The sequence below is a fragment of the Delphinapterus leucas genome, chromosome 15 (assembly GCF_059928025.1).
Source record: "Delphinapterus leucas isolate spDelLeu-1000000601 "Yukka" chromosome 15, BTC_Dleu_Yukka2, whole genome shotgun sequence".
Lineage (NCBI taxonomy): Eukaryota > Metazoa > Chordata > Mammalia > Artiodactyla > Monodontidae > Delphinapterus > Delphinapterus leucas.
This window is the reverse complement of record NC_143143.1, coordinates 83,266,225-83,336,029: the sequence shown is the minus strand read 5'-3', so window position 1 is coordinate 83,336,029 and position 69,805 is coordinate 83,266,225. Positions and strand designations below refer to the sequence as shown.

The window sequence follows — 69,805 nt, the reverse complement described above, 5'->3', positions numbered from 1 at the left end:
GCTGTATAGCACAGGAAACTCTACTCAATACTCTGCAATGGCCTACATGGGAAAAGAGTCTAAAAAAGAGTGGATATATGTATATGTACAACTGATTCACTTTGCTGTACAGCAGAAACTAACACAACATTGTAAATCAACTACACTCCGATAAAAATTTTTTTAATTTAAAATATAAAAATTAAAAAAAATAAAATCAACCTCCCTGGGAAGTTCACATTGAGATGCTCCAGGCCCCCAGCACAGGGCCTCCCATAGTGAATGTGCTATAAGGGCTGGGCGTTATTATTATTGTTGTGTTTCTGAGATGCATTCTTTTGCATATTTTAATCATTCATACATTTGGCTGCAACCTACAATCACTGTGTACATTTAACATCTGTTCTGCCCCCTCTTCTCTCTTCCAAAGATGTTCTTAAATAGATTGTGTGGCTTTAAAAAGATCGGATACCTTCCTGCTCAAGGTGTGGAAACGAAGTGCACGATGATCACGTCGGGAGAGATCAGTCAAAGACTCGAGACCCAGCTGGGGAGAGAAGTGTCCAGGAGGAAGCTGGGGCTCTCCCTGCTCTGCGGTCTGTCCTGTTCAGAGTTTCATCACTCACTTAGATGAAGTCCATGCTTGTGAAATTTGCAAGTGACCCCAAGGGGGAGGGGGAGCTCCAGGGCTGGTGTGTGAAAGTCCAGGGTTCAAGGTCTCGCCAGCGGTCAGGAAGGAACTGCAGGTGTGAGTCGCGGCACTCAGCTTCCTTAGGTCAGTTCCGAGAGTCAACAGTGACATCACCAGCACAGCTGCAATGAAGACAGTGGCGATGGCGAGTGTCGGCGGGGCTGTGGAACACCAGCGAGGCTCACGTGACTGCTGGCAGGCGTGCACGCTGGCACCACCGCCTCTGGAGACTCTGGAAATATCCGCTAAAGCCAAACACAGGCCGACCTCTGCCCCAAAGCCCCACTCCTGGCAGTGACCCCAGGATAACGAGCACACATGCACGGTGAGCACGCCGAGATGGTTCCAGAATGCCCGCGGCAGCCCTGCCTGCAACGGCCAACAGCTGCAAACAACCAAAATGAACAGGAGGATCCACAGGAGAATCATGGTGCGCCACGACTGCTACAGAGCAACGCAAAGGAACAAACCACGAGTAGAGCGACGAGGATGAGGCTCCCAGAGTTAACAGTGAGTGAAAAGGTCAGACACAAAACAGCACGTACTGTAGGATCCTGTTTCTATAACGTTCAAGAACAGAAGAAGCGAATCCGCGGTGAAAGAAGGTAGAATGGTGGCTACCTGCAACTGGGTGTGGTGGGTAGTAACCGGGAAGGGACTGGAGGGAACTTTCTAGACTGGTGGGTGGTGGTTACATAGGTGTATACAACATAAAACGTCATCCAGCTATAGATTTTGGATCTGTGCACTTTACTCTAGATATATGTTCACAATGACAGACAAAACGTCGAGTGCAGAGAGAGCCAGCGGCTGTAGGGCAGGTGGCAGGGTAGGATCTGTGAGCCAGGACTCCCGAGGAGGTGGAGACCATGCCAGCCGGTGCCTTTCCCTGCGCCCAGCTGGAAACCCTCCTCATTCCGTCCTGGTCCAGGCAGACCTCTTCCAGCAACATGCGGATCTGGAGGACATGACAGGGCCAAAGACCACCCATGGGAGCAGGGCCCATCCATGGGGTGTGACATGGGCAGTCACATGGGACTCTGCCCTCAGAAGGGGATCTGAACTCTGCTCTCACCACCTTGACATTCTTACTAATTTTTGAACCAGGAGCCCTACATTTTTAGCTTGCACTGGGCTCCACAAATTATGCAGCCGGTCTTGAATGGGAAGCCGTGATGTGTAGCTGGGTCCTCAGTTTCTGAAGGGCTATTCTATGGAAACAGAAGCACATTTTTGGTGGCAAGAGCATGAAGTTATGGAAGTTATAGAGGAACTGGACCTCAGCTTGATGTAAGGAAGAACTTCCTGCCGGTGACAGTGCCTCCCAAAGGAAGATCAGCAGCCCGTCTGATGAGTGCCTTCTGTGTGCCAAGCATCTTCCCTGCATCATCTAACTCTTCACAATAACCCTGAGAGGAGGGACGATTGTTATCCCCGTTCTGCAGAGGAGGAAATGGAAGCAAGTTCTTATGGTCGAGCGTCACTCAGCTGGTTAGCAGTGAAGCTGGGATTTGAACCCAGGTTTAAATGAGTCAGAGTTGGCATCCGCCACCAGAGTTTTCAGATACTCCAGCGAGGGCCGCACATCAGGGGCCAGTGGAGGGGCTTTCAGCTTTGGGAGGTGCGGGACTCCAGGGCTCAAGGCGGGGATTCTGGGATTTTAAATGCAGACAGGAGGCAAGGTAAAGAATGCCAGAGCACTCACCTGAGTGCCACCCCTGAGGAGGCTGGTCTTCAGGTGCCTGGCCCCACCTGGGGGCTTCCTTCATGGTTAAACCAGGGGACAGAGACACTCAGGTGCTGGCAGGGACACTTGAGTAAAGGTAGGCATGTGTGATACAACAGGGAGGGGTGGGGACTGTGGCGACTTATGCTAAAAAGTTTAGAAAAATTGCAAACATTAGGCAGGCAGAACCTAAAACACTTCCGCAGGCTGCCCACAGGTCACCAGTTAGTGGTTGCTGGTTTAGACTGCCAGCCCCATGAGGGCAGGGATGGATCTGTCATGCCCATCAATGTACCACCGGCCCAGCCCAGCACAGGGCCTGGCACGCCCCAGTGGCAGCCTCTCTGTTCACCCCTCTTGGACCTCTGCTATCCAGCAGAGCTGGGCAATGTGGTGGGTGGCAGGACTCCAGCTCACCTGGCTGTGCCACACCCACCTGATTCCTCCCTTTTCTCTGAATTCCCAGGAGCACAGGGCTGATTTACGAGAATTTTCTTAGAAAAGAAAAACAAGTACTGGATAAATATTGGGATAAGGCAGTGGTTAAGACCAAGGCCTCTTGAATCTAACCCCACCGCCTCCTAGCTACAGGATCTTGGAAAAGTTACCTGGCCTCCCTCTGCCTCGGTTTCCACATCTGTGAAATGGGAATAATAATGGTACTTAACCTGCTTGTTGTAACTCTTAAATTAGGGAAGACTTGAATCTTGTGACTATTAAATGAGGTAATACATGGCAAGTGCCCAGAGCGCCTTGCACACAATAGGCGTTTAATCAATACTAGCTATTGTTCTTTATTGCACAAACAGCTACCATTTATCAAATCTACTACCTGGCAAGCCCTGCGCTAAAAATCGGTCTTTGAAATAATTATTCCACAAGTACATGTTGAACATGAATTATGGGGCAGACCCTTCACAAGGCACACGGTATCCCCGTCACTTACTCCCCTGGGAAGCTCACATCTTGGGAGAGGTACTGAGTTAGCGCTAGAGAGCACAGCAGGGTGGAGGTAACGGTAAGACACTTGCTGGTCGTTACACAGGAGCGTGGATTCTCAGGGTATCTCTCGTGGGTTCTACCTTATCCCACCAGGCCCTGCTTGGCACACAGTAGAGGCTAGCAAACATCTGTCCGATGAACGAATGCCACTGGATACTCACAAGACCCTATACGGTACCTGCTGATACAAACAGGTGCGGTGAGGCTGATCACCTGGTCCAGGACGCAGGAGGCGTGGAGGATGGCACCCACGCACACCCTCCAGGGCAGAGGACTCTCTCCCCAAAGGCGCAGCCGCCGCTGCCGCCCCGCCCTTCCGCCACCATGTGGATTTAAAACCCACGCTGCCGCCGGGCTCCTGCCCCTCTTCTGCCATTGGGCGAAGACGCCAGCACTTGTGTCCAATCGAATGGCTGCTCCCAGAATGCAAACTTGGGATTGGCTCGTCCGCTGTGTCATTTTGGGCTGCTTCTGACGTCAGTGGTGTCTGGCACCCCCGCCTCTTCCGCGTCTTGACTGGAGTTAAAGGAGCCGCAGGGGAGAAGACGCGCGAGTTGCTTCAGAGACACCTTTAAGTAGCCTTTAATTTTTTTTTTTTTTTTTATTAACGTTCATTGTAAAAGCTACAACAAACAGTGTAAGAGAAATATAAGTTTCATTTAATCCATTACACAAAACTAACCACTGTTAACATTTTGGCAGTTATCATTTTGTTTTCTAATAATATAATTTTATTTGTACAAAATTCGGATCGGTTCTGAAGCCTATTTTAAAATTTACTTCATGAAGGACTTCTCTCTGTATCGTCAAATAATCTTTGAAAACATGTTTTTAAACAGTTGCATTATCTTTGAACTTTATTCAAGCAATCCCCTATATTTTTCTTAATTTCATTGAATTTTGCTTTTCCAAATGAAAATAAATATCCTTGTCCTTAAAAATCAGTTCTCTGATTATTTCCTTAAAATATGTTGTAGAAATGGAACCAGAGGGTGAGGACACTCGTCCTTTAAGGCACATTGTAAAATTGTCTTGCATTCATTCATTCAGCAGGTACATACTGAGCAATTATACCTTCCAGTCGCTGCTAGGAGCTGTGGATACAGCAAAGAACGAGACATGTGTAGCCCACGCCTCTTTCAAAAATGCTGCGCCAGTTTCATCACCTCTGAAGCCAGCTCTGTGTTCCCAAACCCCTTATCTGAGCCCAGGGCTCTCTGTGCAGAGAGGAAGAGGTTGTACCTCCAGCTCTGGCACAGGGACTGCAGGCAGAAGGCATAGAGCATATGCTGGGTGCCACACCCCTGGGGGGAGGGAGACTGTTGGGGTACCATGATGCCCCATTCCTCCGGACTCCAACAGTTCCTGTCTGGCATTCTGGAGGCCCTGGGGACATCTGAGCATCTGTTCCTGGGGCCAAACACGGGACACGCAGGGCACAGTCCAGCAAGAGACACTGAACGAAGCAACTCACAAATTTATTTGAAAATTACAATTTGGGCTAACTTCTCCAAAGGGAAGGAGGGGTTTCTAGGGTTCATTTGTGTTTTGTATGGAACAGGGAGCTCCTGCAGCACAGAGCATGCAGTAATAACAACAATGACATTTTTTCAAGAGCTTCTTCCTAGCCAGGCCCTATGCTACCTGCCTTACAGGAGTTTTCTTATTTAATCCTCCCAATAGCACTCTAAGTTCCTTGATGATCTCCATTTTAAAGATGATGAAACTGAGGCCCGGAGTCATTAAGTAACTTTCCCAATCAAGGCCATGCAGTTAGAAGTGTTGGCCTATACTTGTGTGACCCCAGGTTTGGGCATGTGCAGAATTCAACGTTTGGGAAATGAATCACTGAATGATTGAGCCCCCAGAGAGTAAACTCTACAAAGGCAGAGCCTGGCTTGCCACGGCTGCAGTGGGGAACAGTCTCTGTGTGCCAGGTATGGTGCCCGTCGCTGGCCCAGCCCAGCCAGGCGGACGCAGCCCTCCCTGCACCCTCTGTGACTAGCCTGGCCTGTACCCTCATACCCGCCTCCTTCTTCACCAGCCCCCCTAATCCCAGCAGCAGAGTGCCGCTGCCCAGCCTGGCACAATTGCCTTTTATGCCACCAAGTATCACAGGTTTACACTGTTACTCACTTCTGACAACAGTAAAATGTATCGTTCATGAGAACAGAGACACAGAACATTTCTGCCCCAGTATTTCTGGTCCATGAAATCAGCTTCAATGACAAACAGTTCTTTCTGGATGTGTTTCAGACATGAGCTGAACATCTGGAATCTTCCAAACCCCTCTCAGGCTCAGCCTGTGGCAGGAAAGTCTGTATCCTAAGCTACATAAGGTAACCAAAGATCCCGCAGGGCCTGCGCCGGGAGCCAGGAGCAGGGTGCTGGCTCAGCTTGGCGTTTCTCCAGCAGCTTGACCTTGGCCAAGTCATGTCCCTGCCTGGGCCTCAGTTTACCCATCTGTCATTTAGCTGAAATGTTTCCTTCCGTCCTTTCCTTCGGTCCACCCCTCATCTCCCTGCCTTGGTCTCAAAGCCCTGTCTTCTCTGTAGAAACCAGTTCCCTGATGGAAATGAGAAACTACACAGGAGAGAAGGAGGTGACTCCCCGGTGGCATCTGTGACCAGTTTGGCAGGGCTCCTTTGCTGGTCGCTGGAGAGCTCAACCATGTGACCTCTGTCCAGGAGCTAAGCTCCTGCATCAGCACCTAAACACGCACAACACAACCCGCAAAACACACAACACACACACACACCCCTCCCCACAGCACGAGTGTGTCTCAGGATACAGCCCACACCCGTGCAACACATATATGCACACACACACACACACACACTCATTGCATCTTTATGGTTACGACTTCTGGATCTGGTTCTGGTACGAGGCAAGCACTTGTTCTTGGTAGGCACTGCCCAGGTCTCTGGCTTCTGGACGCTTAGAAGCTGGTCATTAGGAGAGCACATGGAGACCGGAAGTGGAGCAAGTGAGCCAGCCAGGAAGACAGGACTGTCAGCCAGGCAGGAAGGTGGCCCCAAGTGTGGCTTATCTGTGTACGTGTGCGAGTGTCACTCATTTACTCCACGGAGGTTTGCCAAGTGCCCGCTGCATGCCAGGCCCTGCTCAGTGCACTCACCAGGGATGCATGGGGGACAAGCCAGACTGTCCTGCCTCCGTGGGGTTACCACTCAAGTGGAGACAGACGGTGAACACGCAGACACGTGTCTGATGCTGTTGGTCACTGTGTTGAGGCCTTGAAACGCTCTCCCCACCCCACCCTATGAAACCCTGTTCCTGCCCCGCTGAGGAGTAGAGGAGATGTGGCTTCCGCGAGGTGAGGCAGCCTGCCGAGGTCATCTAGGGGGCAGCAGGCACCCGGAGGTGCCCCTGCAGAGGTCAGCTGCTCTTGGTCTTTGAAGGCGAGGTTTTACAGACAGAAATCACCAAGCAGTGGGGCAAATGGTGGAGCTGGGGAAGCCTCTGTGGAGCCCAGGACCAGAGGCAAAGGCAAGGCGGACCCAGGCAGAGACAGCGAGGATGGTGCAGGAGAGCAGAAACACCGTTTGCTAAAGTCAGCCCACGGGCTCTGGGGCTCTGCATTCATAGCCTGCTCCACCTCGTTCACGGGTTCCGGACCCTCAGTATCCCCATCTGTCCAGTGGAAATGCTATCAGCTTGTAGCTCACAGGGCTGACGTGGGGATCCAGTGAGCTGAGCCCTGGCTCCCTATAGGAGCCCGATGGATATTTGTTGAATGATGAAATGTACAAATACAAAGAGGCTAGAACAGGGCCTGGCACACAGGCAGTGTCCGATAAACATTAGCTCTTACTAGTGTTTCAAAGCAAAACAAGACAAAAATAATAATAAAAACACAAAGTCCAAAGATGCTAACTTGGGAAGATCGATAGGCCCATGAAAGCACCGGTAGCACTGGGGGCTGGAGGAGCTGGGGGAAGAAGTGGCTCAGCGGAAGGGGTTTCCGAAAGTGGTGAGTCGGGAGAAGTGGTCAAACCACGTCAGGCTACCAGAGACTGTTTCTGAAAAGGCAGCTCTGTCCCGCAGGCCGGGGGATGGCATGAGGCGAGGGGGCAGGGCTGGACCTCACAGGCCGGGGTCTGCTTTGTCCCCACTGACCGCTGTCGAAGCAGGCCCCAGCGAGCACAGTCAGGACACGGCCGGCCACCCTCAACCACAACCAAAACCCACGCTGGTTTCCCTGGTCCCTGAAGGGCTGCCGACGAGGGCCTGGCACCTGAGTGGGACCATCTGCAGGACTTGCAGGGCCCATTGTTCAAAAACTATTAATTATGAAGAACTTCAAGGCGGTGACAATAGAACATCAAACCAAGCAAGGGGCCCTTCGGAGCCTGGGGCCTCGGCATCTGTCTGGGCTGCACACCCGTGAAGCCGGCCAGCAGTGCTGCCCAGACGGCAGGTACTGGCGGGGGCGAGGCTTCCTTACAGGGCTGGACCTCAACGTTTCTGTCTAAAGATCCCCCTGTGGGAGATCCAACCCCTGCTAGGGGCAGACCGCAGCATGTGCTGTCTGGAGGCCCAGAAAGGCGTGTGCCAGCGGTCGTCTGGGGACACACACCCATTTCACAATCCCACGACCTGTAACCGGGTTGGGAAATGTATTCCAAGTCCCAGATTTCCTTTAGTTCCTCTTCCACCAAGGGCTCTGGCCTGGTCATGTGCTGCCCCCAGCCTGGGGCTCCCTCCCTGCTGTCCCACCTCCCCAGAGGGGCCGCCTGACCCCTCGGGCTCCAGCTGCATCCAGGCCGGGTCCCTTTGTTTCTTTCCAACTCTTGTCCCTCTGAAACCATCGATTGGACTTACATGTTTACGCATCTGCTGTCTGTCTCACCCGCAAGAATCCGAGCCCCAGGAGGGCCCTAGGAAGGTGCTCAGTAAACATGAGTTGAATGAAGCACCACCTCCTCGGAGTGGGCTGCCCCGATCGGCAACCCAACCTCGAGCCCATCATTACCGTGTCTGAAGTAACCTAGTTTAGCTACGGGTTTTCGGGCCTGTCTCTAGTCTCTCCTGACTCCCACGATGTCACAGGAGGGTAGGGAGTTTGTTTTGGTTGCTGCCCTGTGTCTAGTACCCAGCACAGAGCCTGGCACTGAATAGAGGCACAACATTTACTGAGCGAAGGAAGGAAATGTCTTTCCCTGACTTTCGGTCTCCTTCCCACAGACTCAGGCTGGCCCAGCAGAGGTGGGCCACCTCCCAGTACCCGCACTGCCAACAGAGTGAGCTCTCCCATCTCAGTCCACATCACCTCTTCCCGTGCCCAGCCTGACAGCGCGCTCTGTCCCCCAATCACTGTGCTCCCAGCACCACATAGGGTCATGCCTGGCACACAAAGGGTTGCCAGATTTAGCAAATAAAAACACAAGACATCAAGTTAAAATTAAATTTCAGGTAAGCAACACATAAATTTCCAGTATTAGTATGTCTCAAATACTGCACAAGATACACTTATACTAAAAATTGTTCATGGTTTATCTGACATTCACATTTATCTGGCAGCCCTAGGCACACGTGAAGCCTCCCGTGAGTGTGGGTAGTCAAGTGTATGCTTCTTCCAAAGCATCTTTGTCCTTTCCTGCTACCCACTCAGCCAGGGGCCCTGTCATTGTGGGAAGGCTTTCCAACTGTCAATATCCTCGTCTGCAAAAGTGAAAACAACAGAAGGCCAGAGCCTCCCCGGCCGGGGTTCCATGAGGATTAGATAGCATAACTGCTAATATATATTCAGCCCTCTTCTTATGCCCTTCCAAGGCACTGCCCCCCACACCCCCTCACAATCACCCCAGGCAAAGGCACCTTTAGCATCCCCACTTTGAAGAGGACGAAACTGAGGTCAGAGAAGTGAAGATACTCAGCAAGATCACATGATTGTGTCCCACTCGTCCTTGGAGGTGCCGTTGCCACCACCATACTGAGACCCTGCATTAGGCCTCCAGGCAGAACTAGCTTTGGAGCCAGGACGGAGACCACTAACTAGTCCCAGGTGTCACCATCAAAACAGTGGGGTCACATTATAGGTGCTCATTAAATGTGACCAGTGCCGTTGCTCCAGACAGATGAACCAGAGGTCAGTGTAGTGGGTTTGTTTTTAATCCACTGAATTAACTGGTTATTTTTGCCTGGTGGCAGTTTAACCTGAATTGTGTAAAATGTTGCCTCATTTCCAAGACAGTCAACGGTGTGTGATTCTTGCTGCCAGACAGGCCAGATCGGCTGCAAGAGAATTCAGGAGCGCAGGGGCTGCCCCTGGCCTCACTGAATTCCTGGCACTCAGGGCTAGCTAGAGCTCAGTGGAAGTCTGTTGATTGAATGAATGAAGGAATGGCTGAAATGAGGGGCAAGGCTGGTGGTCTCCTTTGGGGAATGAGTGGGATTCAAGGTCATCCCCAGGTCCTGATAACAATTTCAGGGACTCCCCAAGGCATGCTCCTGACTCTCCAGCTTTTTCTCCAAACCGCTGAGGTCAAATTGCAGCCAGACCTCCCCTGTTCCTTCCTTGGACCTGCTGGTGAGATCGATCCCTCCTTAAGGTAGGGGCTGAGACTGTCCAGCCCATGGCAGGGGCGCCCTCCACCGTAGGCCCTGAGCGCTCCCCCCCTTCCTGGCCCCTGGGCTTGGCTCCCTCACTCCAGTGATTGGCTCAATCACTCCTGAGCTTGAACCCTCTAGAAAAAGCTTCTGGGCCTGCCCTCCTAAGAAAGCAAGGGGCATCACTGTGCCCCCTTGGGGAAGAGACCTCACCACTTTTGGGGCTGCCATTCAGTGAGTTCTACAAGATACAGCTCTGGTTCCAGTCTATTAAAAGGAAATGCCAGTAACTTTTAACACCTACCCCTCCCAAATGCAAAAGTATTCTCTGCTCATTAGGAAAACTCCAGGCATTACAGGGATATGTGGGTATGTAAAGAACTAAAAATATTTGGGCGGGGGCCAGGGTGGGGAGCTGACCTGGGTTCAGCTTAGACTCCTCCATTGTGTGACCCTAAGCAAGTGACCCCCTGGCCATTTTCCGTGTCTGTAAAATGGGGATAATAATATTCCTGCCCCTCAGAGTAGGCGTCAGATTGCGTTCATGTTGATAAGTTTCTGGCGCACGGTAAATAAGTACTTGTTAAATAAATGGAGATTTCGGGCAGGGTCTAGGAGAGGACACACCGAATTGCTGAGAGGATGTGGAGATGGGCCAGGGAGGGGGGGCCTCTTACGTAATATTTTAATATCTTTTTAATTCCAGGAGAATGTGTTCTTGCAGCACTTCTGTAATTAAAACTTGAAATAAAAGTACACCCCCGCACTTCCTCCCCCGTCTTTAGAACTCCCGAGCTGTGCCCCTTCCCCGGCCCCCCCCCCCCCCAAGCCGGTGGCCCCTCGGGCAGCAGACTTTGGGTGTGGATTTGCTCCGGGCCCCGCCGGCTGGGAAGTTACGAGTCCGGGACACGTATTTACATGACAAGGGCTCCCGGGCGTTTCTCGGAGCTGTCCGGGGCGTGCCTACGCGAGTTCCAGTTTTCCCCAGTCTACCTCCTCTCGGTCGGGTTAAAGTGCGCGGGGGGCGCAGTGGGCTCGGGGCCTCCTGGGGCTGCAGATCTGGAGTCGGGGAGCTTACTGCGAAATCAGGTAATGGGTAACCTGGAGGGCTCCCCCCTTCCCTTAATTTCCCCTGCCCCGAGTGCCAGGGACATCGTGCTTCTCTGGAGGGGTGCGGGACAAGCTTCCCCCCGAGAGCCTCGGTCAAGGACCCCGGGGACCGGGTTGGGAGGAACGCACCCGCAATGGCTGGGACACAATCCCGCTGCCCCGGGCCTGGTCTGTGCCGGGCAGAGCTTCCTAACTGACCCCGTAGGGGAGGGGACGCTGCGCCCTTCCTCCGCCGCGCGGGTCCTGGGTCTACGCGGGCCGCCTTGCTCTGGCCCTTTAAGAGCCCGCCCCCTTCCCCGTCACCCCGCCCCGCGGCCCGGGGAAGGGGTGCGGGGGAACCTCGGCGGGGATTGGCGCAGCGCGCGCCCCCTCCCCGGCCCCCGCGCGGTGGGAACCGGCAGCCCCGTCTAGCGCTGACGTCAGACCGTCTGCCTGCCTCCGACCGCGGTCTCGGAGCGAAACCCGATCTCCTTGGACTTGAATGAGGAGGAGGCGGCGGCGGCGGCGGCGGCGGAGGCGCTCGGCTGGGGGAAGCCAGCAGCGGAGGCTCAGCCCCGGCGGCAGCGCGCGCCCCGGCTGCCAGCCCATTTCCCGGACGCCACCCGCGGGCACTGCCGACGCCCCCGGGGCTGCGGAGGGGCAGCCGGGGGGCGCAGGGGAGCGCGGCCCCGAGCACTGAGTCCCGCGGCGCCCCGGGAACTTGGCGGCGCCCCGAGCCCGGCGAGCCGGGGCGCGCCTTCCCCGCCGCGCGCCTCCTGCATGCGGGGCCCGAGCGCCGGGCGCCGGCCGGAACCCCCCCCGGCCGCCCCCGAGCCCTCTGCGCCCCGCGCCGCGCCGCCGCGCCGTCCATGCACCGCTTGATGGGGGTCAACAGCACCGCCGCCGCCGCCGCCGCCGCCGGGCAGCCCAATGTCTCCTGCACGTGCAACTGCAAACGCTCTTTGTTCCAGAGCATGGAGATCAGTGAGTGACCCCGCGCCCCCCTCCCCGGAGGCCCCGTCAGGCTCGGACCCCGAGTCGAGGCGCAAATGCGGGCGGGGGCCTGGGCCGTGCGCGCCCCCTCGGGCCGTGCGCCCCGCGCCCCGGCTGCGCCCGCCGCGCCCGGGGCGCGCCCTCCTGGCTCGCGGCAGCTGGCGGCCGTCCCGGCTTTGTCCCGCGGCGCTGCGAGCCTGGCACGGCCCCCGCTGCCCGCGCCCCGCCCGCCAGGACTCGGACCCGGGGCCGAGCTGCGCAGAGGGCGGCGGGGCGCCCGGCGCGGGAGGGCTGGGGCGGGTGGATCCGTGAAGTTTCCATTTTATTTCCCTAAAGGGCAGTCGCGATGGAGCAATTAGGCCGGCTCTTTATCAACTTTGGATTGGGGGCAGGGGGGTGTCAGGCGTGTGAGACACTGTCTGGCCTGCGCGGTGCCTGGGGCTCCGGGTGTGTGTCTGGAGCGTGCGTGGCTCTGTGGGTCTCGGTCTGTGTGAGTGGGTTTCCGTACGTCTGTGGAGTGTGCGTGTCTGGGTGTCTCGGTCTAGGTCTCGGCGTCCCTCTCTCTGTCGTGTCTGTGTGTCTGGCTCGCGGGCTGCCCCAGGAGTGTGTGTGCCCGAGTGGGTCTCAGGGTCTCTCTGTGTCCGGGTCTGGGTGCCTCTCTTCAGTGTGTGCATCTCTCTGGGGGTCTGGGGACCATTTGTGTCCAGGTGTCTGAATCCAGGGCTCAGCGCTGGCGGGTCTGGCGAACGTGGATCCTGAGTGTGTGTCATTGTGTGATTGTCTGTGTCCCCGACGCACCTATAAATAGCCTCTGTCTGGACAGCTTGGCTCAGTCTGGCTGGGACGGTGGTTACAAATGAGTCAAAGTTTGGGGCTGTCTGTATTTGGGACTGCCTTGCTCTGAAAGGGGGAGGTGGACCAAGGATGGGGAGGGGAGTGTTTGAAGCTTGGCGCTGACTCGCCCTGTGCTCGGAGAAGTTGAGACAAATAAGCCTGGACGTCTGTCACACATAGCCCACCCAGGTGAACACTGGGGTGGATGGGCATTTGACTGGCACCCCCAGGGGACTGCCTTCTAACCTCTACCCCCTCCCCCAGCCTACCCTTTGGAGACCTCTTGTCTCTGAGCTTCAGTGTCCCCTTGGTCTCCCCTAATCTCCCCAGGCGAGGGTGGCACACAGCCCTTCCCTGCTGGGGCCAGCCTTCTTCCATCTGGGACCAGGAGTCCAGGAGCAGCCGCCACCGAGCGAGGGCAGTCACTGGGTGACTCATAAGCCAGTTTCCACAGGCGGCTGCCACAGTTTTCGACCCCTGAGCCTGTACAGTGAGGCGCAAGGGGTAAAAATAACCCATGACCGGCCCTGCTGGAGCAGGCTGGCTGGCGTTGGTGGTGGGTCCTTCCATCTGCCGGTCCCCACTCCCTCCAGTCCTGGAATTGAAAGCCTTGCTCTCCCTCACCACCACCACCACCACCACCACCACCCCTCCCCCCCCCCCCCCCCCCCGCAGCTGCCTCTTGCCAGGCCAGCGAGATGCCAGGAGAACCTGCCCAGAGCCAGCGTTTGCGGAATTGAGTTGCATTAAACCAGATTGCTTCCCAAAGGCCCTTTGTGAACTCGGGAGGCTAATGAAATGCAGGAGGATATTATTAAAATATGTTCGCACATGTTTGGAGAGTCTCGCTGGTGCTAAGTGGATTGGTGCTCAAGTACTCTTGGTGCCTTATTTTCCCCCTCCCGTAAAACTGCCTTAGGGAACTCCCCGCACCCCGCTCCACATTGTCAGGTTGAACTTATCCATTATGAGGGCTGAGCATGGCCGGACATTCTGCTCTTCTTTCTTTGTGTTCAGGACTTTTTAAAAAATTCATTTTTATTTCTGTGCCTTCTTGGGCTAATCAACCCTGACAATATTTTGGCCGCGACACTGAGAGGCCGTTAAGTCCGACGCCTGTTTTGACCGCTGTGCTTCAGCATCTGAATGGGACCCTTGAGGTTATTAGTGCTCGGAACCCTGGCCCGCTCCAGCTGGCCCTGAGGTGGCCCATTAGTCATCATGCTCAGTGTATTTTTTACACACGGCCCTCTACTTCCTGGAAGAAAGCCCAGGGCAAGGAGGGAAGCGGTCTTTAGAGCACAGGTATAATATAAAAACAGTTTGTTGCGAGTGCAAATCAGATTTCCCGGAAACAGTCTGATGAGGACTGCTTTAAAGGCCTGGAGTTTCTTTATACAAAAATAAGGAAGGAAGGAGGGAAGGGAAAATTGAAGGGAGAAAAGAAATGGGCAGTGGTCGCTGTGCATTTCTCATGATCTGAGCTGGGGGTTCAAGTAGAACGTTAAAGTTGGATTTGGAGTTGGTCTGCAGGGCAGTGTCCAGGTGGCTCCTCTTTTAGAAAAGAAGAGGTTGCCCTTGGTAGGTCCGTTAAGCCCCCTGGGCCTCAGTTTCCTCATCTGAAAAACGAGACCATGATGGTTGAAATAAAAAACTCTACCGTCTTTCAAGATGAGACCTCTGCTCTCCAAAGTCTGGCTGGAGGCATCAGTGTGGGAAACGGCTTCCTGCCCCTCGAATGGTGCTGGGTCCTTGGTGTGGGTCTTCAGCGGCCCCAAATATCAGACCTGGGCGGACCATTGGCACACTCGGGGTTCATACCCTCGATTTATAGATGAGGGGAAGTGGCAGTGGAAAGCTTTGTCCCAGGTCCCCAAGCAATGCTAGGCTCAGACCCAGGGTTATTTCTCATGGAACGCACACACCATCTTGAAAATGGAACAGGGGCCCCAGAGTAGGTCCACCTTGAACTTGGGGGCTGGAGCAAATCAGCAACATCTCCTTTGCACCTGGAAGAATGGGAACTGGGTCGGCCCTGAGGGAGCCAGATACCTGGGATGGTCTTCTCTTTGACAAGACACTGCCAAGACTCTCTAGGGGCCCCCATCTTTCCTGAGGGTCGAAGGGTGTGGGCTGCTGTCCGATGGGACTTTGCCGTTCTCAGAACTCACCCCACGGAAAAATACACCATTCCGGAAAAGAACCAGGGTTCTTGGAATGGAAAACAACCAGCTCCAGTGACAGCCCACCGGAGATGACAGCCAGGGAGTTCGATGTGGCAACTTTTGAGGAAAGGATTCCTCTTGGCACACACATTTGCATTTTTCTTGGCATTCTTTGACCTCTTTTCAGTTCTGCTGCATCTCTTAGCAATTACCCCCTGTCTTTCTCCTCCAGCTTCTGCTTGAGACCGTTGGGGGCAGACAGATGCTAACTGTGCTTTCTGGACAGAGCGAATTGTAGGGCCAGACAGCTGTTGGCTCTCGTGGCAGCATTTCTGGAGGGTCCTGGGAGGTGCCCCTGCCCTGGCTGCGCCCTGCACCTCTGCAGACAGTGTCTGTGGTGGTGGCTTGGTTTTTTAACGCAACCGGAGCCACTGAGCCTCGGATTCCTCTTCTCCGACCTCTCCTCCGATTCCAAACAAATATCCCCACACGCTAGAGACTCAGAAACTCATAGGAACCCAACTTTCTGGTGGCTTGTCTGGCACATGGGCGGTGCATGTGTAACACTGGAATCCAGGGTATGTCACCCTTGGCACTAGGACGCCTGGGCCAGATAAGTCCCTGTTGGGAGGGAAGGGAAGGTTGTCTTGTGTGTTGGCTGTTTAGCAGCATCCCCGCCCTACCCTCTAGGTGTCAGGAATAGGGTTGTACTCCCCCCAGCAAGTTGCAACAACCAAAAATGTCTCCAGACTTTGCCGGATGCCCTCTGAGGGGCGCATTGTCCCTGGTTGAGAACCACCGTTTTAACCAGTTACTGGTTTTTCCAAGGGGGCTGGAGGGGGCGGGAGGGCAGATCTCAGTGGAGGGAAGACGATCCTCAGTTCCTTTCCAAAATCAGTCCCTGTAATCGCCCAAGGTGACACCTGCCACTCATCCACTTAGCCTTTATTGAGCGCCTCTTGTGTGCCATGCAGGGAGGTTTGGGGCTCCTTCTTGATGAAATTTCCGGTTTTCGCCTTGGATTTGCGTTTAGTAGGAGGAAAGACTCGGGCACCCTTGAAAGCTGATATTTCAGGTTTCTGGTTAAACTGTGGACGTCCAGCCGGCACCAGCTTTTACCCCTGTGGATCCTCTCACCTGGGACTTTTAACCCACATGTTTTCTGACTGTCCGGGTTTTAGGTTGAGGTGCCGTAGGAGGCTGAGTTTTGACTGGATCTCAGGTCAGGCCATTGGCCACAGCTTCCCAGGAAGTCTGGGTTAAGCCAGCTACACCGCCCAGCATATCCTGCGGGCAGGGGTGAGCTTAGTGTTTGTCAAGACACAGAATAACTAATGGCTTTTGTGCACACACGCATACACAGGCACACACATGCGTGTGCACACACACCCATGCCAACACACACGCACATGTGTGGGCTCACACACTCGCTGCTACCCCTTTCTACCTTTCCGGCCAGCTTCACTCGAGGTTGGGAATGGTTACAGCTTCTTCTGGGCGTGTGAGACAAATACAAAGGAAAAAAGTGCACACACACATACTTTCTCCCCTATAAGTTGTGCAAATGTATGCACTCTCCCTTTGAAAGAGAGGGAGGGAGATGGAGCTGTGTGTGAGGCTGCCTGGGAGAGGAGGCTGGCGGGGCGGGATGGCGGGGGCTGCTTAACTTCGGGACAAGGTGAGATGCACTTGAGCCCCAGTAACCCCAGAGCGGCCAGCTCAGGTGTGCCCAGGTACCACCTCCACGTACCTGCCCCACCTCGTCTCAGGGTTTTTAAACGTCCATGGTTTGATCAATTGTTAAAACATAAGGAGGTGTTGGAGAGGAGGACACGGGGCGGGGGGGGGGGCACGCAAGCCAGAGGGCCCGCGTGGCCTTGTCTCCAGGTGTCATCACCCGGAGAGAAGTTGGCAGGCAGCTTGGCACCTGGGGTCCCGCGCGAAGAGAAAGAGCCCTGACGCACCGAGTCTTGGAGACTGTACTCCTGCCAGCCTTGGGCTCCTGTATGGCACACGTGCTGAGGAGATCAAGGCCGAGGACACATTCTGTGCTTTTTAAAAGGTGTCGCGTGCGTGCCTGCATGTGTGCGTGTGAAAATGCTTGGCTAGGGGTGGGGCTGGGTGCCTCAGGTGCCACGTGCCCCCTCCTCTTGGTGTGCCTGAGGAGCAGAGGGGATGCACCCCACTGCTCCGGGCCTTCCAGAGGCCAGCAGAGCACGGCTCAGGGTGGCAAACTCAGTGTCCTCTGTTTCGGAGCGGGGAGCTGCAGAGAACGACGGACGGAAGTCCTGCCTAAAGGGACCACTGCCACTGGGCTCACCGTTGTCACGTGGGCCCTGTGAGGCCAGATCGCTCAGTTTCAGGGACCTGGACAGCTAGGTTTTGTTGTAAAACTCCTGGATTTTAAGGACTGACAATTCCTTCTTTTCTCACCTGCTCGCAGGTCCTCTCTCTCCCGAGGGCTGAAGTGGGTTAAGAGTGTGACCCAGGGCCAGAGGGATGGAAGCTCTGCCCCGACTCCCAGACTTGCTGGCTGTGTCACCTTTCACTGTCACTTGGCCCATCTGTAGGTCTAGGTGACAGCAGCTCCGGTGTGCTGGGGTGTTGGGAGGATTCAAAGATGATTCTCGGGGAGTGTGGCCTGGCGTGTGCACGGCTCTGCGTTCGTGGGAGTCGGTGGTGACAGTGCGGTGAACTAGACCCGATGACCCACTTGTCCTGTCCCCTAGCGGACACACTCTGGCACTCTGCCTTTTGAGAAGGACTTCAGAGAGGGTTCCTCCACCCTGGAGCTGGGGTGCCGGCACTGGTTGGGGATGTTGGAACGAACAGGCCCATGTGGGTACCATGACCTTGAAAGTGGAGGTAATTGAATATTTGTGTGATTTTCCTTGTCCCTGGTTGGCAAACCTCCAGCAGGTCCACCCTTGGCCCAGGAAGGCCCAGACATCTCTTAGGGTCCCCCGCTGGGTCACTGGAAGCCAGAGCCTGCTTTGGGGGCAGAGACTGGGCTCTGGGGGTGGAGGGTATGTGGCCGTGAAGAAGCACCACCCTGACACCAGATACCCCACAGGGTCCATTCCTAAGACAGTTGGGAGCACACAGCCCAGAAACTCCAAATGGTTTGAGGCTCTCACTTTGAAAATTCATTTCCATTTTGAACAAGTGAGGGTGCAGGGGTGGAGGGTGAGCCATCAAAAAGAGACCTTGATCTTTTCTTCCCCGGTGGGTTTCACTTCTCCACCTCTGAGCACCCGCGTCTTCGCTCCTGCCCTTCCACCTCCCCAGGTGGGCTGTACCCTCCCTGAAGTCACGTCGACTTCACTTTCCTTTGGGTGGCACCACAAAGCCAAACCCTGACATGGCAGGGTCTTGCCAGGGCCTTGTCAGGCACCGGTAGAGGTGTCTGTCACCAAGCTGGGAAAGGTCCCAGAATGGCTTGCCAAGAGGAGCAGGGGCTTCAGCACCCCGGGATGGGTTGAGAAAGGTTTGGGGGCATCCCCAGGCTTTCCAGGAGCCACAGAACAGCTTCTGTCTCCTGTTTCCAGGGTGACTGATGGGTTTTTGTTTCCGCTCGCTTTCCTAGTTGGATATGAAGAGCTTATTATGTGCCAGGTACTAGTGACGCATTTTTCTCAATCTTCAAAACAACTCTGTGAGAGAGCTGTTGCTATCACCAATTTGCAGATGCAAAAACGGGATCAGAGAGGGTAAGACACTTGCTCCGGGTCACACAGCCAGGAACTGATGCTCTGTTGGGATTCAAACCTCAGCTCCCTGACCCCACAGCCCATGCTCCCGTGATTTCTTCCCCATGACACCACACCGACTCCCATTCATCAGGGAAAAACAAATCTCAGAGCACGCAGTCGGACAGCAAACATGTGTCCCGCATCAGGCTGTCTTTGTCTCCTGCTCCTTCCTGCACCCCCCAGACCACCACCATCCGATCCTGTGGCAGGGGCTTGCTAAGTGGCCCAGGGCTGTTCCTGGAGGGACCATAGCTTAGCTTTCCTAGGATTTCCAGGCCGTCCGGGGTCTGAGCACTGCCAGCCTTCTGGCCAGGGTGAGATGATGAAGATCTAGACTTTACGGGGGACCTACGTGGGGCAGAGCATCCCGTAGGTGCTGAGTAATTCAGCGCTTCATCCTGCACCGCGGGCGCTGTTCCAAGTGCTGCTCTGGGCACCGCAGAACATCAGGGGACAACTACACAGATAAACCTACCCTCCAAGGGCTGCCGTTCTAGTGAGGACAGGGACAAGAAAATGAGTTCATTTCGGGGAGGAGGGCTGAGAGGAAACCGAAACAGGGGCAACCTCAAAGCGTCTTTCGGGGAGGCCACCCAGGCTCCCAGACTGGTCACTGTGTTTGGGCTCCAAGAGCACCCTGTGGGTCTCTTTCCAGACCTATCACGTGGTATTGAATATTGTGTAATGAGTTGTGTCATCTCTCTTCCCTCTGGTCGCTGAGAGGTTGGGGTCCATTTTGTTCGTTATATCCCTGAGCCTGGTTGGTACCTTGTGTATGAGGGGGGAAGGAAGGGGGCAGGGCGGGCCGGCAGGCTCCTAGAAGATTCCAGGCAGGACAGGAGGTGGTCAGGATATAGACTTGGAAAACCATCCTTTTGGGGATCCCTCCTAAGCTTCCCCGCTTGCCCCTCTGCAAAACAGAGGGGAGATTAACACCTGCTTCATAGCTTGTCAAGACAACTGCCCAGCAATGAAAAGCACCTCGGGCACAAAACATTTTGAATGCTCCAGTGACGTTTCCACTGTTTGGGGCAGGAAGCTGTGCCTCAGCCCCCTCCCCACCTCTCCCTGGGGGGGCAGGTACCGAAACCCACGCAGAAAGGGGTCTCTCAGCGTCACTTTAGTGCCACTAAGAGCTTAGAAATGACACAGGTGCATCGCCGGGCCTGCCCCTCGCCCCCAAAAGGGGGATTTCTAGGGCGATTCTTTTCTGCACACAGCTGTTTCAGACTTGGAGGATTTTTTGATCGCTCTATCCATTTGTCACCCCAGTGGAGCTGGCGTCTGCTCGGATGTGACAGTGAGACCCACAGGTTGCAAGGAGTTACGCAGCTACTGTGACTCGCCGTCCGAGGTAACCAGGTGGTGATCGGATCTTCTTGACGTTCCGCAAAGTCTGATATGTATTTGTTTTTCACCGGAGTGGGAGCGGGGAGGAAGGAGGTGGTCACTTGGCTTAGAATCGGTGCCTCTGCAATGCACTTGTAGGATGTTGAAAGCATTGGGAAATGTGGAGTCTGATTTTCTTTACCTTCAGATGTATTTTAACTATAGTCATTTATTATTGTATTCTGTGGGTTTGGGAAGTGGTTCTCCTGGCAGAAAAGAGAGTTTTAATTATTTGGTAACAAGTGTAAAATCCCAGGGGCTCTGGGATCTGAATGTTGTGGGTAAAGTTCGCTTCTGTCTTCCTTGAGCCACAGCTGTTAAAGTTACACTGTCCTCTGGAAACGTCTCCTGGTGCCCCATGCCCGGCACCAGCGCTGGGCTCCCCGGGGCTGGACAGATACACCTTAAACCACTGAACAGTCATGAGTTCAGGACACCAACTTGCCTTTGATGTTTGGAGAAACGGTCCCATATCTTCTATCCCTAATATGGACTTCGGTGGTGATGGGACTGGGGGCAGCTGTGCCAGGTTCTACTTAGGATGCGCACAACTTTTGCATGATCTTGGCACAGAGTAGATGTTCAGTAAACAATGAAGCAGTGAGTGCAAGAGTGGATTTATGGTGTTCCTTCGTCACCCCCGTGGCTGCTGGGAGCATGCACTGAGGTTCTGTAACTGCCGGCATTTGATCTGTCACCTTCTATCATCGCTGTCACGCTTCAGGGATAGGAGAGTCTCTGTAGGTCCTTAAGGTCTGCAGGAGCTGATGTTTCTATCCCTGGCTTTGCGGTTGCAGGCAAAAGTGACAGATCCAGCTGTGGAGCTGTGTGGGTGTCAGTGGTTAAGAATACAGAAATATGTGCTTTAATATGTAAAACCGCATATCATTGGGTATAAAAAATACATACATATATAGACTTATATTTATAATATAAAATATGCAGAATATTTTAAGACGTGTGCATTCCACCCAAGGCTAGGAGACTTCTCTGAGGTCCCCCGACTGGAGGCCACAGCGGGAACCACATCCCCACACCCCCTGCAGGTGTGCTTTGCCCTGGGCTCCCCCAGGGAGGTAAAATCAGGGTACCCAGGCTCTGTCCTCAGAAGCAATAGAAACGAGCAGCTCAGTCAGTTTTCCTGCACATTTTGGGCAAAGCAAACTGCCCTTTCCCAAAAGAGGTTTTTTCAGTCCCGCTGGTCTTGGGTACCTGGTTGCTGACGGCTCATCTGAAGTAGATTCCGCAAGACGGCTGCGTCACTCCCCTTGCCTTGCTTTGCCTGAGAGGGTCCGGGCAGCTGCTGGTAAGTGGGGCTGCCCTAGAGCGTCAGCCAGGCGTGAGCTCAGTTTTGTTCTCGCTTATGTCACTTTGCCCACCAGGGTCAGACATTCCTGACGGGGATGCTTTCAGACTGTGCTAAAGCTGCCCTATAATGTTCAAATGCCTGGCCAACAGCGTCAACCCAAGCCCTGTGGGGTGATTCGTCCCAGAGGCCACATTTACATTGGGGAGGCTCAGAATTTGCACGTGGCCATAGCAAGCGCTATTTCTCCATCTGCCTAAGCTTTATAGCAGGTAGAGTAGCTTTGCTCTGATATCCCTCCAGTGGACGTCAGTTGAGAGATGGTGGAAGAGTCTGGTGGTTGTAGATAATGTATTTCAAAATCCCGATCACAGAAGGGAGAATCTGTATGGTCTATTATAGTTGCTGCACTTCAAGAATAAAAAATAAAAGTCAATACCAAGACATTTAGTAAAACTAAGTGCGTACATGCGTACTTCCTTTACACAGCTCACGTGGCTACACAGAAAGGCTTCATCAAGGTCTTAAATAACCCTCCAGAAGAAAGTAGAAAGTGAAGGAGGCAGGGAGGGTCCATTCAGCCTGGGGAGCCCTGCAGGAATTTGGTATCTGCCCCTGCCCCAGTTTGCGAATTCCCAAGTCTGAGAATTCAGGCTGAGGTCCTGTAGCTGGTCACGGGTCTAATCGCCTTCCTGAAAATAATTTAGTCGGTAATAATTCTGTAAACCTATGAATCAACTTTGCGCAAACACCCTGAGTAATTTCTTTGTTCTTTTCTTTCTACTTTGTAAATTGGTGTCTGTAAAAGCCAAAGGTTTGGTCTTGTGGAAGGCATGATTCATTTATTGGTGTCTGTGCTGCCCCGTTATTGTCCAGTCATTTCAGAACCCAGTCGCGGTGAGCCGGGAATGATTCATACGGGGCAGAGTTGAGCAGCCGATGGGGGTCACAGCCACAGGGGAAACAATTTTTTCTAATCTGTTTATGGTATGGGAGAAAGAGGTGGTTGCATCGAGATGATGGAAAGGGTGTCAATTACATCAGTGAGTATAGCCGATGACATGACACCGACCAGCCCTTTGAACACCCCTCCATTTGCTGCTGTTGATCGTCCTGATGGACCACAGCTAAATGCACTCCTATCTCGGGTGTATCTCTCCTGTGTTTTGTGGATCCCAATCTCTGAAGCAGGCTGACATCTAGGGACACCCCCAGGCAAACCTAGAGCAGACTTTCAACCCAAAAGCCACAAATGCAGAGAACATTGCCTTTTAAAAAAGTCTATCCACTAGGTTCACCACGGGATAGTTCAGATATCCAGGCTTAAGGGTCAGGGACCACTCCCGTCCCCCCTCTCATTTCTCTAACAAGGACAGTTATTAGATGTTTGCAGTTGTCAGGTCTCTGCATTAATCTGTAGCGTGTGGGGACTTACACGTGGAGCTGCTAATTTTGTCTAATTTTATTAGTTACTTTTCGCCCTAAAAAAAATTGTCACCATCCTCCCATCTAGAGGGTAATTAGAGTCGCCTGCGACATGGCGCAGAGGTGTAATTATGAGTCCAACTTCCAATCATCCACATGAATCTGGGCCCTGCCTGCAAGTGCATAACCCAGAAGTTGCTTATGTTTAGTTAAAGACTATTTCTTCCTGTGGCCATTTCTCTTCTGAAGTCTCCTTGTCTGGTTGATTCTCCATCTGTGTGACTTGCTCCACTGTATCCTGTCCTCCGCATCACTGAATAAGGTCCTGGCTCGGGTATCTGTGGATCCCCAGCTCCTATAACTCTTTAGTTAGAGGAGAATTTAGCTGGTACTTATGGAGCCACTTCGTGACTTTCAAAGTGTGGATCAGGGATGAGTGCATGGCAGCTGAGCCAGCACTCCCCTTGCTGCCCGTGACAGACATTGCTAATCGATCCCAGCATGGGACAGTGGCAAGGGCTGCAGAACTCCTGGAAGGGGAGGGACTGCTCCTGCATGCAGCCACCAGGACTCCCCATCTGCTCGTCATGTCACATGGAGGCCCTTGGGCTGCCTGACAAGTCGGGGACAGTCCCTACTATGAGTTCTTAAGGCTGTGCCACCACTTTGATATGACCCAGGCCCCGGCTTCAGCTGTCAGGCCTGGGTCCCTCCCAATCCTCTGGGCTCACTCATGGTGAGATCTGGAGTAAGCCCCCTACCCATGTTACTCTCAGCCCCCCAATATTACTTCATTTGTCTTTCTTTAAAATCAGGGTCACCAACTCAAATGTCACAGAAGCCTCCATTTTTACCTGGGATGCATGTTGCGGCGTTCTTTTGCAGTCTAGTGAGAATGAGCTCTGAACCCTCTCCTGGAATAGACCCAAGTGAGTGGGGGTGGGCTTCAGGAAGAAGAGGAAGAAAGGAGAGGAGCTGGGCAGTCAGTATTCGGGCAGTGAGCCCCCAGTGTCCAGCAACTTTGTTTCCTTGATGATTGCCTTAGTGGCACTGTGGCTTTTCGAACCCCAGCCATTCCTGCCAACAGTCACAGACGCTCACCAAGCACCGTGTGCGCCCTCGGGGCAACCCCGTTGGCACAGGAGGAAGCGGAGCTAAGGCATGTGCCAGGGGGCGGAGATCACCAGCCAGGAGCAGAGCAGGATTTGAACTTGGGCTGCGGGACTCCAAAGTCTGTGCTTTGCCCGCCGTCCCCCCAGCTTCAGAACCGCCTGTCGCCCGTGTAAGGCTGTGGCCGACTCCAGGCCTCTCCGCCTTTGCCCTCGGGCTTTTGCAGCTGGGCCTGCGTCCTGCTCATCCCTCCTGCACACGCTCCCCTTCTTGGAATGGTCACCGGCGACGATCCCGGGGCTCCGTGCCAGCGAGAGCAGGAATCTGTCCCGTGTCGGGTTGCAGCTGACGGGAGAAAAGGGTCATGGTGACCTGTGGGGCGCTGGGCAGGGCCTGGGCTCCCCAAGAAGGGTGCCTCGGGAGCGGGCGCGAGGAGAGGGTCCAGAGAGCATTAGGACTGAGGTCCCTTTCCAGCCTCCTTCTCAACAGCCTTTCTCCATCCTGCTGGACATGGAAGCCCTGGGGGGTCTGCAACCCTGACCCTCAGGCACACCCCAAGGCAGGAGTGGGGCTTCTTAAAGCTCCCCGGCTAATTTCCAGGGTGCGGCTGTGGTTAAGCCCCGCTGGGCTGGCCCCCACCCCGTGCCTACAGATGGAGAAACTGAGATTCAGTCGAGGGAAAGGAAATCCGGGCTAGTTTTCAACCTGGAGCCTTTCTGTGGCTAATCAGAGCGCTGCCACTAATAACGTCGTCATCGTAAGGACAGCAGGCTGGCGGGACTCTGTGTGAGCCAGGCCGGAGCTCACACTTGCACGCGTCACTGTGAGCTGGGCAGCAGGACCGCGGGGCCCGTGAGCCCTGGCGTCGGCCTCATCTTCCAGCACCTGTCCTGTCCTTCCAGGCCAGGGGCCGAGCGACCCCTGAGGCCTCTGCCAGCTGCGGTGCAGGGGAAGGCCTGGGGTCTGGTGGGTGGAGTGGCGGCCCAGGGCCTGTAAGTTACCGTCTAGTTCAGGGGATGGTAGGGGCACCCGGTTTCACCAGGATCAGGCTGGGCACCTAGCGTCCTGGCTTCCTCTTCTGCCCCCTGTGGCTGCCGGACACGCCTTTAACCCACCCTTCAGCGTGAGCTGCCCCTACCTTTGCCTTCTGGGTTCTTGGCTACCAACGTGTGGCTTTCTGCTTCACCAGGGGTGGCACGTCTCTTCTTGAAGGGTATCTTTCCCAGGGGGTGGAAGGGAGAATCACGCAGAGGCGGGAACAGGGCACTGGTGGGCTTGCAGTTGAAGGCGGAATGTTCCAGACACAAGATTTTTTCATCACGGAAGCCCCCGATGAGCCCTGCTCATACCTCTCCCCCTACCATTTCTTTCCTTCCCCTCCCTTCTTAATTTTGTTCTCTGTACAACGGGCTTCATTGAACCCTGAGGGTCTCGTGAGAAGGAAGGCGCTGCAAAGACCCAGTCAGACCTCACCGGCTGTCCCTTCCCTTCCCTTCAGTTGTTAAGCTTTCTCTTGGAACCTGCACTTCCCCTGCTGTGACGTGTCTGTTGAGGTATAATTCATAGACAGAAAGTGCACAGACGTAAGGGTGCACTGTGATGAGGTTTGGCACGTGTCTGTGCATGTTACCAGTGCCCAGATGGAGACGAGGGACCTTCCGTCTCAGCACCCGGCCCCCTGCCCCTCCCAGGCTGTACCTGCCTCACCCTGCCCCTCACCGAGGCAGTCACTGCAGATTCAATCACAGAATCTCAGAGATTAAATTTTCTGAGTGGAGAACTTTGCGTAAATGGAGTCACACTGTATGTTCAGTCTTTTTTTTTACTTTTTATTTATTTATTTTTTTTGCGGTACGCGGGCCTCTCACTGCTGTGGCCTCTCCCGTTGCGGAGCACAGGCTCCGGACGCGCAGGCTCAGCGGCCATGGCTCACGGGCCCAGCCGCTCCGCGGCATGTGGGATCTTCCCGGACCGGGTCACGAACCCACGTCCCCTGCATCGGCGGGCGGACTCTCAACCACTGCGCCACCACGGAAGCCCTGTTCACTCTTTTTGTTTGGCTTCTTTCACTCAGCCTCCTGACTTTGAGATCCATCCGTGTTGTGTGTCTCAGTAGTGATTCCTTTTTATTTCTGAGCGGCATTCAGTTGTGTGGATGAACCACAGGGCTGCCATTCAAACAGGGAAGAGCCCCGTAAAAGGGGCATGTGGACCCAGAGGAATGACTATCTAAGGGTGGAATTCCAGGCGCCTTCGTGGGGAAGAGCTTTTATAACCTGAATCTGAGCCCCATAAACGGGCACTTGGGGCCTGGGCATCTGTCCAGCCCTAGCCAGGGAGACTCAGGGTGGTGGCAGAGGCTTTGGAAACTCAGCAGGCTACACCACTGCCGCCACCTGGCACGGCCCCGCCAGCCACAGATGCCAGCCCGCCTCACCTGGCCCGCATTCCTTTGCAGGGAATGAGGATGTGGGTGACCCCAGACAGGTATGAATCATGTCTGGGGGAGGTGGTTACTCAAGCAGAGGGCACCCAGGCTGAGTTCCTGACGGCTGATGGCTGACGGATGGCTTGGACCTCGGGATGGAGCTGTATGTCCTGGGGGTTGGGGCATGCCTCACTGGAGAGTGTGGAGCTGGCAGACGGGGTCCCCGACACTGGGACTCGAGCATTCCCTGAAGAAGAAAAGGATACCCGCAGAATGGCTTCAGAGGCCAAGTGCCAGTTCAGAATCGTGGCTGTGTTACTTACCAGCTTTGTGGCCGCCAGGCCTCAGTTCTTCGTCTGTAAAATGGGGATGTTAGTAAGCGTTCTGAATTTTGGGGGCTGTACGTGACAACACATAGCTCACTCCAGGTATTTAGTGAATGCCAGGCACCATGCTACATGCAGTTTTGCAGGAGCTGCCGTTACTAGATCTGTTTTTCAGACGGTCAGGCTGAGGCTCAGAGGACAGAAGTCACTTGCCCAGCAGCACACGAAGATAATTGGCCGAGCTGGATCTGGAACCCCTTGACACCACTTGGGTCATAAGCACCTGACCTTGTAAGGTCAAAGAAATCAGCAGACCCAAAGCAAACTGGCAGCCCATGAGAAAATTTTAGATAGCATGTGGACGGGTATTTCATATTTAATAGTTATAGTCTTAGGTTAATGTATGTTAAATGTAAATAAGGAAGAGCGGAACAAGCAAAAACAGCACATCATTGACTTCATGAGTGTTGTTTAAAACAAGGCTAAGTAGTAAAACTCAGTCGATCGAGTATTTATTTTTTTTAAATATCAAGGAATTTAAGTTCCTTTAACGGGGTATTTGGAAATGGCAAACGTCAGGAAGGCTGGTTGACGTGATGTTTAAGATGCGCGTCCCGAGGAGTCCTTGGGGGTCTTTAATAAGCAATTACAGACTCACGGCACCTCCCGCAGAGTAGAAGCACTTTGCTCTTTGCCCCTCTAAGGTCACCCGGCCATTTGAAGGTCGGGGTCAACTCAGTTCTAATGAGATCTAGGTCACGGGGTCGCGTCATGGGCGGGAACCCGAGGGGAAGGTTCATGGGTAGAGTTATGGATGGAGGGGAAACTCTCATCCTTCCCCCAGACAGACAGCTCCGAGCAGCTTCTGGCAGGTGACGGGCTCCAGCTTTATCCTCAGGAAGGTGCTAGTGGGGAGAAGCAAACCCATTGCCCCACCAGATCTCAGGGCCGTGGTTTGCACAGGAGTGCCCTGGGGCCGGGGTGTCCACGACCTGCCCCGCACAGCTGTGTGTCATCCGGATCTCGGTGTGTGTTTGAATCAAGATTTCTACGTTCTTTCTTTGTAATGGGAAAAATCTCCTTAACTTAATTGCCCCGCGCTGCCTGAAATGATTGGATGTTTTGCAGAATAGGCCTGTGATCTATTACGTAGCCTGCTAATGCACCTTTTCGGCTCTGGGGAGAGGGAGACACAGTGGGAAGAAAGGGAAGCTCAGGGCCCGGTGGGTCCAGCTCCGGCCGGGGCCTCGCGGGGGGTGTGGGCTCCTGCCCTCTGGCTGAGGTGCCCCCAGCATCACCTGGTCACTGCTGGGACATGTCCCGTCGTTGGGGGAAGCTCTGCCACCTGCCTGGCTTGGGGTTTGGCAGAGCTGTGCTTATTTCTCCTATTTTCCGAACAGTTTGCATGTGGAAATCCCCTAGCGGTCCAGTGGTTAAGACTCTGCGCTTCCACTGCAGGAGGCGTGGGTTCCATCCCTGGTTGGGGAACCAAGATCCCGCCTTGCCACGTGTTGTGGCCAAAAAAATAGAAAAAAATCAATCAATCAATCAGTGTTAAAAAAAGAAAAAAAACAGTTTGCATGTGACAGACGGTGGCGGGAGCTGTTTGAAGACCCCATGTGAGACTAGAATTGAGCCTCTTAGTGGTGTCAAGGCTCCCTGGGGGCCCGACCCCGTGAGGCTGCTCTAGCTGGGGTGTGAGCTAGGCTTCTTCCCAAAGAGCCCCTGACTCGGAGACCTTCCCGCACCCGGACCCCAGGTCTCAGACCCTGGGCCTGGGTCTGGTCCTAAAGAACTGAGAGGAAAGGGCAAACAGGTGGCTCCTTGAACCCACTGACCCTACCCGTGGGGCAGCGGAGAGTACACGGCCCTGGTCCCTGCCCTCCCTGCTCATCTGGGGCCCGCCTCGTCCCTGACTACCTGTCTAGGAATTTTTATTGCAGCCCACAGAGGCATTGCAGCTTGGCTGGAATGTGAAAGATCCTGGTGTGCGGCGGGCATCCATAGGTCCTGGCCCCTGGGCGGGAATGCAGGGGCAGAGGCACCCGGCCTGCTCACAGGTGAGCATGGTCGGCGTGGTACCGCTGCTTCGGGCCCCATCTGGCCTTTGTGCTGCCTCTTTGGGCCCTGATTCCCCTCTGGGTACATTTTGCTTTGACCATTTCCCCCGAGACCTCAAACCACAGCAAGGACTAAATCAACAGTTGGTTGCAGCACTTAGGCAGCCCCACCGTGTCCCCAGGAACGCGGCCCGGGACTCTCCCTGTGATGTGGGATCCACCCGGCGCCCCCGGCAGGCAGGACGAAGATCGTTAGTCCCCGTGTACAGACGCACACGTGCTGAGGTCGACAGGGTGCCGGGCTTCGGGCTCGTGGCTGCCGAGGGGCAGGGCCGGGACCTGAATCCCAGCAGCGTGGCTTCAGCTCCGCTTATGTATCCGTGTGGGCTACGGGCTCGGCTAAGGATCTCATCAGCCTTGCCGGTCAGCAATAGGAAGGAGGGATGGTGGCCTGGGGTTCCCAGAGCTCTGCCTTTTCCCTCCACCCTGGAGAGCGTCCAGGTGAGGCGGCAGCGGACAGAGGGGCCCCAGCCTCCAGGCTTCCGCAGGCCACCCTGCCAGTGGGTGCCGAGCTAGCGGTGCCCGCCGGCGTGGCAGAGCCGTCCTGCCTCTGCTCCATCTGGCAGCCTCAGCCCTCGAGGAATTCCTCCTGCGGCCAGGAGTGGCCATGTCATCCCCTGCCGGCCACAAGCCAGGTGGAGACCGGGCTTCCCTGAAGGAGCAGAGGAGGGGGCTTCTGGGGGGCAGGACCCTTTCTCCTGGCTGCCCCGTGGTTATCCGCCCCGCCCCCATGATTCCACGGGCACATCTGATCTGCCCTGAAGCGGCAGCAGCAGCATTTGGAGCCCTTGGTGAGGCCAGGCCCAGCGTGCAGGGAGTGAGTGGTCACTGAGGACCCAGACCCAAGGAGCAGAGGGCATGGGTCTGACCGCCGCAGCTTAGGAGAGGGTCCTTGGTGCTGCTCCTGCTCTTGGAGTTCCTGCTTCCTCCTCTGCACAGTGGGGGTGGTGAGAGTCACCCACGTTATGGGGTCGTAGTGAGGATTACAGGAGAGAAGACATGCTTAGCTGAGCGATGGGCGCCTCGTAGATGCTTCGGAAATGCAGCCTCTTCTGTGGTTTAAGACGTGGCCAGTATTGGGGGAGAGATGGCTACACCCACCCCAGGACCTGCCTGTGAGAAGGGAGGGGAGAGTGATGTGGAAGCCCTTGGCTCCAGTGGGAAAAGTTAGACGGGACCTTAAGGCATGAGTAGGAGTTCTACCCAGGGAGAGGTTTCTTCCGTGAGATTACAGGTACCAGCCCCTCCCAGGCACACTAAGGGTTGTGTTCACCCCACTCGCCAGAGGAAGTAGAGGCACAGTTGTCCACGGCCGTGCAGTCGGGGCGGCATTAGAGCTGAGGCTATGGGCACCAGCGAGGTGAGTCTGGGCCCCTGTGTTTTATGTGTGTCAGGGACAAAACCTAGACCAGGAGACGTGGACCTGGCCCCAGCTTGCTCTGCAGCCTCGGGCCGGTTTCTTCCCTGCTCTGGGAGTGTGGAGGGTGTGGGCATCTGCCCATCTCTACTCTGACTTTTTAGCTTTCCACAGCAGAGGAGTGATTTCTTTGGGGGAAATGTTCGCCCTTCCCCCACCCCTGAGGGACCAGGGGAGGAGTTCTGGGGGATGGGAGGAGCTGCTGCCTCAAGGGGACCTCTCCAGACCCTGCCCATGGGCCTGCCAGCCTGGGCTCCCCCAGCACCTCCTTCACCTTCCCATCTACCGGCCCAGAGACCCTTGATGACTCAGCCCTGCAGCACCTCTGGGGACCTTGACCCTCCTGAATCCACCCCTTCCCCTACAGAGCCTGCCCAGGGCTCCTGACCAGTGCCCCACTCAAGGCATCTATGGGGCATCCATCTGTGGATGCAAGAGCCCTTGGCCCATCCTAGGTGTACTGGAAGGCTGGATGGGGTGGGTGTGTCATCTGTAATTTTGTGCTCATTTAGGAACTTACTGATGGGTAGTTTGCCTGAATATTTCATTCCTTCACTCGTGAATTCATTTGACACATTTACTGAGCATCTACTATGTGTTGGGCCTAAGACTCTGGAAGTTCACAGCCATGTAAAAGGCAGACTCACTTGAGTGGGGCAGACAGGAAGCAAGGAAACCAATGCAAGTGTAACAGCTTTTCCAAAGTCCCACAGGAAAAGGGAGAGGCGGGCGGGGTGGGGGCCGGGACCGTCTTTCTCTGTTTCCTCTGCTTTTCCATCAGCCTTGTAAACGGGGATTATCCTGTGGGACCAGTGCAGCCCGTTTTATCACATGCATTTGTTCTTAACTCAGATATGGAACTGAAAAAGAGGAACTTCGCGACTTTCCCTCTGGGGCACTGATCCAGAAACCTGGGGTGGGCCAGGAATCAGCATTTTTATAGGTTTTCTTGTAAGAGATACAGATTCAAGAACACAGAGTCCTGGATTCTTATCAGCTGGGGCCCCAGCAATGCTGGCATCCAGGGCCCATCCCCTGGGGTTCTAGTGGGTCAGGGCTGGCCTTGAAGCCTTTGTCCCCTCTCTGAGGTTTCCTAGAACAGATAGATGCCAGGCAGTGGAGTCACAGGGCTAACCTGTGTGATTGCTTTTCAAGCTTCTGCTCGTATTTCTAAACAGACCCCTCGGAACGCCCAGAGCAATGTATACCAGCCCTAAAGAGATAATGCTGATTTCACAGTGAAAATAGCCTGGTTCTCCTGATAGAGAAAAGTGATATGTGCTCCTTATTTAAGAAAAATTCGAAGAATTTGATAAATGACAAAGACAAAAGTGTAAATGCCCACAGCCCCATCACGTGGAGGTGAGTTCACTCCGCGGGTCTGTTTCCAGACATCTGCACTGCAGGCTGATGAAGGGCAGGTAGCAGTGGTTGGAGGGATGGGTGCAGCCCCCTCCCCTGCAGCGGTTTTTGCGAGGGGGAGGAAGACGTCCCCTCCAGCTTGCCCGTGCCTCGTCTCCCCCCGAGACATGGGGTCTGAGGCCCGCCTGGGGACCTCCTGCTGTTGCTGGTTGCCTGGACAGCAGCCTGCACCTTCACCTCTGATGGCCATTGGAGAGGCCGGGCCAGCGCCCGCTGGACCTCAGCTGCTATGGGAGACGCAGCCTCTCACCTCTGGGGCTCACATCGGCCGAGTAGTGCTGCTTCTGTATCCATTTGATATCGCGAAGCTCCTGGGTCAGACTTTCATTGAATTGAAGGTCCTTGCTGGTGAAACATGGTCTGAAAAACCACAGATCTTATTCGAGCCTCTTTTTACAGACAAGGTGTCTCAGAGGCCCAGAGAGGGTGAGTAGGAACATGGAGTCACACAGCCAGCGTTCACCACCCAGGTGTCCAGGAACACGTCCCCTCCCCTACTCGGAGCAAGGCCTTCCAGGTGCTGGAAGACGCCAGGGTCCCTGCTGGGGACTCTCCACCCTGGTCCCCTCAGCCCAAAATACACGTGAAGCTTCTAAACTGATCAAGATAAACAGCTGACATTTATGGCCACGCCTGGATTCAGGCACTGCTCCGCGGCCTTCCTGTGAATTAGCTCCTTGAGTGAATTAATTTTTTAGTGACATTTAGTTTGGAGATGGCATGTCCAGCCTTGGCAGCCACCCAGGCTGGATCCTCAGGGCTGAGCTCTGGCCACATCTCTGTCCCAGGAGGGACAGGCAGCGAGCGTAGGGGACCCGAGAGGTGTCGGGCCTTCACCACGCCCCTCTCGGCCCCCCCACACCCCAACCTTTCCGCCTGGGAGGCCAGGCCTCCGTCCTGGTCATACAATGCCCCCTTCTCACATTCAGACTGGCGGTCTAGACACTCACGCTCCCTTTTGTTCTGGAGGGTCAGGGGTTGGGGAGAGGCCCCAGAGAGTGGGATTTGGGCCGAGGCAGGAAGAAATCTTCCCCGAAAGAAGAAAGGGGTGGGGGTGGGTGAAGGAGGCAGCCCATTGTCTCCCCTGCTCGGCCAGTGACCAGCCTCCCAGCAAAACATGCACCGATTTATAACGATGGGGGCCGCTCCCGGCGCAGACGCGCCGTGAAACCCGATGGAGCTACGCCCCCTTGGGCCTGTGCGCCCGAAGCTGCCCAGCGGACGCTGTCTAAATAGAGTCCTGCGGCCCATGCCAGGAGATCTGGGCCAGGCTGCCAGCCAGGCCCCAAGGGCAGTGCTTGGCCCGGCCTGAGCCCAAGAAACCCCGTGGGAAGAGACACAGCCGTACCACATCCCCCGGCCTCCAGCCGCCACCTGCTCAGGGCGCTCCCGATGTCTGGGTGCTTCATCAGGGGTGGGGCCGACCAAGACATCACTAAGGTGGGAGCCCAAAGCCACCTTGTCCTGTGGCCTTTGGTGACAGGAAGCTCATTGCCTGGAAGCTGGCACTGGCTGAGGAGAGATGCAGAACCTCCAGTTTGAAGCTCAGGTTCTAGGCCTGGTTCTTGGCTAGCAAAGTCTGTAACCACTTAGAGCCTCAGTTGCCTCATCTGTGAAATGGGGACACACGTGAGATTGTCCACATTCCCTGCCTGGCACCAAGTGAGTGCCATCCCTCTTGCTGTTGGTGATTGTGACATCGTTCAGTCTTGGAATGAGCCCCCTCCCCTGGGGAATTCAGAGGCAGTAGGCAGCCTGGGCAGAGGCCATCGCAGTTAGGAAGAGAAGCATCTTCGAGTGGAGGATGGCACTGGGAGGTAGGGGCAGCCGTGGAGGCCTGGGGCTGGGGTGGGGGCGACATGCCCAGGATGGGAGTCAGGCCAGTGGGGCTCGGCTCGGGCCAGGACTTGGTGCTGTGTGATGTAGCCAGTCGCTTGCCCTCTCTGAATGGCGTGTTCTCACCAGGAGGCCCCTCCCAGCTCTGCTGTGCTGGGGGGAAGCCCCCAGAATCGGAGTGCCACATGGCGCTCATCACCCACTCAGGCCACAGTACCTGTTGGCCCAGCCTGGGGGAAGGAGAAGCAGGATTTCATCTCAGGGATGAAGATTTCCTGTTGAAGCCAGAAAAAGTGTGCAGTGCCTTTGGGACCTTCAAAGCCACCATGGTGGCTGGAGCTGATGGGTGAAGAGGGGGCCGTTAGAGTTGGGAGGATGGGGTCTGATCTCGCCTGGTTTCAGGGGAGTTTGGGTACTGGGGAGCCCTGCAAGGGTTTAGAGCAGGGGAGGGGGGCGGGTAACAGGGTCCAGTGGACGCCCATCTCCAGCTGCAGAGTGGAGAACGGGCTTGAGGCGGGGGGGCAGCGAGGGGCCGTCCTGTCGAGGTCCATGATACCAGGGATGATGGTCGGACCGGGTATAAGGGGAGGGAGGATGGGCTCAAGGTTATGGTGAAGACAGAGGTTACAGAAGGACCTAGACCACTAGGCTGACCTCAGGGTGCTCAGAGCTGAGGGCAAGACAGAGGAACACAGGACCCAGAATGGTCAGGGACAGAGGCTGTCCCTGAGCCTGGTGAGGAGAACTTGGTTTCCGCCCCTGGACACTTTCCTCCACTGGTGGAGAGAGCTGCTCCAGCCTCTTAGGAGCCTTCTGGGAGGCCCTGGGGGTCTGAGATGAGTTCGGGAAAGCAGAACAGGGTGGAGAGAGGCAGGCAGAGTAGGAAACGGTGTGGACAAAGGTGTGGAGAGAGGCTGGACATTTCTGTGGGTGTTTGTGATCCCTGGGGCCCAGCCCATCAGTGGTCCTCCCAGCTGCCCTGGACCTGGTCCTGCAGGAGTTCTCCTAGTCCCTGCCCGTATTTTATCATTTCCTTTCAGGTCAAAGACTCCCCACGACTGTGTTTGGAAAAGAGTTGGCAGAGAACATTTCACTTACTTCCTGGGACACTGGGGACAGGAGGCTCCCAGAGGCCTGTGCTGGGCTCGGGCAATGTGCAGTCGTTGATTAGTAATGTCTGCTGTGGTTGCCAGATGACAGTGGCAGCAGGTGTGTGTAGGAGGGACTCACCAGTGCAGGAAGTATCTGGGTTCTTTCTAGTTCTGGCTGGGTCACCTGGGCAAGTCGCATCCCCAGTGGCCCTGGCCTTGGGGTCCAGTTGTTAAATGGCCGTGCTGACCCAGCCGGCCTCTCCCATCCTTCCAGAGCTTCAGCCCTGTCCCAGGCACAAGAGACCGCGGGCTCCCGTTTCCCGTTGCCTCGGTTGAACCCCTTGACCAAAGAGAACACCGTTTTAAACCCCGGTGTCATATCCCCCGCGGCAGTGGTTGTCTTGCAGAACCTCCACATCCGTGTGTCTGGGTGAAACCAGAGGTTCTGCCTACAGACGGCGGAGCCTGTGGGCTGTTCACTGTGGGAGAAGCAGCCTCTGGAAAAGCAGTTATTAAAAATGAGTCTGGAAACCAAAACCAGAAAAGGGAGGAAACACTCCATTCATTAGTCCTCTGACATATAGCCCACAATCAATCCCCCGTTTATTTGAGTGGATCAGGGTCCCTGTAAGGACCAGCGTGGGAGGCTGCTGACGCTTTATGTCATTAGCACGCCGACCTCCCCAGTGGACAGTGTAGACAGCTTTCATTGGTGAGCCTCCCAATCCTGGCGGTGTTTTGTTTACGGACCGTGTGCCTTGTGTCCTCACTTTCTCCTCCTCCCAGCGTGTGAAGGAGGCCGGTACCCACTTCACAGGTGAGGGCAGTGAGGCCCGGACCTGGGACTGGGCCTGCAGGATGCCGGGCCAGTGGCGGGGGCATTTAGTCCTCACGACAGCCCTTCTGGGCAGGTGGCCGGGACCCCGCTGCACAGGTGGGGAAACAGGCTCAGAGAGGCAACCTGCTTTGGGCCACGTAGCCTGAAAGCGGTGGAGCTGGGGTTTGCTCTGTGTCCGTCTGGCTCCAGGGTCTGGACTCCGCACGTTTGAGACACAGGGGAGGACAGAAACCCAGCGCCCTGGCAGAGAAGGCAGTGAGGGTTGATGGAAAGAATGACCCCGCGTTGGGCACCAGTGGGCACCAGGCCTTCCTCTAGAAGTTGGCAAATCTGAATTGAAGAGACTGGAGACCCCATGTCGGGGACCCGCCCCGTCTGGCCGCCCCAGGTCCTGCACACGCCCTGGGCTGGAGCCCACGAGCTTGGGTGCAGTTTCTCCTCCCTCTGACCTGACCTGGCCGAGTAGAGGCACATCCTCTGGTTTTGGGGGCATTTGGGGTACACTGAACGTGTCCAAAGGATGCACCCCTGAGGCTGGCCCACCCCCGACACCGTCCTTGCCTGGGAAGGGAGGACTTTTTGCCTGTTTTGCTGCGACTCTACAACAGGGGCAAGGGTCACTCCTGCAAAATGCACGGTTGGAGGTGACACCAAATTCCTCCTCCCCATTTATTCTCCGTGTCTTTCCCCCCACAGAGGCAGGTGGAGACAAGTTCTCATCCCACCCACAGCCCCGCCCATGCTTTTTAATGTAACCCTGCCCAGCCTGGGTGTTAGCAACATTTTAGCAGCCGGCTTCTTAGAACAAGAAGAGCGAGAATTATGTGCCGGTGGGCCACGTACAGTCCTCTTCTCCAGGCAACCTGGAGGGCGGCCCAATCAGAGATGATGTGTTTTCTATTTCTCCGGGGCGGCCCAAGCCCCTCCCCGCCCCGTCCACCGGCAGACCCCAAAACAGACCATTAACTTAGCGTTTTCATTGAAGCCCATCTGACAAATGGTTTCGACGGAGAGAGCAATACTGCATCTTTAAATGGCGACTTTGTCAGCGAGTCTCTGGGCCGCCATAAAAAGTCCTTTGTTATCTGTGTCTAGACAGCACGCCAGCGGGATATTTGGTCTGCGTGAGGGAGAGAGATCTGACAAGGTTGAATTCATTTACCGGCTTATTTAAAGCAGAATTTCCAAACACTTGCTCATAAACTGTTTTCGGCCCAGACTGCCCCGGCCTCCCCCTCGCCCACGCTGCCTCTTCTTGCTTTTATAATTTTTCGCCGGTTTGGGCAGTGAGCGGGTTGCACCCGGTGCCCTGGCGAGGGGAGGTGAGGGGCGATGGGGGCTTGCGGCTTTTTTCTTTCTTTAATTGTCCTCTTTATGACTGTCTAGACGTTCGCAGGGAAATGGCTTTTCCCTCTGGTTACGGGACACTGAGTAGGAAGGTTGCAGAGCTCCCCGCCCCCTACCATCTGACTGCCCTCCCCCTGCCCAGAACCTTCTCCCGCCATCTTCCCTCCCTTAACTTAAGGCACTTCGCCTTCTGGCAGCGTCTTTGTGTTTATAACACATTTACTTGACTGTGCTAATTTTATACCGCCACCAAAAAAAAAAGAGAAAGTGACATCCAGGTTTTCTCCTCTCAGAAGGGTGGGCCGAGACCCCTCCCATCCCTTCCCCCAACTTCCCCCTCTTCTTATCACTCTTTGGCATTCTTTCCTCCCGCCCCCGGGGCATAGACTAATAAAACGAAACACCAGAAGTTAGCTTTTTAAGGATGAAAGTATCAGGGCGACTTGAATGGGGTCCTAGGTTTTAGTTATTCGAAATAGATGCATTCATTAACTTCCTTGCCATAGCAACTAGGGGACTGTTGCCTCAGTGAACAGGGAGCAGCCTGTGTGGCTGGAGTGTCCCCGTCCCCCAGACACCCATCGCCAGCCCTGCAGGACCTGAACCTGCAAACAGGCGTTGTCCTGCCAGGAAGGGAGAGTGGGTGCTCTGGGCAGTTTCCAGACCCTGCAGTGCAAGTTGGGCTTGGAGGCGGGGCTGGGGGGGGGCTTCTTCTCAAACTCCCCTCCCCTTGGGGGCAGCCACAAGGCGCTGGTGTTAGGTAGGAAGTCAAGTTGCGTTGCAGTCCAGCTATACGTTAGGCTTAGGCTGGGAGGGAAGCAGACACCAGACCTCCCGTCCGGAGCGGGTGAATGTAAGACGGAGACAGGGCTGCGCTGCCTCCCTGCCTGCCCCCCCAGCCAAATGCCACAAGGTGCCCCCCAAAAAACTATTGTCACCGCTGTTGACCTGGATGCAAAGCCATAAATTTCCACCCTCCGCCCCGCGGTCATGAATCGGCCCTCTGGGTTTTACATGGTAGGGGGCACAAAAGGTGGGGAGGGGGTTGGAGGCGTCCGGCTGACCAGATGTCTCCTGGGATCCCTGAACTGCATCTCATTTTTGCCGGCCCAAGCAAATCCAGCATATCAATCTACTTCCTTGAGTGGTGGGGGGATTCGACATTTCATCCACAGGAGATGGGAGATAAAGTACCCAAAACACTCTGGGCTTCTCGGCCCGATCCTTTCATTTCTTCCCCCAAACAGACAAAACCCACAGGCAGAGGGGCCTGTGACGCTGCTCCTCCCGTTGTACCCCGGCACTGGTTTATTACCGGCTTTGTGCGGGCAGCTCAACAGCGGGCGAAGGAGAACTGGACCGCTGTGGGGTTCCAAGCCTGTCCTGGTCATTGCCTTAGCCTGAAATTCTGTAAGTCCAGATCTATCAGTTCTGATTTGTGACTGAATTGTAATATTTTGAGTTCCACAGTCATTGGGGTCTCTCCCCGCTCCCACATTACTATAACGTACGTCTTGAAGGAGAAAAATCCAAAATGAAGGTCAGGGACCTTTTTAAAACTAAAAGAGAGAGCTTCCCTGGTGGCGCAGTGCTTGAGAGTCCGCCTGCCGATGCAGGGGACGCGGGTTTGTGCCCCGGTCCGGGAGGATCCCACATGCTGCGGAGTGGCTGGGCCCATGAGCCATGGCCGCTGAGCCTGCGCGTCCAGAACCTGTGCTCCGCAACGGGAGAGGCCGCAGCAGTGAGAGGCCTGCGTATCGGAAAAAAAAAAAAAACTAAAAGAGAGAGCCCAGGACAACATCACCAGGTTTGTACTGTGTGCAGACGCACTGCTGACCCTGCTCCCTCCTCCAAGCTCCCGAGCAGGAATGGTCCTTAAGAAGGATGGGCTATTAGATATCCTCAGGCTGGCAGACGTGTCTGTGCTGTAATTGGGTCTGTCTTGGAGTAATTAAAGGAAAATGATTATATTAACCCAGTCACCAAGCCATCGTGGCATAGAAAAACGAGTGCCACCAGTATTGATGTTCACTCCAAAAATTGGCCTTTTTCAGCACATCAAAAATGCACTCTTGGCTTGAGTTTGGGGGGACTTTTTTTTTTTTTTGCATTTTTTTTTATACTTGATCATATGTCTCCTGGTCTTCTTTTTCCTTTTAAAGAGCAGCGGGATCCCCATTCCCTCTAGTACAAGCAGCTTCAGTTCACACAGGGAGATGTGAGCTTTGAAAGCCGAGCTTAAGGACGTGCGTGGCACAGATGCCCCAAGAGCCTGCAGCTTGAGAGATGAGATTGAAAAGAGTCTCGTGTCTCAGTCTCAAATCTGGGAGGCCTGGCCTTGTTTTTTTCTTCTTGGGGAAGCTGCAGTTTCAAGACGGCCTTGCTGTGCTGCCTTATTTAGGAGGCGACTTGCTGCTCATTTGTCAGGCAAAACAGATGTGGTAGGGAGACAACATCTATTTTCATAATTCGAAACAAATCTGGTGGCCGCCATCCTTTTCAGTGGGGCCTGCTCATCCACAGGGCCCAACTCCGCGGCAGCGTTTAGCAGAAATATTTATAGCTCATCAATTGAACCTTTCTTCTTCCAGGAGAAGTTGGTTTCTGCTGGCGACTGGGAACACTGACTCTTGCAGGCAGTGGGGGCTTGGCAGGGATTTTTTTTTTTAATGGAGGATTGGGGGTGCCAGCCAGTCAGAGCAGCTGTGCTCCACCCCATCAGCGGGTCTTCTCAGAGTGGGCTGTTCGCTAAGGAGCCCTGCTTTCCTGTCACTGTTTGCACCTCTTTGTCAGGAGGGGCAGTTGGAGGTTGGTCTTGGGGGACCCCTCTGGGCAGGCAGCTGGCACCCCCAACACTCCAAGAGGACCCAGGACCTGGGCCTCTATCAGTGGGGAGTTCGTGTTTAGGTTTGCAGGGTAACCTGGGTGTCATTTCCCCATTTTATGGATGAGAACACTGAGGCTCAGAGAGAAACAGCTTGCCCAAGATCATGTGATGCACTGATGGTGGAGCTGGTCTCCTGGCTCAGGGGCAGGGTACAGAAATGACCCGGTTTGTTCAGATTCTGCTCAAGCATTCATTCCCAACTGCAGCTTTCCAGGTACCATAACCCCCAGCTAAACATAGCCCGGTGTCTGCATACATGCAGTTTATGGAGGGAAAGAGGGTGGCCCCAGGGTTTGGGGAATTGGCCGTTGCGTGTTCATCCATCAGATGGTTGAGCTCCTACTGTGTGCCACTGAGGCAGCTGGTGGTGGACGGTGGTGACCGAAAAGGGTCTGTGCCAGTCCTCGCAGAGCTCAGGCGCTCACGGGGGAGCAGACGGTAGTTTCAGGCGCTGGTAATGCCAGGGTCACGTGACTGTGCCTGGGAGCGTGTGCTGGGTGGGAGCTGAGAGGCCTCTCAGAGGAGCTGACACACATGCTGAGATTTGAGGGGTGAGACCCAGCCAGCAATGGGAAGCTGTGGGGTCTGCTGGCCGTGGCACCTGGTGGAGGGAGAGATGGGGTTCAGTCCCCTCGCCTGAAAAACGCACGTTGACCAAAAAGTGGGGAAGTTTCAGATTCACGTGGGAGAGCCACAAATGATGCAGTTCTGCAGGTTGGTAACCACTGGGGACACCTGGACGAAGGCGTAGGGAGATCTCTCTATAGTATGTGAATCTATAGTTATCTCAGAATAAAAATTGTGTTCTAAAAAGCGGAAGACCTGGCAGGACCCCTTCCCTTCTCGTTGCTGGGACCACCCTGATGCGGGTCCCTTAGTATCCTTACCATTGTAGCCCAGGAAGAGGAAACGTGGATAGCTTCTGTCTCATGTTCACCTGCAAACTGTCGGGTGGGGGCTCTGGACAGCTTGCACACTGCCCCTTGTGGCCCTGGCAGAAAGGAGGCCCATGCAAGGGTCAGGGTGACTTCTGGGCCTCACACAGGCAGCTGGTTTGGAGGGCATGGTGGAACCCAGTGAGGCAGGGTTTCCCGTAACCACCAGAAGTTGGAAACACACGCATCTCTTGTCTGTCCTGCCGGCACCTGGGGCAGACATCACTAATCGCTCACAGCACCCTTTGCTGTGGGCCTGGACACAGCCTTACCCCCTGTCGGTGGTAGAAACTGGGGTGGATGAGTAGGGCCTCGAGGCCCAGGAGGACTGGTCGTGAAGATGGCCATGCAGAGGGCCCCGCTTTGCATCTGGAGGCTAAGGTCACCCGGGACATTGCAGCTACCTGTAAGACTGAATGAAGACACTGTGTTTCTTTGAGGCCCCTGAGCTTATGGTCTTTGTGTTCGGGCAAAAGCGCTCTCAGATAGTGACTGCTGTTTGCACAAAACTCCGAAGCCAGAAGTTTTCATAGACCCCTGTTTTCCTACAGATGGACATCCCGTTCCAAAAATCCCCTTTATCACTGATCTGGGCCCCGCCCATGGTTGGTTCCTTCTCCTTCCTGCAGAGAAGGGCCTGTAAACAACGCAGGGGCTGCTTTCCCTCATTTTCACTCATTTACTCCTTTCACAAGCATTTATGAAGCACCTACTGTGTGCCTGGGACAGGAGATGCATTTGTGATCAGGGAGCTGCTGCAGCTCCAACCTGCAGAAATTTACAATCCAAGTGTTCAGTGAACAAGTGCTTTTCCCTCGTTTGTCTCCTTTTACATCAGATGTTTAGACTGGGCTGTTGATACTCTTTAAAACAGCCGTGTGTAACTTAAGTCCTTGCCGCTGTCTCCGTCCTGAGCCTAATGAGGACTCTCGTGTTGCCTGACTCCTGTTTAGGGAGCAGGTTTTATGTACCAGGCACCGTGCTTGAGTTTCTCGACCTCGGCACTAGTGGCACTGGAGCAGGATAATCCCTTTCTGTGGGCGCTGTCCTGTGTGTTGTAGGATGTTTAGCAGCATCCCTGGTCCCTTTACCCACTAGATGCCAGCAGGACCCCCTTCCAGGTGGGACAATCACAATGTCCACAGGCATTACCAGATGCGCCCTGGTGGACAGAATCGTCCCCAGGGAGAACCGCTACCTATACCCTCAGGGCCTGCCCTTGAGGTGGCCGTGTGAGTGTGGGCAGGCTGGCAGTCTGTCTCTTCATCTGTCAGATTAGGCGCTGACAGGACATCCTGTCAGTGGCTGGTTGGGAGCCTTGAACGATAGAATGCACTTAAAGCTTGTAGCACAGCCCAGCCAAGCCATCGTAACTGGTGTGGCTGATGGGCAGGAGTCATGCCTCCCGTTCACTCATCCAACCTGGGGCTTTCGGTGACCGCGAGGCAGTCTCCACGCCGCCTGGAAAAGACAGGCAGGGTCGTGGTGCGTCATGCTGACCCCCACCAGGTAATGCCGGTGTGGGCGGCTGGTATCCAAGGGATTGGGAGGCTGGCGCCAGCCCCTCCGGCCTTGCCCAGGTAGCTCCGTGACTCTGAGCAGGTCTCTTCCCCTCTCTGGTCCGTCCTTTTTGTTTCTGACCCATGTTGGGGGTTTCCAAGCTGCTGCCTTCCCCAGAGGCCCAGCATCCCGCAGGCTTGTTTTCTGCCCAGCCTTGTTCCTGACCCCAGTCACTTCAGGGTTCTCTGAACCACTCAAGGTACCAGGTGTCCACCCCTTCCTCTCCCTTTCACCTTAATTAGTTTAAATATTAGGTTCCGGCATTTGCTTTTACATCTGGGACTTGAGTGTAAGAGTTTATTTGAACAAGTGGATCCTCCACTAAAGGAGTGAAAAGCCTGATCGAAATCGACTAATCCACAGCAGGGTGATTGTAAGACACACCAAATCCTGCAGGTCCCTGAACACAGCACTGGAAGATGTCGACTCAGTCGTGGACGTGGGGGCCGTGTGCTGCGTTTAAGGAGCTTCCACGGCGATTCTGATGTGTGGCCGTGTTCAGAAAATCGCGCTGGAAAGTGAATCGCTTCAAAACTCACACTTTCTGTGCTGCTTCTGCCTGCACGCACACACCCAGGCACCCCAGAGACTCTCGTGTAATTTGCCGGCCCCAGAGCAGCTCACTCCACTTCATGCCCTCACTCCGTGGCCCAGAGGCATCAGTCTTCTTTCTTCCCCTTGAATGTGGCAGACGTTCCTGCCTCAGGGCATTTGCACTGGACATTCATTAGGCCAGGAGTGTTCTTCCCCCAGCTCTCCTCATCTTTCAGGTCTTGGCTTGAAGGCCACCTCCTCAAAGATGGGTCCCTGACTCCCCATCCAAGGAGCCCCCCCCTTCCTGGGCACTCCCCCCATCACCCTCTTGTACTGTCTTCCTAAACACCCTTAGCTGTTGGTGCTTATCTGCATATTTATAGCTCAGCTTTGGTCCCTCCCCAGTCGACTGGAGCCCCATGGGAGCAGGCGTTGCTTCTCCTGAGCTAGCACAGGGCTGGCCTGGACCCCCAGATGCGGAGGGACCAGCGCTCATCACAGCTCAGTTCCGGTTCCGGTCAGGTTTCCTGAGAAGACAGGTGAGCGGTATTTGAGAGGACACTCAGATGTCTCCCAAGACGCCCGTGTTGTTTGAAGATCCCTGCAGCTCCTGACTCTTCTGTGCCCGAGATGGCGACCGGCAGCAGCTTGCAGTCACTTCGTCATCGGCGACACGTTGATACTTAACAATGATGCTTTACCTTGGGGATACCTGACGCTTTGACCTGTCGTTTGGGGGCTATTGGGTTGTATTGGGGATGTGGTGATACTTTGGGGAAGCCAAGCTGCTCTCTCTCCCTTTGGGACAGAAGTAGGAGGTGCTTTGCTCTCTGCTGCGGGGGGTGGGGGCGTAGGACAATGCTTAGAGGTTACTTAAAATCTTCTTTCTTCATTTCTAAATTTTAAACGGCATGTTTAGAATTTAATCTTCAAACCTGGGAGGCAGCCCTGCAAGTTGAGAGATGACAGCCGAGGGATGGTTTCGTTTGGCTGGCTGCAGTACAGTTGACAGATGCCGTGAGCGGGAGACGGAGCGAGGCCGGGGCAGGGGGGCGGGGGCGCTTCTGTTTCGGCTCTTACCCTCCCCCCGAAGTAAGCCATCCTCCCAGCACCAGACCTGGGCCGTGGGTGCCCCAGGGATCGCTTGAAGCAGCTGGCATTGCCCCCTGCCAGGGTGACGTAGGGCCCCAAGAGACAGGGCCCCCCGTACTCCTCACTTTTCTTTTTAAAACTTTTTATTTTGAGATAATCATAGATTCGCATGCAGTCGTGAGAAATTATACACGTCCCCCGGCTTCCCCCAGTGCTAACAGCTTCTATGGCGATGGCCCAGTATCCCAGCCAGGAATCGGCGTTCAGTACCGTCCGTTGACCTTGCTCCCATCTTCCCCATTCTCATGCACTCATTTGAGCGAGTGTGTTTGTGCACGTGCGTTTGTGTGTACCTGTGTGCATGCTTAGTTCCATGCAGTTTTATCAGATGAACCACTGGCAACCAGTAATCTGTTCATCTCTATAATTTTGTCATTTTGAGACTGTTATATAAATGGAATTATACAGTATGTAACCTTTTGAAATTGGCTTTTTTTCACTTGGTATGACTCTGAAGAGCCACGCAGGTCGTTTTGCGTATCAGTAGTTCACTCCTTTCCATTGTTTCTGGGCCACGGAGGTACCTCCGGTTAGTTTGACCACTCACCTGCCGAAGGGCATCTGGGCTGCTTCCAGTTTGGGGCTGTTTCGAATAAAGCCCCTGTGAACATTCACGCCCAGGTTTTTGTGTGAACGTAAGTTTTCGTTTCTCTGGCCTAAAAGCCCAGGAGCGTAATTGCTGGGTTGTATGGTAGTTGCATATTTTGTTTTGTGAAAGACCCTCCACTTTTCAGCAACACCCATCCATCCTCTGGCCTGTGGGGAGAGATGTGAGTCCCGGCAAGTGGACCTTGGACATGAATTCCTTCCTCCTTCAAACATTAATTGAGGGTAGCATACGGTGCCAAGCATGGTGTTACCCTCCAGGGGTTCAGTGAGAGCAAGGTAAACAAGGGCCTTCGCAGGGAGCTTTCTTGCTGCTGAGGTGAGATCAGCGATAAACAGCCATCGAATCAGTAAAGAAGATACTCTTACACGGTGCTGTGCTCCACGCCACGCACTCTCCAGGTACATTACAGTCCTCAAGCCGGCCAGTGAGCGGGCGCCATCCTTTGCAACGCCCCTCACTGCAGATGCAGATAAAGAAACAGAGCCACAGAGAGCCATGGGACAGAGCGGATAATCCAGGCTCCTAACTGTGTGCTCTGTTGCCCCTCATGGCCAAGACGGGCCGTCAGGAGGTGCAGAGTGTGGTGGGAGGTGAGTGCATTTGGGATAGGATGACCGGCAGGCCTCCCTGAGGTGGGAACGTGAAACATCCCAGGACAGAATTGCACGTGCAAAGGTCCTGGGGTGAGAACGGGAAAAAGGCCAGCATGGCTGGAGTGTGGTGAGCACGGGAAGGAGACCAGAGGTACAGCAATGAGGTTGAGTGGGCGTTGCAGGGCTTTCATCTGAGCGTGAGTCAGGGATCCAATTGGTGGTGTTTAAAGATTGCTCTGCCTGCTGGGCACAGGGTAGACTGGGGAGGGGTGTCAGCGTGCAGTGGAGGAAGCAGGGAGATGAGAGAGAACACGTAGGCAAACCTTTTGCTCTTGAGGGAGGACCCCCAAGTCTCCTCCAACCTCAGCCTGGGAAGACCCCCGCAGGCTCCCCGTGAGGGCGGTGGGCTCCCTCTGGAGCTCAGCACAGGGCAGAGTCTCCCCGTGGCTGGATCTGCATCTGATGAGCCGTTAGGGCAGGAAGAGGACCCCCGCCGGCCACCCCCTCGAGCATCTGGACCTGGACTTCGGACTCCCCTGTGGGTCTGTCTCCTGGTGACTTTCCTGGTTTCTCTGTCCTTGCCTTTTTCTCTCCTCCCTCTGTCCACGCCAGTTGTTATCCCACAAACTGAACTTGCCTGCTCAGCATCATTCACTCCGGATCGCTGACGAACATGTGCGGACGCTCTCGTGTCCCTCACACCTGGTCAGGTGGGGCTGCCTGCTTTTTAATCGAATGACGCCCATTTATTATGCACTTGCTGTGTACCAGTTAGTGTTGGGAGAGCTAGTACACATCTACTAGTTCAGTTCATCCTCCACAATCCTGGGAGGTGATACTGTTACTGATCCATGCTTTACGATGGGGAAACAGAGCAAAGGGGGCCAAGTAGCCACCCAAGGTCACACATACGGGAAGTGGTAGCTCCTGGACTCAAATCCAGAGCCGGGCCGCTTGTCTCCCACGGCTTTGCTATGTCCCCATCTCAGTCCCCATCATAAGCTCTGCTTCCCTCAGAGAACAGCTGTTCGGAACCTTGGCCTTTCCATTGTTTGGAATTTTCTGCTCCTGGAAGATGTTCAAGAGGAAATGATACCAAGTGCTGGAATAGCCTCACCCGTGGCGTGGGGACCTGGAGAGGCAGCTGGTGTCTGGGAGGCTTGTAACTGCCCTCTGGGAATTTGTTTTGCTTGTTGCCTGAAAAGGAGAGAGGAAGGGACTCATAAGAGTCGCAGGGAAAGACTGGACAGATTTAGACCCCAGACTGTCACACACACACACATGCACACGCGCACGCACACACACACACACATACACACACGCGCACGCGCGCGGGAGACACCCAGAAAGACAAACAGCCCGAGAGAAGGCCATACGAACGCAGACAGTCAACGATGCGAGACAGACACACAGACGCCCTCAGACAGACCCAGACTCACAGGCCCTCGGAGAGAGGCGACACAGACGCTGGGGCTCCCACCTGCTGGGGGAAGGGGGGGTCCTGCCGTGGTGACGTCACTTCCCCCACCCAAGCTCTTCCTGGCCGTGGGCTCTGCCCAGCCAGGGAATCCATGCAGTGGCCGACTGTCAGTGTGTCCAGCCTTGTTTCCTAGAGCCCACGCCCCTGCCCCCTGAAACCTGTAAATAAACTCCTGGGCCAGGGCTCTTCCTCGGGACCCAAGGCCCACATCGAGGTGATGCACCACCTGCGTCCCCAGGCCAGCACGTTGGCACGCGTGTCACCTTGCAGCCCAGTCTGTCTCCTGACGGACTCGGCCTTTGCCGGCTGCCGCTCTTTCTAGGAGACGAGAGGAGGTGAGAGAGAGTGAGGGACCACTTCAGCCTGGGGCTGCCGGGAGACGGCGGTTTGTGGTGTGGCTTTGTGTTGAGCTTCTTGTCGGGAGAGGGTGACGGTTAGGACACCAGCCCCGCGTGGAAACCTGTGTGAGTGTGGGCGTGTCCTTCCCTGAGCCTCAGATTCTCTGTCCCTGTAATAGGGGGACCATAAGACTAAGCCCCCCGCCCAAACCTGGAGCTGCTGGGAAAGCTCCATGAGATGAAAACTCGGACCCGGGAAACACGGGGAGTGGGGGCCACACCTGTTGTATGCGTGTGTTGTTAGAACGGCCTTGGGAGAATCCAGATCATTGATTTCCTGTCCCAGAAATAAATCCACCCAGGTTTCTGAGCACACAGGTTCGAATCCTTTTGCCACAGAGAGCAGGATTTATTTACCACCCTGGATATCCTCAGCTCCCGGGGCCTGGCTCTGAATCCCCGGGGCCTGGTGCAGGGCCTGGCACATAGTAGGTGCACAGTGAACATGCGCCCTGGAATGAATGAGTGGGACTGAAAAGTCCCTGAGGTTGGATGTAGATGACAGAAGAGAACGTCCCTCCTGGAAAATAAAATCACATGCGCCCTGGGAGATTGCAGGCAGGCTGCTGGCTGTGCTTCTGTCCCCGTGGGTGCACTTGTGTCTCCATAGGCCCATCCCCACCTCCCCACCCAGGGCAGGTTTCCTGCCTCCACGGCTTGTAGTTGATTTCCCTACATCAACTCCTACTATTCAAGGTGCCAGTAAATTGGGTTCTGGTGAGGGCTTCCTTCCTTGCTGGTAGACGGGCCACCTTCTTGCTGTGTCCTCACGTGGCCTTTCCTTGGTGTGTGTGTGCGGAGAGAGAAGGTGAGCTCTCTGGTGTCTCTTTTTTTTTGGCCACACCGCACGGCTTGCAGGATCCTAGTTCCCTGGCCAGGGATTGAACCCGGGCCCCGGCAGTGAAAGCTCTGAGTCATAACCACTGGACCACCAGGGAATCCCCACTGGTGTGTCTTATAAGAACACTAATCCTATAGGACCAGGGCCCCGCCTTTATGGCCCCATTTATCCTTAATTGCTTTTTCGGAGGCCCCATCCCCAAATATAGCCACACTTGTGGGGTTAGGACTTTAACATACTATTTTGGGGGGAACACACATTCAGTCCGTAACACAAGGTACCCTTCTGCTCCAAACAGAGGATTTGGGAAGGCAGGTGAGAACTGCCACTCCTTGTAAGTTGATCTATTAGCACCAGCCCCCATAGTAGCTATCACTTTAGGGTTTGCCATGAGCCTGGCACATCCAGGTCTACACCTCAAGCCTCTGCACTGCTCTGGAGGTTCCAGGCTCCTTGCTTTTTGGCTGACTATGTATTGACCAATACAAGTTTCTTTGCTGCCTGAGCACCGTGGTGGGCCAGACACCAGTGAGAAACCAGAAAAGGGGATTCCCTCTTCCTTGGAGCTGGGAATCCCACATGGCAATGGCCTAGGTTTGACACCATAATAGGATGTAAAAGTTGCTCTGGGACAACCACAGGTGGGCTTTGAGGGTTGAAGAGGAGTGCGCACCCCCCCCAAAGACTGGGCAGAAAGGCTCCTGCTTGCCAGTCTTATGCTGGCTGTGAGGAAGCTGCAGGACAAGGAGACAGCATCCTGATGGTGTGGACAGACTGACAGTGGCAATAAGACACAGACCAAGGGAAGGCTAAGTCATGACACATACATTTTCTTGGAAGTCATAGCGGATATCCTGGTTGGTATTTACAAAATTAACCACCAGTGATATGGGAGAGCTTAAAGCTGCCAGAGAAAGCCAGAGAAGGAAGTGACCGCGGGGGGTGGGGTAGTTGGAGCTGGGCTCAGAAGCCAGATTAGGAGGAGGAGAGGGGGCGTCCCAGGAGGGTGGACCACCCTGGGCAAAGGCCCAGCAGAAGGGAAGCGGAGATTCTGCTCATAGGGCAGCAGGGATGCTGTTGGCTGAGAGGATCTTGTAGGCAATCAGGAGGCGATTAGCAATGAAAGTCGGAGAGCCGAGCAAGTAGCCCTCATGAATGATAGCTAATGCTTATGGGCCACTTAACATGCTCCAGGCACTTCATACGGATTCAGCCACCCCATTCACCTGCGTGACTTAAGCTGGACGCTCCTGGTGCCCCACTTCTCCAGATGAGGAAACTGAGGCGCAGAAGATGAAATGACGTCCTCAGGTCGCATGTTTGGCCATAGGTAGAGCTGGGGTTTGGATCTAGGCAGGCCACTCGAGGTGTTTGCTGAATCAGATTCAGTTCCTGGGAGCCCAAGGGTGCAGGGGACCCTGTCCTGCTCTTATAGCTTCTCCAGCCTCTCCTGACGTCTGACCTTGGCCATCACTGCATCTCCTGCCGCTGCCCTGGTTGAGACCCAGAATGGCTGGGCCCTTCATGGTCCTAAAGGAAGGGGCGCCCGCGGCCAGCACTGAGATCCCCCCCTGACGGAGCGGATCTCGCCGACCCCAAAGCCTCCAGCACGGGGTCGGGTTGATGGAGGAGCTATTGAGAAGCGGCTCAATACCGGCCGCATTGTGGGCCGATTCAGAGCTGAGCTCTTTGTCTGAGAGGCTTGGAAACGGAGCCGCATTCACTTCCCCTCTCCTGGCGCTGCCCTCCAAGCCCCTTGGAGCTCATGTTGGGAAACACCAGGCCCTTGAAAATTGGTAATTGAGAGAAACATCTGCTGGTTTCCAAGGAGCACACGGTGACTCCTGAGTGGTGAGGGCAAGCGTGAGTCGCGTTGTCACCGCATGCTGAAACACACACACACACACACACACACACACACAGGCACACACGCGCCTGAGTCTCTTTGGTATGTTAATTAAGACTGATTAAATTAAAGTTGTCAATGCTTGTTATAAAGATACAAGCAACATAGGCATACAAAAAGTAAAAAGGATAGACTCCCTCTTTCAGAAGTAGCCATCACGAACAATTTGATTTTTATCCTCATTTTTGCTATAAAAATGGGTCCATATTATATATACTGTTCCAGTTTCATTATTTCTGCTCAGCAGTAATTGCAAACAACCAGCCACCATCCGACCTATAGATCAGCCGTTCTCAGCCAGGGGTGATTCTGCCCCCCAGGGGACATTGGGCGATGTCTGCAGACGTTTTTGGTTGTCACAACTTGGCAGTGATGGTGCTACTGGTACCTAGCGCGTAGAGGCCAGGGGTGTGGCTAAATATCCTGCAATGCACAGAGCACATCACAGAGAATCATCCAGCTCAAAACATCAGTAGTATCAAGGTTGGGAAACCCCACTATACATTTATGTATCTTTCTAGTGGCCCCATTGTATTCGATAGTGAGATAGATAGATATATATATTTATACACACACCAGGGTTTGTCTAGTGGGATTTGGATGGTCTCTGGTTGTTCACGTTTACCAGAAACCCTGCAGAGGTGTCCTTATACGTATATGCTCTCAGCTTCTTCTGTGAACTTTCTGTTGGATACAATCCTGGAAGTTAAAATTGCTGGGTGGAAAGGTAGTACGCATTTCAGATTTTGGTAGGTACTGCCTCCGAAGTGATTATGACCATTGACACTGCCACCACAGACAGCTCACTCACCCACGCCTCCTCTCCTCAATTAACAAAACGCATTTCATTTATTCCAAATAACTTTCCACTGCACCTCCTTGTCCATTGACAGAAAGGGCTCTCTCGCCGCAAATTCACTCCATCCTGCCGATAACTCTCGAACGGTGATTGCTGTTTTGCTGACGGTGTTTAAAGACGTTCGACATCAGTGACAATAGAAAAAACCAAGTCCCATTAGTTCTTTCCATGTGGATAATAGCAAGAAAGGTAAAAGGCACTGCTTTGTCTTTTCTTATTGAAGGAGCATTTAATCGTGAGGTTCTAAAATGATTATAAAGGTCTTCTGCTCTCCCTGGAGTTGATTTCACCACCCCGTTCCCACACGCACTTTGGGACCCGGGGCTCACCCATCACCCAGCTGCAGCCCCTTCCCAGGCCACCTCCCAAAAGTTGACTTCGGGATGTGTGGGGTGAGGCCCCGCACACTTCTGCCACTCGGGTACAAGAAGGCAGTTCGCCTGTAACCAGGACAAGGTATCTTACTAGTTAAAAGGAGACGCACACATAAGCAGGATATGTGGGGCTAATGATTTACCATCAACACCCTTTAAACCTGGCCCTGTATTTATTGTCTAATTAATGAACCTTGACTGTAGGGTCCCCTGGGCTTCCGGATGCTTCCACCGCCACTGGGACAGACTAGAGTGGACCTTCTCTGTTAGGCTGCAGCTGTGGGGGGCTGTAGAGCTGCTTCCGGTGCTCCTATCCCGTGATGCTCTAGACTAGAGTAGATGAGTATAAGAGCTGGGAGACTGATGCCCACATGCTTGGGAGCTCAGGGGGGCGTGGGGGGCAAGCCCAGCAGGGAAGTACGTGTGTGTGTGCATGCGCGTGCGTGCGTGTGCGTGTGTGTGTGCGCATGCGTGCACGTGTGCGCGGGTGCAATCCAGGGGGGGAGAGGGAAGTGGGGGAAGGGGTCAGCTGGGCGAGGAAAGGCTGGAAGTGGTCGGGCAGAGGGTGTGGCTCAGGTGTGAGCGTAGACCATCCCCTGTCGTCCCATTCGCTCTACAGCACCACACACTGCATCCCTGGAGAGGCCGTCAGTCCAGCCAGTGTTGGGGAGAGACAGGGAGCCACAGTCTCACAGGGCAAGCTGCGCATTCATCCACACGCGTCTCCCCTCTCCAGGCGAGGGGAGGCCAGGCCCGGGGACTAGATGACCACCTGGCACCTGGGTATCACCTTGGGCTCCTCAGCCGGGGCCACCTGGAGGGGCCATCAGGCCCTTCTGTGCCCCACCAAGGGCAATCTCAGTGCCGCACCTAATCTCCCAGGAACAGTCAGAGGCTACCTGATGCCTGGGCTCCACTGCCCTCAATCCCAGGCTGAGAGGCTTGACCCAGACCTGCTGCCAGACCCAGGATGACAGCACCTCTGCCAGGAGACACCTGGGAAGCCCCATTACGGGGAGAGGCTGCCTGTTTGGATACTGACAGGTGCTTCTTACATCTTTGTTTTTCTCTTTTATTATCAATGTAATTACACACGCTCAACAGTGCTCAGTGTGCAGGAGCGTGTGTTACAAGGAAGGGGCCGTCTCCTCTTGGGCACCCACCAGGGTAACCACACCTGTCCCCTGGTCTGTGTAGACGCATGTAGTCACGGGCCTATGTATTTATCGCAAGATTCGCTTTTGTTTTAAAATACACACGTTTGTGCTTTTCTAAACAAAGATGGGCTCGTCCTATCTGGTGGCTTCTCCTCTTTCTCACGGGGCATCTTTCCGTGTCAGCGCCCACAGACCTGCTGGCCGTGCCTTCCTGGTCGCGTCGACCCCTTGGAGGGACGTTTACGTGATTCCCAGTCATTCTCCCTTTTCGTGCAAACCCACAGTGGGCCTTCCTGACCCTCCTCTGTTTACCTGAGAGCCCTGCGATCCTTTATTCCACACATTTATTGTGCGTCTGCTCTGGGAAAGGTGCTGGGGACACAGAATGCTCACAGGGTCACTGGACACTGGCATTCGAGGAGGGAGAGGCAGGAAATAAGCCGTTAGACAGGCCGCATGTGGCCTCTGATTAGAGCTGCAGAGAAGAGGGAAGCCGGCACGGGACACGGGGTCCTAGGGACTGGGGCAGGCACTGGTTAAGACAGGATGCTCAGGGATGCTTCCTGAGGAAGTGACATTGGAACAGAGACCAGAAGGTAAGGAGGGAGCGAGCACGTGGATGTGGGGAAGGATCATTCCAGGCGGAGGGAGAGGCACGTGCAAAGGCCCTCAGGTGGGCTGTGTTGGGACCTTTTACAGAACACAGAACAGAGCTCTTATTAGAGCAGAGAGAGCGAAAGGGAGAGGGTCCCAGGAGAAATGCACGTGGAGATAAATACCCAGGAAGTGATTTGCCTGGTCAAAGGTTGTCTCTTGGAAGTTCTGAGAGATTGTTATTTTGCTCTGCAGAGATGCCCCCAGCTTGCACCGTCCCTCAGCTACCGCACTGGCAGAGGGGCCCGCTTTGATGGGCCTTCTCCAGCTCCTGTGGATTCCACAGCTCAGGTCTGCTAGGGGATAGGTGTGGCCCAGGGCCTGGAGTTCTTGGTTCCCCGTAATGAGGCTTCCCTGGTGGTCTCCCTGCAGAGGTGCCGTCATCTTGAGTCTGTGGCTCGTTAACTCATGTAGTTCTCACCACAGCCGTGTGAAGTGGGGACTGGGTGACCCCTCTTTTTTTTGCCCCCCAGATGAGGACACTAGTGATATACCGAAGGTCACAGTTTAAGTGGCAAAGTTGGGATGCGAATCCAGGAATCGAGGTTCGCAGACCTCGTGTTCTGAGTCTGTACCCTAAATTCTTCCATGAACAGCAATGTGGGGAGCCCCAGGCCCCTGTGCAAGGCCGGGTCCCCCCGCCCCAGCCAGCCTAGAACTTGTTTGCCCCTAACCCGCAACACCAGACAACAGTGGATAGTATCTCACGGTTATGTGTTCCGGCATGAGGTGCCCGGAGCCCAGCCGTGTGCTTGGCACAGAGTAGGTGCTGGGTAAGCGATGTGGTCTTTAAAAAAGAGAAAACTGGCCTAGATTTGCTGCCCACCTCCCAAACCTTAAGAGAAAGAGCCATTTTCTACTTACAAATGGTCTCGCCCTAAGAAATAAAGGTGCGTCAGGGGTGTTTGAAATGGCACCAGGAGCGATCAGAAAGTTATTCCTTTGACGTCTGGTTCAATTTTATTTGAAATTCCAGGGGGGGAAGGAGCTGGGCTCTTATTCAAATGCAGTGGTGGAGGAGGGGCAGCAAATGAAGTGGCAGGAACCCCAGGCAGGCTAGGGCTCCACTGAATGACAATGAGGCCCGCCCCGGCCCGGCCCCGTCGCATCCAGGCGGGCCTAAGGAGATTAGATTTTCATAAATTTCAGACAGTGCCAATTCCTAATTCCTCGGCGTACGGCCGGGAGGCCAGACAGGGCTGCCTGCACGGGCTGCTTGTTAACCAGGAAGCACGCTGGCTGCCCCGCCGCCCGGAGCAGACGCGATGGGGGCAGGCGGCGGGGGAGGGGGGAGAGCCGTCTGGTCTGGAGACCTCCCGTGGGCTGGCAGGAGTTGGGTGGACTCTGGCCCAGCTCTTCAGCCAAGGAAGGAGAAAAGAGCTCCAGCACCGGGCTGCTGCTCCGATTATTAACTGAGAACCCAGTGACAGTCGTGCCCACATCGCATGGTGAATTCTACACCAGCCCCATTTACAGCTGGGAAGTGGCCGGACAGGGGTTTGAACCAAGGCTCCTGTGTTTGGTTCACGTTGTGGCTCCATCACCAAGAACAGGGGACCGTAAGCTTGGATGTAAAAGAATTGCATGTTTACCTTAACCAGCCCGAACAGGAACATGGACACCAAACCACAGGGCGCCAACAGCACCTGCGATGTGGTCGCCAGTGGAAACCACAGGCTGCCTGTCGCATCGAAACCTGCCGGGTTATATTTACTGTGATAGTATCCCCGGGTCACACGTGTGATCCTCTATATTCTTCCTATGTCGCAAGTCTGGTTGAGAGTTTGAGAACTATTTGGATACAGTTGGCTTCCTTTCAAAGCCTGACTTGAATTTTTATTCAGTTTAATTTTATTTTAAAAATCTCATTCTGAGAGCGCGTCCTGGCTTCCCCAGGTGCCGGAGGAGGAAGCCTTGGAGTCAGGACTGTTCTCTCCTGACTCTTGGTCTGACCGACGTTGCTGCCCCTCGGGGGTTTGTGGGAATGAAGAGGGAAGGTCCTGTCCTGGGCGGGCGCTTGCACTCAGGCAGCAGCAGAGGAGAGCGCAGCTGTGAGTATCTTTATGCAGTTTCGTGGGAGGTGCCCAGAGCTGCCCTGAGTGCCTGGCACGAGGTCCTTCGGACCGTACTGTGACTTTCCTCCATGCTGGTGGCGAGGTGGATACCGCTGGCCAAGATACTGGGTTCGAGGACACATGACAAGCGCTGCTCCAGCGGTCCTGAACCAGCCTGGCGGCCAAGCCCGCTCCACACAAGTGCCTGGCTTGAACCCACACTGTTGCCGACATTCTGGGGCCACGGCACCCAGGACCGCTGGGTGTGGGGCATCAGCCTAACCTGGGCCTGAAAGTATGGGCTTGGGGGGTCTGGGCTCTCTTGGGCTGTGTGGCCTTTGGCCAGTCACCTCCCCTCTCCCAGCCTCAGTTTCCCCATCTGTAAAGTTGGCGGCGGGGGTCATGTTAGTATCTACTTCACAGAATGCTGGTGACGGTTCAGTAAGATGATGCCTGTACGGATTCGGGCTGTGCCTGGCCTTGAGGGGCCTCTCCGTGACGCTGCCTCTCTCACTAGTGTCAGAGGGGCTGGGAGAGGATCAGAGATGCCCGTGCACGCGTCTCGACGTGACTGCGTCTGTCTCTGGAGGAGGAGACAAAAGGAGGGTCAGGCCACTCCAGTGAGGCGGACGAACCTGTTAATTTGAAATTATTCACGAGGAAAGAAGACAGTCAAATTAGAATGACCTTACTTTGCATGTGGAAGATGGGCTTGGCCACCCCCAAGAGCCTGCCGCATCCATCACCCACCCCAAGGGGGAGATTATGAAGAAAAATGGCAGGACCTCTCCCCCACCCCCACCCCCCAACAGCGAGCGGACTTGACGCCCAGAACAGGAGGAGGGAAATGTGATGTTTCCTCCCCAAAGGCTCCTGTCCTTGGAGCAGAGACCAGGGCCCAGAAGTCCAGCCGCCACCCTGGGTGACCTTTCTGGACTGACCCTGGGGCAGAGGCCCATGAGGCATGCTCAGCGTTTCCAGGGCATCGGCCTGGGTGAGGGGTGCCTATTGTCTCCAAAGGCATGTTGGGAATTGTGACAGGATCACGTGCTGTTTTCTGCCCCGTCCTGAGCTCTTGACATCTATTATTTCATCCCCCGGGGACCTCACGGGGGTGCCTGTGCCCAGGGTCACACAGCTAGTAGCTGGCACATGCAGGGAGACAGGACTGGGCATCCTCAGAGGTATTCCCAGCGTGGGAAGGGGAAACTAACAGACACTTTGGGAACACTGGGAGAATTTAGCAGAGTTTCCCCTTCTCGCTCCCTGAGGGAGGCTCTGGGTTCGGGACCGGCCCTGCCCTTTGATCTAGAGCAATTTCTCCCTATGCCTCGGTTTGCCCATCTGCAAAATGGCAGTGGTGACGGCTGGCACCTCACAGACTTGGGGGAGGCGGGCTCAAAGCAGGGCCGTGCGTGTGTTGTACATGTTATCATCCTGACTGTAGTCCCAGTGAGTAGTCGCCACGACAACGGAGAGCTTGGGCTGTGGACCAGCCTGCCATCTCCTCTTGCTCTAGTCTCCCTTTGTCTGTGACCAGGCTTTGCTGTGAGTCCCATGGTCACAGGAGACTTGAGCTGAGTGGGGGGCAGTGGTTGGACCCACGCCTTCCGCCACTGTGCTGGGCACTCGGCCGCATGTCCAGCAGGATCGGTGTGGCTCCACATCTTGGGGGCTCCTCTCTTGGCTGGAACTCCCGAAGCTGCCCGTCCTGTAGGCTTTGGCCTGCTCGGTGCTTTCAAAACTCTAGAATGTGTTGCCGGCGTTAAGGCCCAGGCAGTTCTGGGGAGATGGGGAGGTGTGGCTGCACTGGGCCAGCCTGCCTGGGGGCTGTCCTGTTTGGCCTGCTGGGCTTTCAATTAGCAGTGCCTGTCTAGAGTGCCCTGTGAACCTGGTGAGGAGGAGCTCCTGCTCGATTAGTGATGCCTGCTGTGGGAGCAGGATTGAGGAGTTGGAGACGAATGCTGAAACCCAGGCTGCCCACAGGGGCCAGGCAGATGCTATCAAGCAGAATGGGGGCCGAGGTGGAGCTTGGGGCCAAGTGGACAGCACAGCCTGTGTAGTGAGGGTGGCTGCCTGCAGCTCCGTTCCTGTGAGTGGGGGCAGGGGACTGTGCATGCAAGCGCCCTCAGGCCCCCAGTTTGCCACCGTTCCCAGCAGGTCCTTTCCGATACACTTCCCGGAAAGGTGGGTTCCTGTCGCCCGCGGCAGTGTCTCCCGGAAGGAGCGCCCTGAGAGTGAAAATTCACTGTGGTGCTGTCGGCGGGACCAGAGCCCCCTCACCCCGTGGCCAAGGTCAAAACGCCCAGCCCAGGGTGTTCCCTGCCTCATGGGTTGGGGTGAATCACCTGCCGGCCGGGGGGGCCCCTCCTGCACCCCTCAGTGCCCCTCCCCCAGTCCGTGTCTCTGCACGGCCCGGAATACCCAGCTTGGTCCTGCTCGACCCTCTCTATTCAGGCTTACGGGTTCGGGCCGCCCTTGTTTTGCCGTGGCTGGAGTGCTGCAGAGCCCCCCACTAACTGTGGTCACCCTGAGGAGTGCTCTCCACATGCTGGGCACGTCGCCCTCGCACCACCTCCTCCTCCACACAGGGAAGCTGGGATGGATTCAGCGAGTCAGGGTCCCAGAGCCAGCCTGGGGTCCCCTTGGGGACCTGCCCAAGGGTCTCGGGAGCCCGCAGGAGTCTCCCTCCTCCTCTGGCCAAGACCCCAGGCCTTTGGCTTCCAGAATGGAGCCTAGAAATGATTCGTGGTTTCTCTTTTTCTGAGCGTTTGCCCCTCTCTTCTCCCACGTGGATGTGCACAGGGCTGTGGCCCAGGGACCAGGGTGGTCACATTGGTTCGGCACCCTGGGGTCCTTCCTGGGGGTGACGCTTCACGCTGGACCCCGGCCCCCAGAAATCAGGTCCCCCTGCCCTTTTGAGGTCGGGAGAGCTGTGAGGTTTGTTCACACCTGCTCAGCCTGCTGGGGCCTCGTCCACTGCTCTCTTTCAGGCCCTACCAGCCCTGTTGCCTCGGCCGCTGGACCACACCGGGAGGAGGGCAGAGGCCTGGCCAGGGCCCTGCAGGCCGCCAGGGCCGGGGACAGAGACAGAGGCAGCGCACATCTCCTTTCCTGCAGGCCCGGGCGGGCAGGGCGCCTGGAGATGGTGGGGGGAGAGGCAGAGAGGTGCCCACCCCCAGGTCCCCTGCGGGGTGAAGAGTGCACGGCCTGGGGGGGGGGCGGGTGCAGGCCTCTCTGAGGGGGGCCGTGGGTGTTGCACAAAGCCAGCCTCTGTGTCTTCTGAATGGGCAGCTTTATCTGGGGCCCTAGCGGACGGGCCCTGGACCAGCCCGTCTGGGGAGGCAAGAGGTGTGGCTGCAGTGATCGGGGCTGAGGCCAGAGACCTGGCCTTTGCCCAACCCAGGCCCTGCCGTCCTCCTGGCGGGAAAGTGAAGGAGCCCCTCAGAGGGTTTGAGGCTTGTCCGATTCCCCGCTAGGCGGGGCACGGCCTTCTGGGGCTCGGGAAGTTCTCATCAAAGTCCCTGGCTACTTCATCCTCCTTCCCGGGCCCCCCAAGGCGAGGGAGGGATGCAGCTCCACACAGGCCGGAGCCAGGGCCCAGGCTCCAGATCGAATTCCCGGGTGCAGAGGCGGCCGTCCAGCGGGTGGTCGAGCGGGGGGAGCCACCAGCGCTGGGCCCTGGGGCTACACGAGTCTGTCACTAGGCCTGAACCTGGGTCTCCTCACCTGCAAGACGGGATGATAAAAAGTACCCGTGTGTACGCTCAGCCCTGAACAGAGGTCCTCAGCCCCGGCACACTCTTTGTCCGGGGTGCCCTGTGCCCTGTAGGATATTAAGGTTCCAGGAGCGCCCCCAGTTGTGACAAGCCACTAGTGTCCCCAGACATTGCCACGTGTCCCCTGGGGGTTAGACTAAACCGACTCACTGACGGCCTCAGGCAGACATTGGCACAGCTGGGCAAAGGCTTGACGTGGTGGAGGAAGGTGGGCGTCCTGCAGAGCCCTGGGTGGGGGAGAAGGGGTGGCCGGGGCCTCGGAGAGGACGTGCGGGCAGGCTGCGTGTGGAGGAGCTTCCGCGGCTGTACCAGCAGGGACGCCCACCGGGATGCCCCGATCTCCCGCGGGACACCGAGGCTGGCGGCAGGAGGGCTGGCCCTCGCCGGGTTTGGCGGGGCCCCGCTTGAGCGACCCGCGAGCGACACAGTCCCCACCTGCGGCCCGCCCCCCGCACCCCAGCTTCCTTGCATCTCTCTGGGGGGAAAAAGAGCTGAGTCAGTGGCCCTGAGCTTGAACCTGTGCCCCTGGGGAGCCCTCCGCCAATTGCTTATTAGCGGGGAAGGGGGGCCTTCCTGCCTGCCCTGTGGGATCGTCCGTGGGCGGCCTCAGGCTGGCGGAGGCCGGCTGCGCCCCCTCTGCCGCCCTGTCCCTCCCCAGGTCCCCGGCATCTCGCCCGCCGCTGCTGGGGACTCTGCTGGCACCGGGCACGGCCAGCTGCCGCGCCGCCCGACACGGACCCGCTCGAGTCAGCAGAAACCACCCGACTCCGGCAGGATCAAAATAACCTCCTTCCTTTTCCAGCACTTGAGGGTTTTTCCGCCTTCTGGGGGAAAAACAAAACAAACCCGAAAAAAAGAAATGAGAGCTGCAGTGTTTGCAGCCGCCCGGAATGTGGTTTTTCTGAGGCCTCTTCCCGGCGGTGGCCCGCACACACTCTGTCCCGTGGAGGGTGGTGTGTCTTCGTGCGTCTCGCGTGTGTGATAGATGTGTCTGTACGTGGCTGTGTTATCTGTGTTCGTTTGTGTTGGTGTGTGTGTGGGTGTGTAGGGGTGCTGACGTTTTTGCGTATTAGGTGTGCATGTGTGTTGGGGTGTGTGGATGCTCAGACGCCCCGAGCCTCTGCCTGCACCGGGGTCCCTGAGGTCTCACGTGTCCCCTTGGTCTTGCAGCGGAGCTGGAGTTCGTTGAGATCACCGTCATCGTGGTGGTGGTGATGGTGATGGTGGTGGTGATCACGTGTCTGCTGAGCCATTACAAACTGTCCGCTCGCTCCTTCATTGGCCGGCACAGCCAGGGCAGGAGGAGGGAAGACGCCCTGTCCTCGGTGAGTGTCTGCCCTCCCTGAGCTTCCAGGGGGCCCGTGGACGCCCCGATCAAGCGCCTGTGGTGTCAGGGTCGGGTGCTCACAGGAACTGACGGCAGGGAGACAGTCTGGGGGGGGCTGGGGGTGGGGGAGGGCTTCTAGGTATAGGCAGTGACCCAGATGGAAGGGAGCCCGTGGACCAGTCCATGCAGTGGGGCTTTGGTCCCCAGATCCATCCGTCCATCCATCCGCTGGACAGACATTTACTGAGCACCCTCTGTGTGTCTAGAGCCTTCCCAGGCATTGGGGGGAGATAGCTTCGAGCAGGTCGCAGGGGGTTGCTGCCTGATGGGCTGGATGTAGACAGACAGGAGTGCCGGATGCTCCGAAGGAAGCTGAAAGGAATCACCGGGAATCCCAGAGTGGCTGGTTTACCCAGGACAGTCGAGGTGAGCCCCTGAGGCCGAGCTCTGAAGGGAGAAACAAGGGTGGGGTGCAGAGTGGGTGAGTGCAGGAAGGGTGAGAAGGACAAACGCGGCACGGTCCTTGCTGTCCCTACAAAACTGCAGTTTGATATGTTACTAGAATTGTGTGCCCTGTTGGGCATTCTGGAAACCCAGGAATATCCCCACAAAACTCCACAAACTGGGGCAGATGGAGCAGCTCCCAGCGGTTTGGGAACTCGCCCTCCTCCAGACCTGAGCACCCACGTTCCCCTCATTCACCTGCACCTTCGGTGCCACCCCTGCCCGCCGCTCCGTGTTCCTCAGCAGATGGACCAGGGGGTGGTGTAGAGTCCATCACTAAACAGTTTCCATCTCCACGCCTGTCAGGTGTAATTTAACAACCTGGACGGAGTAGCTGTCTGAGGGACGGGCTGCAGATGACACGGAGGGGGGGCCCGTGGACGGCCCCGGGGCTGTGCAGGGAGCTCATCTCTGAGCCCATGTTCACCGGGCGCTGGGGGGAAGCGGCAGCGGGCATGGCCTCCCGGCTCTGGGGGACGCCTGGGGCTGGCGCTGGTGCCCAGAGTCTGTGGGACTGAGCTGAGTCAGGCTGGCAGGCCTGTCCCTGGCAAATTTGGGCATCTCCGCTTGCGTCAGGCCTCAGTATGTCACCAGGTTGCCAGGGCAAGGAGCGTCCGCTCTGGTCCCTCTGATGGGAGCACCGGGTGCCCCAAACCCGAGGCCCAGTGTGTCCGGAGGACACTTGGCAGCTTCCTGCAGGGCTTACCTGCGTGTTTGTTTGCTGTCGCTGCTGCCTGAGTAACAGTGCCACCAGCTGCACTGCCACGTCTGCGCTCAGTAATCCCTCCCACATTTTACAGAGGAGAAACTGGGGCTCAGAGAGGTGGGAACATTTGCCTAGGGCCACACAGCTTCTAAGCGACAGCTTGAAGAGCCCATGACCCGTTTTGTCCCACCTCGGATGCTGGGGCAAGCTTTGGACAAATGAGAAGACATCAGCCTGGTAGCCGTGCTCCAGGGTGGGGCATCCTACCCCCTCTGAGCCTCAGTGTGTGCGTCTATAAAATGGGTGGAGCGAGGCTTTCTCCTTCCTACCCTACATGGTCACAGGGAGGGTGAAGTTAGCTGAGGGAGCTGGGGAGATGGCAGAGGTTCCGGCGTGAGGGACCCGTGCCACCATAGCGGGGACAGCCCTGTAGGCAGCACTGGGACTTCGTGTCCAGGTGGAGGTCAGGATTTGGGCTCTGGTTCCTGAAAATCTGAGGTTAAAAGAAAGTCTCCCCTGCCCCCCTGCCCCCGGCCGACTTCTACCAGCCACGGCACAGGCCCCCGGGGATGCCCAGCTGGGTAAACATGGAGGCTTGTTAGACCTGGAGTACGTGTGGCGGCTCCCCTGGGGCCCCTGCCAGACAGGGCGTGTCTGAGGAGTCTCGAGGGCCCATGACCTCCCAGAGAGACCCAAACGCAGCCGCCGTCTGCTTGGCGCTGGGCCCACCCCTGGCATGGCTGTCCTGCCGTGGCCCCTTTTCAGGGTGAACCTCTGGCAGTTCATTTCCTCATCTGTCAGAGGGTGGGGCTCAGGTGCAGGTAAAGCCCTGTGGGCCCTGGGACCTTACTTCCCCACCTGATGCTGCTTCCAGAGAAGCTAGAAAATACTGCAGGGGTACAGACTGTGGCTCGGCGTCTGCAGCTGAAGGCAGGGCGGGAGTCAGCCAGGTCCAGATAGACCAGGGCCGGGTGCCCACTCTGTGAGTCAGGTTTCTGGGCTCATCCCCACGGTCTCTTCTGTGGCTGCAGTTGCCCTGCAGCAGCCTTCTTGGTGGTGTGACAGACTGTCTGGCCCAGTTTGCAGACCCCTGGTCTAGATGGGGAAGCCATGGGCAGCTGGACGAACTCTCCAAGGAAGCTTTTAGAAAGAGAAGGAGGTGTCGGGGAGTGGAGCGGGGGTGAGAGAAGGAGCTGCCAGGAGCAGCCCTGTGGGCACTGGCACCTGGAAAGGCGTCAGGGCCATTCACTGAATAAGAGAACAAGGTGAGTTAAGACACGGCCTGTGGGCAGGTGTAGTGCAGCCAGCTGGCCTCCGGGTTCCTCATAGCAGGGCCAGGCTGATACAGGAGCTGAGATGTTGTGGGAGCCTGGGGAGGGGCATCCGGCAGGTGGGAGGTTCCTGGAGGCCTCCCTGGAGGAGGAGGTGACCTCCAGGTGCACAGGTTGGGGGTAGTCAGGTGACAAGGATGGAAGTGATTCTGGGGTCTGCGGTGGGGCCTCCCAAGCAGTGACTGGTATTGTCCTAAGCACTGTGGGTGGAGACTCCCCAGGCTAGGGCTCGACAGTGGTGGGAAGACGTTGCGGGGACCTCGAACAGAGGGCCTCCCAGGGAGGTTTTAGGCAGGGGCCCGTCTGGGTCACATTTATCCAAGTTGACCTTGGCTGCTTGCACCCCTCCCCAGGACACCCGACTTGAATGGGGAGCAGGTGGATGTCCCCCTATCTGCTTCCTGGTGCTCACATGGACTGTGCCAGGGGCCCGACTGGGGGCCACAGAGCCTGCCAGGGTCGGCTTGAGCCCGAATGCTTCTGGAGGCGGTGGGCGAGGTTTGGATCCCAGCACTGCCCGCTACCAGCTGGAGCAGCTCGGCTTAGCCACCTGACCTCAGCCTTGCAGGTTTTGTCGGGAGAGTTGAGTTAGTGCTTTAAAGAGCGTAGCACAGTAGCTGGCGCCAAGGCGTTCCTAATATCAGTAACAGAATGGCCCTCCGTATCCCCACGCCTGGAATAAACTAGACCCCAGTGAGTCTTTGTGGGGTGCTTTCCTGATGGAACAGTTTTGAGAGACACAGAGCTCCCCTAGTGGCCATATAGGAAATTGCAGCCCTCCTGGCAATTCTCCCCGAACTGCCGGTGAGAATCGTCTTACAAGGGAACCCTCAAGAAAACATGTCCCCCAAAAAACTTTGGGGTGATAGATATGTTCATTATCTAGATTGTGGTGATGGGCTCCTGGTAGATACCTATGCCAAAACAACCAAATTGTATGCTTTGAATATGTGCAGTTGGTTATATGTCAGTTACATCTCAATAAAACTATAAAATTAAAGGAAGGAAGGCATCCCTCCCCGTAGGCCCGGGCCTATCCATGAGGATCACCGGAACAGAAGTGGTGCTGAATGATTGCATGATTAACTCTCCTGTATTTCTTCATCTATAAACTGGGCCCCCAACAACGGGGGCAAGACAGACTATAGTAAGTGCTAAATAAATACGCAGACAAGGTGATTACAGACATGACGGATGCTTTGAAGGAGATAAGCAGATGACGGGATGTTTAATGGGAGAAGGCCCTTTAGATAATGGTGCTTAGAGAAAGCCTGCGGTGGGCACTGGAATTGAAAAGCGAGAAGGAGCCAGCTGTGCAGTGGGGCAGCCAATGCGAAGGCCCTGTGGTGCACAGTTAGCACTTCCATGCACTAAATAGCGGGTCAGCGTGACAGGAGGGAGAGTGGTGGTGGCACCCAGCACTGTCATAGGCTCACTGAGCGTTGCGCGCACCCCAGGGGCTTTTGCATGTTCGCCTCCTTCAGTTCTTCGACAGATACTGCAGTTATGCACGTTTTCAGATGCAGTAACTTGACCGAGGTCGCACAGCAAGTACCTAGGCTTTCTTAGGAGCCGGTTCACCAGTTCATTTGGATGTGTTCTAAGGCCCACGGAAGCTGCTGGAGGGTTTTGAGAAGGAGGGACCCACGAATCAGATGTATGTTTTGGAAAGTGTGAGTTCGGAGGATGCGTTTTCGGGGGGCAGCCTTGGGACCTGGGAGATCAGCGATTGTGTCATGTCCGAGAGAAACGTCCAGGTCCGGGCTGGGGTCACTGCAGTGGGGCTGAAGAGGGGGATGGGTGCAGCATCTCATGCCGAGTGGAGGCTCTCAGAGTCCACGCCAGGCTGCCCCTTTGCTCTCCCACCTCTGCCCGTCCCGCTGACCCTGTCCTCTTCCTCCCCGTACAGGAAGGATGCCTCTGGCCCTCGGAGAGCACGGTGTCAGGCAGTGGAATCCCGGAGGTGAGACCCAGCGCCGCCTCCCCTCCACCACTACCCTCCCCCCGCCCACCCAAGGCTGCTGTAGTGGACGCCGAAGGCCCCCTACCCAGTAGCTCCCCTAATCCGGACCGGAGGCACCTCCCCTGCTAGTAGAGTGGCTACAGGAGGCCCACACCTGCCCTTCTCTGAAGAACCCTCCTTGGTTGCTGGCATCGTCCCTACCGGGACGTCATGCGCTCCCCACCCCCAGGGAGCAGCCCTCAGTATCTACGACACCGAAGGCCAAAGACTGCCCTCTTCCCACTGTGTGACAGTGTTCACGCTCCAGGGCTCGCCGGCCATCGGGGGGCTGGACCCTGGGCTTGGGTCCTCCCCCCGCCACCCGGCGGCCATCTCTCCCTTTCCCCAGAGAGCAGAGTCACAGGGGCCCTGCCGCTGGGGGGACACTCACTCTGCTCTTCCCCTCCAGCCGCAGGTCTACGCCCCGCCCCGGCCCACCGACCGCCTGGCCGTGCCCGCCTTCGCCCAGCGGGACCGCTTCCACCGCTTCCAGCCCACCTACCCATACCTGCAGCACGAGATCGACCTGCCGCCCACCATCTCGCTGTCGGATGGGGAGGAGCCCCCGCCCTACCAGGGCCCCTGCACGCTCCAGCTGCGGGACCCCGAGCAGCAGCTGGAGCTGAACCGGGAGTCGGTGCGCGCGCCCCCAAACAGAACCATCTTCGACAGCGACCTGATGGACAGCGCCATGCTGGGCGGCCCCTGCCCTCCCAGCAGTAACTCGGGCATCAGCGCCACGTGCTACGGGGGCGGTGGGCGCATGGAGGGGCCGCCCCCCACCTACAGCGAGGTCATCGGCCACTACCCCGGGGCCTCCACCTTCCAGCACCAGCAGAGCAGCGGGCCGGCCTCCTTGCTGGAGGGGACCCGGCTGCACCCCGCACACATCGCCCCCCTGGAGAGCACAGCGGCCTGGAGCAAAGAGAAGGATAAACAGAAGGGACACCCCCTCTAGGAGTCCCGGGGGGCCAGGGCCGGGGCCGCAGTAGGTAAAACAGCAAAACACTCCGCACTTCTTGAAAGAAAAGAGAGAGGAGGACGGGGCGACACACAGGAAACTGCGACGCATGACCATCCTCTCCCCACCTCTCTGTGTATAAATATTTACATGTTCTGTCTGGTCTGAATGCACAAAGCTAAGAAGACTTGCAAAAAAAAACCATGTTTCTCTGTTGAGCTGCGTCTTGAAGGCAAAAGAGGAAACAAAATTCTACGCTAGTCCTTCCTGTTTCTAGTTGAGCTGCGTGCGTGAATGCCTACTTTCTTCTGTTTGTTTATGATGATTTAACTTTAAAGACATATTTGCACAAAACCTTTGTTTAAAGATCTGCAATATTATATAAATATAAATATATATAAAATAAGAGAAACTGTATGTGCGAGGGCAGGAGTATTTTTGTATTAGAAGAGGCCTATTACAAAAAAAAAAAAGTTGTTTTCTGAGCTAGAAGAGAAAAAAAATGGCCATTTTTGAGTGCCAACTCAGAAAGTGTGTATTACCTTGTAAAGAAAAAAACTACAAAGCAGGGGTTTAGAGTTATTTATATAAATGTTGAGCTTTTGCACTATTTTTTAATATAAATATGTCAGTGCTTGTTTGATGGAAACTTCTATCAACGTCTGTCGAGACTTTTAAGGGAGAAATGTTGGAATTTCACGGTGGACGTCAGGCAGAGGGTGGGCTCCACGCTGAGTCTGGAGAGAGGCTCCCAGAGGGGCTGATTTCCTGCAGAGTGGAAGCTTCTGTCTAGTGATAGGTTATTACCTCGTTATACATTCCCTCCCGAAGGAGACGCATTTTTTCCCCTCTGGGCCAGGACAGCCTTTGGATCGCAAAGAAAATAGGAAAGTTACTCGAGGCCCCAAGTTCCAGGAGGTGGGCTTTGCTCTTCCCAAAATGAAGATAAACTGTTACTGAAGGAATCTTAGCATTTTCTCCTCTTTTCTGAACCACAAAGGTCCCTGTAGGAAGGGGCTCACTAAGGTGCTCTCTGCCCCCTGCCTGCCTTGCCAGGGCCACGCCAGAGGCGGTTAGGTGGCTCGCGCGTGCAGGATGCTTTGGTGATTCAGCTGGCTCCAGACTCTACCGGCTGAGGTGGGTGCAGCCCACTGGCGTATAGGAAAGGCCCAAAGGACTAGCAATGTGACCTCATCCCCGTCTTTATGTATTGATTCTCACGTAACAGGCCCATAACCAGAAGACCAGAGATGAAAAAGTGACACGCCCAGGTTTCTCCCAGGACACTGCAAAAGGGTTATAACGAGAAAGACAGTCCAACCAACGCGAACTCGAGCTTTAGGATGTAGAAGCAGAATTCTTTCCCTTCTCCTCTCTTTCACATTTCATTCCCTTCCCCGTGGAAACCATCGTTTTTGATGTGTTTGTGTATCTGTGTTTTCATAAGCGTCTTCATCAGACACAACCCTTGTTCACCAGGGTTTTACTGAGTAGACGTCGGCGGGACCCCTTGCTGGTGGCGTGCGTGTGTGCACGTAGAGAAGGCGGGGAGAGAGTGGAGTCGGGGTCCTCCCTCCCACCAAGGGTGGGCTAATAATCCATGGGGTGACGCCCTTAGCAGGAGAGCAGGCCACCCTGCCCCCTGCCCCCTGCATCCCACGGAGGTGTCTTTTCATCTTCGGCAGGATGCCAACTAGCCGGTTAACATAAGAGAAAGGTATAAGAGGCAATAAGTATTGATTTTAAACAACTTTTTTATTACTTGAAAAACAAAAACTCGAGAACAGTTTTGAAGTTCTGACCATTTGAACTCTATTTCTATACGTACCTTTTAAGACCACGGTGACCAATAGATGACCGAGGTGTCTGAGTGCCCGCTCACCAGCCTGGCAGAAAGTTCTGGTACCTTGACAATAAAACCTGCCTCTCCGTGGGGTCTTCAGCCTAACCTTTGCCTAACCTTTGCTTCTCTCTCAAAGATTCTTTGAAAAGGTCATTCATGCAGAGACATCCATAGTTTGTCCTGAAAGGTACAGGGACACATTTATAGATAAAGTTTAAAAAAAAAAAAAAAAAGTATCGTTCCTTTATGTGAAACGTCTCCCTAGTGCCTTACTGAGAAAGCGGTTGACCCCTTTTGTCCCCCGGCAGCGGCGTTCCTGGACAATGCCCTGCTCACCCTGGCCCGGCCTTCCCGCTCGAGGTGGACAGAGGGCTACTGCTTCTTTAAAAACATCCCCATCGCCTCGTGCTGTGTCCCACCCACCCGCCCTCCACCCTGGATGTGCCTCCCTTGGGTCAGGCCACCCCTCCTGCCCCTCCAGCCTCTTGTCAGTACTCGTTTATCTCCCACCTGGGTCACAAACCTAGTCGTGGACCTTGTTTGTGTGAGTAGCGTAGCAGCAGACGAGAGCCAGGCCGAAGTGTTCCCGAGGTCCTCGAACCAAACCTTGAATCTCGTTGCTGGGTGGTGCGGTCTGCCGTTGCCGTATGAGCAGCGAGGTAGAAGAAGGAAGCAGATGAGGGGGTTACTGACCTCAGCTGGCTTGAGGGCAGAGCACCCTCCCCACGCCCCCGTTATGCCCCAGGATGGCAGTCCAGGCCTCAAGGCCGCCACACTGTCCCTGGGCTCCATGCCTAGCGGATGACAGTTGCAGAAGTTCATGGTGGAGCCGCTCATCAAGGCCAGGGCACCTCCCAAGAAAACCACGGGGTGTGTTTCTGCAGAGCTCTTGGTTTCTCTGCTGGACCCAGAGCCCTGAGGGTACACTCCTTCCACTAGGTGTTGGCTGTCGTGTCCTTACCTTCGAAAAGCCTTCTTTGCGCATCCCTCGGGAGGCCCCCTTTTTTCAGTAGAAAGTTGGTGGTGCGGGGCGGGGGGGGTGGCCCTTGGCAGTGGCTGGTTGGAGGGGGACCAGGCTGGGCTCAGAGAAGGTGGCAGAGCTTGGCTTTCTCTAAGCCTCTCATTGTCCCCCTGCTTGTCAATCATCACATTTCCTCCGGAGGAAAACCCTTTCCCCCGCCAAGCCCAGGTCTACACAGACGGACTTAGCAAAGTGCCCTAAGAGCCGTCCACGTCCCCGTGTTTTTGCCAGGAGCTGAGAGCGACGCCTCCCCACGGCTAGCAAACACCGGGGCGAGGCGAGGACCGAACCCTTCCCAGTCCTTTTCTGTCTGCTCTGTGAATTGTACTCTTCAGAGAATTTTCTTTTCTACATGCAACACCAAGCTTCCAGATCCATAGAACATGCTGATGACAAAGGAGAGAAAATGTTCCGTTTTGTTTGGTTTTCCGGAAACTGCGCTTCAAATTCTGCTGTACTATAGAGCTCAGAAGGACCTGCTGCGTTCTCATTTGCCTGCCTGGTTCCATGGTGGTTGTGCTGATGGTGACGCTTTCACGTTGCTCCCCTGGCGTTGGAACCACTCTCTTTCGCAGCCCTGTTGCCCAAGTTGTGTCCAAGTTACACGTATGTAAACTCTCCGTGGCACGCTGGGTGCGGCGCCCGCGTTGCTGCTGCTAAGACTCTGTATTTGGATGCCAATCCACAGGCCTGATGAAATCGCTTGTTGTGTATCAATAATCATTAGTGGCAATGATGACATTCTGAAAAGCTGCAATACTTATACAATAAATTTTACAATTCTTTGGAACGAGGCTCTTTCTCTTTCTTGGGCTGCATTGCTTTCCCCTTACCACCCCACCGCCCTCAGCACCAACACTTGGATGCCTTTAGTGGGAAGGAAGCAATCCCTCGGAGCTGCTGTGTGGCCTTGAGCAATTCCATCAACCTCTCTGTTTTAATTCAGGCAGCGTTCAAGGAGCCCAGTGAAAACACTTGCACGGGCAGGGGGTGCGTTGGGTGACATTGGGGTAAAAGAGTTTGCAAAATATTGCGTACTTTTCCCCCCTCTTGGGATATCATCCACCGTGGCATGATGAAAGCTCTGGTAAGGGCTGCGAGAAAGAAACTGTCTTAAATGGGGCTCTTCCAGAGACGTGGACTTGTGTGAAGGGATGTATCAAAGTTCTGCTCCCAGGGGAGACAGTGAAGGGAGCTGGGAAAAGGATAGAGGGAGGAGAAGTGCGAGGGGGACTGTTTTAGGCCAAGTCCCAGCCTCAGGCTGATCCGCAGGGAGTCTGGGAAGCTCTGGGATGCAGATTGCACCCGGGAGAGGCAGGCTCTCAGATGCTCCTGGCTCTTCCTGCCTGAGAGTGGGGCAGAGAGGAGTCCCCCAGGCCCCAGGGTGGCCCTCTGGAAACATCCCCAGATGCCAGCCCTTAGCAGCGACCCACATGGAAGCAGGGAACGGGATCCCGAGGGTCTGGGTGGGACACTCACAG

General features: G+C 55.5%; 1 protein-coding gene across 2 annotated transcripts; it reads left to right on the top strand.

Annotated features, from left to right (window-relative positions):
- The first annotated feature begins 10,957 nt into the window (after positions 1-10,957).
- PMEPA1 (prostate transmembrane protein, androgen induced 1) lies at positions 10,958-69,114 on the top strand. 2 transcript variants are annotated; one of them, XM_089897103.1, is made up of 4 exons: positions 10,958-11,057; positions 59,800-59,954; positions 64,407-64,460; positions 64,909-69,114. In XM_089897103.1, exons 2-4 carry the CDS (start codon positions 59,844-59,846, stop codon positions 65,455-65,457), a joined length of 714 nt encoding a protein of 237 aa, XP_089753229.1. In that variant the 5' UTR covers positions 10,958-11,057; positions 59,800-59,843; the 3' UTR covers positions 65,458-69,114. The 2 variants fall into 2 exon arrangements, with proteins under 2 accessions (XP_089753229.1, XP_022453100.1); XM_022597392.3 differs by lacking the exon at positions 10,958-11,057 and adding an exon at positions 11,064-12,041.
- The last annotated feature ends 691 nt before the right edge of the window (positions 69,115-69,805 follow it).

Coding starts and splice junctions, on each gene's coding strand:
- PMEPA1 (XM_022597392.3), top strand. CDS start 11,927: ATGCACCGCTTGATGGGGGTCAACAGCACCGCCGCCGCCGCCGCCGCC. Junction 12,042..59,799: donor GTTCCAGAGCATGGAGATCA/GTGAGTGACCCC, acceptor TTGGTCTTGCAG/CGGAGCTGGAGTTCGTTGAG. Junction 59,955..64,406: donor GGGAAGACGCCCTGTCCTCG/GTGAGTGTCTGC, acceptor CTCCCCGTACAG/GAAGGATGCCTCTGGCCCTC.